Raw genomic sequence first — 72,089 nt, forward strand, 5'->3', positions numbered from 1 at the left:
AGTAATGCATCACAGTTCCCTTTGGCACAATGTCCCTTCACACTATCAAATCAATAACAATACCCTAAGTACCCATGAGGTGGTAGCGGACCTGGGGTCACAGGTTGACTGTGACCTTAATTCTGACCACCACATGTCTACCATTGTAAGGAAAGCTTTCCATGCAGCTCACTTGATTAGTGAAGGCATCACCTTGAGAGCAAAAGACGCTATAACCCCCTTATACTTGGCACTTATCTGGCCCATAATTGAGTATAATGCCCCTTTCTGTATGTACTGTACTAAGCATCTACAGCAATGACAGAGACCTCAGATGCTTCTAACAAAGAAGATCAAGGGCTTCCAGCATGTGCCTTACATGGACTGACTAAAATCCCTGTCACTATACTTCATATCGTATAGACTTCTTAGGGAAGACTTATGCCTGGCCTACAGAGCAACCCAAGAGCCACACCTAATGAACTTACTGCATATCTGTAAATCAAATGGGTCTAGGGCTACCCATTCCACGGACTTGAATATGGCCTGTGACCTAAATATTACCTGCTGAAGGGACAGATTTATCTCCCAGCGACTGCCACATTTTTGGAACAGGCTACCAATTCATGTGAAACAGAGCATCTCTATGATACTGTTCAATAGGAACGTGGATGAGTGGATGGAGCACTGTAAATTCTTACCAAGGATAGCTCGCACAAGCCTCCTGGACATTGCCAGTCATCACTAAATGCAATCTTGGTAATTGACTAGTACCTCTACGGTATTACATTGGGTTGAAACAGCTAGGCTTAAAATGACCTCTGGATCAATAGCCTAGTAACCTCCTATGATGACAGTGCCATGTTCTTTGCACATTTCCTTGTGCCTTAGGGTTGCCGCCTATATCAGATGGACAGAGCAGATAGCTAAAGCTCACTTGGTTTCTGCTTGCTTTAATCAAAAGAAATGTACTTATTTGCACTTTTTTCTGATAAAGTTCAAATGATTGTTATGTAGGTTGTGATCTTCATTTGTATTTGTAATAATGTTCTTAGTGATGTTGTCCTACTAGTTAGGAATTACTTCTTACTCAGCATCTTGTGGAAATGACTGCTAAGATTGCCCTGGTCACTGCTGACCAGTTAAGTCTAAGACTAAGTTAGACAACTTTAATGCACAATGCACAGAATTAGTGCTAACTTTCCTCTACAGTTGAGCCATGTTTTATCTTACTGATGTACAATACTTACATATGAGGGCAATCATTTTTATTTCTTCTTTATGGTTTAATCACTTACCTGGGTGACTCCATATAAACTGCAGAAGGAGGCAGTCGTGGGTACTTAATGGGTGCTGAGAAGATTACTCTTGCCAAACATCAAAGATTGAAGCGGTACTAATTTTATGAACTTTAATCATACCCTGACTCAAGAATTGTGTTGACTCCCGTCACAGTCTTAGAAACCCAAAATATTTGGATAAATTAAAAGAAGGCATCTGAAAATGAGGTAACTCTGAAAAAAGCAGACCTGAGCATGGTTGCAGATGGACCTATGTATGACATCTAAATAATATATACAACATGACAAGCACAATGCAATAATATGTTGGTTTGCATAGCTCTGAACTTCTTTGCTCAAGAATCAGGGGCAACATTAAAAATAATGGGGGTACAAAGGCTGAACCTCAAGGGGAATTTTTAAATATTACTCCAATTCACTCAAAAATTGCATCAGCATGTTTTTTGAACAATAGGAATTAAGAAACAGGTCTTAGGGTCTGTGATTTACCAGAACATCAAACAAAAATGATGAGGCAACATCAGGGGACAATTGAGACAAATGGTTAGTTGATTAAATAACCAGTGACACAACAGTGCTACCCTTTCCCTAACTTGTAGTGAGATGCTTGTAATATACCTCTCAGGACAAGAAATCTGGACAATGCCTGACATAATGGGGGGGACAAAGGTCCAGATATAGGGACAGCTTTTAAATATTGCTCTTACAAACTTAGAAAGTGGTTAAAATAACAGGGTTTATCTTAGTACACATTTTTATGAATGATATGAAGTCTGAAATTCAAATGTGTGTCATCATTTAGTGAGTTCAATCCACTAATCATCCCAGTGATTTGCCAGAAAACAACAATTAAGAGGAACAGACCAAAAATATTATGCATAAATCTGGACATTCTGTGAAAATCTGGACAGTTTATGAGAGCTATATGCTGGTAAAATGGACTGCGCCAATACATGCACTAACAACATAGTACCGATCCCGTTATGAACACAATTGCTTGTTTTGTGGTGCGATAACCTATTAACGATACAACGATTACAAACAAACTAGGCAACATGTATCAGCTCCGCCCCTCATTCTATTATACTATTGTAGGCTATGTGAGAAACTGAATGCCATTTAGCATCCTTTCAGTTCAGCTGGGTAAATACACGCTTCAGGGAGGCTGTGGTCGGTGAGCACCTGTCTGGTTTGACAGTTAGGTGTGAGGAAAGATAAGCGGTGGTCAGCAACTCACTCACACTGTGTGTGACACATCATACTTTTTAGTAATTGTAGGCAACATCAATCCCCTCCCCCGCAACGTTTGTAAGTCTGGGGAAGGATTTGTGTTTGACTGCTCTGTTACCAGACTTCACAAAGTCTGACTGAGGGGTTGTGAGGTGGGGGAAAAAGTTTGAAATAGACAGGTTTGGTGGTTGGTATAACATTTTGTCTGGCTTTTGTGTTGGGTAACAGTACAATTAATACAACATTAGTAGGTGGCTTGTGCTGTCGAAAATCGATTTTCCATGTTTCAGATGAGTGTAGAGAACCTGTGTGACTCTTTGAAAAACGGAGAGGAGCGAAGAGCCCAGAAACCGCAACTGGGGTTCTTTTCCGAGACAGGAGATGCCCTTTCTAACTGCTGGGCCAAACTTCGATTCCGACTTCAGGAACATAGAACCGGGAATGAGGAGGCAATGGAAGTTGATGAGCTGCATATGTTGCAACAGAAAAGGTGAGCTATTAATTTTCCTGATCTTGGGTGTTGCTGTTGTAATGACGGAAATCTACTGATTAAAAGTGAAATCCATAGGTCTGCATAAATACGTCTTGTTGGTGGCAGTGCAATAATAAAACATGAATGTTTGCCTCAGGGTTGTTGAATTGATTTGTAACTCGAATTATATTGTAAACATAAAACGAGTTTACATGTGTGCTGTGATTTGGCCAGATTTATAATGAAATTTATATTATAGATATGGACCGGGCTTACTTGGCTGCTATCGTATAATATGAACCGCATAAATCACCGTGGTTCTAAAAAAATAACTAAATGAAACGCGTCCAAATACACTAATTCATACATTCGTAACGATTTGCAGTCCTGTGTAATCCCGCAGCTGTTACCAATAGAGTTTGTAGTTTGAGACAAATGTATAATGTTTAGGAGTTTTCTGTAATCCTGTACCTGATCCCAATATGTTTTGCAGTTTCAGTGACAAGTCTGATAATGTGTTAATGGTTTGACTGAGGTGTACTTCGTCCACCACATAAAGAATGGAAGAGACTATAAAATGAACTACAGACTTTTGTTATGTCTGCATCATAGGAAGGGAATTTGCATGCTTCAGTAGCTGGAATTTGAAAACAGTTTGTTACCAAATAGATACAGTGGATATAAAATGTGTACACACCTCTGTTAAAATGCTAGGTTTTTGTGATGTAAAAAATGAGACCACACTAAATCATTTCAAAACTTTTCCCATGTGACCTATAACCTGTACAATTCAATTGAAAAACACAAATCTGTTAGGGGAAAAATATATATATAAAAAAAAAAGGTACAGTAAGCTGGTTGCATAAGCATGCACACCCTTAAACTAATACTTTGAAGCACCTTTTGATTTATGGCACATCTTGATTTGACAATGTTTGCCCACTCTTCCTTGCAAATCTGTCAGATTGCGGGGGCATCTCTTGTGCACAGCCCTCTTCAGGTCACCCTACAGATTTTCTATTGGATTTAGGTCTGTGCTCTGGCTGTGCTGTTCCAAAAGTTTTAATTTTCTTCTGGTGAAGCCATTCTTTTGTTGATTTGAATGTATGCTTGGGGTCATTGTTGTGTTGAAAGGTGAAATTCCTTTCCATCTTCAGCTTTCTAGCAGATGCTTTAAGGTTTTGAGCCAAAAGTGACTGGTTGCTTTACCGAGGGGATGGTGTTCTTTTGGTGATGCAAAGTGTTGTTTTTGCGCCAAACGTACCTTTTGGAATTGTGACCAAAAAGTTCAACCTTGGTCTCATCAGACTATATCGCATTTTCCCACATGCTTTTAGAAGACTTGATGTATTATTTTGCAAATTTTAGTCGGGCCTGGATGTTTTTCTGTGAAAGGAAAGGCTTCCATCTTGCAACCCTACCCCATAGCCCAGATATATGGGAAACACGGGAGATTGTTGTCACATGTAGTACACATCCAGTACTTGCCAGAAATTCCTGCAGCTCCTTCACTGTTGCTGTAGATCTGTTGGTAGCCTCCCTGACCAGTTTTCATCTTGTCTTTTCATCAACTTCGGAGGGACATCCAGTTCTTTGCAAAGTCGCTGTTGTCCCATATTTTCTCCACTTTTTGATGACTGTCCTCACTGTGTTCCATAGTATATCCAATGCTGTGGAAATTTTTTGTACCCTTCTGCTGACTGATACCTTTCAACAATGAGATCCCTTTGATGCTTTGTAAGTACTCTGCAAACCATGGCTTTTGCTGTAGCAGGTAACTGAGTAAATGCCAGGAAAATCCTACTAGGACAGATGAACTTTATTTAGGGTTAATCAGAGTCTCTCTAAGTGATGTTGGGTGTGTACCCAAGAAGACTGAATGCTGTAATTAAATCAAAAGCTGCTTCAACAAAGTATTAGTTGAAGGGTGTGCATACTTATGCAGCCAGCTTATTGTACATTTTTTTTTTTTTATATTTTCCCTCCTTAACAGATTTGTTTTTCAGTTGAATTGTACAGGTTATAGGTCACATTAAAGGTCGGAAAAGTTTTGAAATGATTTATTGTGGTCTCATTTTTTTGTATCACAAAAACCTGACATTTTAACAGGGGTGTGTACACTTTTTTTATCCACTGTATGATGCAGAAGAGATCGATGACGTGATGGACAGTACTGCAATAAGAAGATGTAATAATACTGAGAAAGTGTGTTAATACTAAAAACAGAAGTGATAATACTGAGAATATGTGTGTTAACGCTACAAATAGAAGTAGCAAAGGGTATTAATGGGCCATTATTGAGATTTAATTTGGCAAGCAGATCCCATTAGTAGTCAAATGGAAATAAGTTATGTAACGACCGCTCCCCTCTTCGTACCTCACAGTACATGTTGTACAAGCAATATAACAGTAATGACTTGTGTTTTAGACTCCTTTCTAGACTGAGATTGTTGCAAGGGCATCACACGAGTAAGCAGTAGCATTTTATGTTATTACAGGGGAGGACATTACAAAAGGAGTGGGAGATCAGGGTTGGGTGTTACTACATGATTACTAAAGTTTGAGACTTCTACTGATTCAGTGCAATCCATTATCCCTTCAATATGATCAGTGTTACTGATGTTTGAGTGTTTACACATAATCCTGTTAAGATGACCTTGGTGACAACCTTTTTCATGGCTTTTGATTTTTTTTTTTCTTTCTTCCATGACCTTTTCTACTGTTTTCATTTAGGTAAGAAAAAAAAAAAGAGGTATATAAGATAACTTGCATTTTGGGTAGAAAGTTATTTTTGCAAGTAAGTTGCATCCTCTTAACAAGATTACCCATGTTGAGATTAAGAATAATCATAGATTAGTGTCGAAGTCACTGATTTGACCAGAATGTTTTAAGACATGATCTAATCTAATCTCTTTGTATTTATCTTGCTTTAAAGTCATCATTAGCAGTAAAATAGGTGGATCTAAGTTTTAGACAGTGTTTTCTTACTTTATCTGTACTGTATTATTGGGTGCCATTTTTCAGTTGGTATAAGGTTTTCACAGGGGTGTAGCAAGAAAATTCCATTTTGTACTCTCAAGTTCTTAGTGCTACCTTACTTGTCCATCTATGACTTAAAAATAGACCAAAATGCCACTGCCTCCCAAGCACTTAATAAATGTAAGAACATTTTTGGGTGTGCCCCCTAAAATGATTAAATATATTGTTTTTAGACTGGCGATATTGTACCTGTTGTTGGAATCATTCGTTTAGACAGTTGTAGACATAATATGGTCTGAAAATAGAAGCCATATTGATGTGATGCTCAGGAAAAAAAATGTTCTCAGTAGAGTACAAGAGTGTGCCTGGCTAAACCCTTGGGTTCTAGTTCTTTTGAAGAACAGTCGGTGAGAAAGCTGTATTAACCAGCGAACTGCATCACTGCTTGCGTATAGGAATCCTTCATCATCTTGTGTTTGTGTTGTAAGTGCACTTAAAATTTGTGCAACATGCATTTCAAGTTAAATGCGCTTTTTTGTAGCGATAATTTTAGTCTGTCATTGCATCAGCTTTGTAATTGTCCAGACAACACATATTGTAAACTTGTGTCACTGCTTTCCATGTTAAAAGCACTTTTGATAGATCTAACACAGTTGTCATGAGATAGAAACTGACTGTACTGATCAGTCAAGAAGAATAAAAGAACAAAATGATCTGTCATACTGAGTGATCACTGTAAGTCAGATAATTTTAATTTTCTTAACTTGCCTTCATACAGTAACACGTTAATGCTTTGTACTGTCAGTATGGATTTGTGCTGAAATTGCTTTGTGGCATTGCACATTATTTTCTAATTTTGCCATGTTAGATTACACAGCATTTTATTGATTTACTAGTGAGTTTAACTGCTAGTTCTAAGCAGATTTAATTAGATATTTTAACATTCCTGTAAAAGCAGGTTATCCCTGTATGCAAGGAGAGGGGCAGAATATCTATATCTATTCCGATAATGTGTGTGTATATATATTTTTGTTAAATAAAGCAAAGGTCACTCTAAGGCACCGCTAATATTGCTTTCTTGTCAAGGATAGAGTAGTTGAAGCTACATTGGTGATTATTTGTTATTGTCTCTCCAGATGTGCAGTAACAAAACCCATATATGAATTTGTATTACTTGGATAGCCTTAAATATAGAGATGGGTATTATTGCTACAGAAATATATAGCTAAGAAATGCTGGTCCTAATAAAGTAAAAAATAGTGGTACTGGACTTTATTGAATATGTGTAAACACATGCAAAAAGTCAAAACGGCAGGGGAATGGTGCCCTGACTGTTGCATTGTATGATTTAAACTTGGATACATTGTCTCTTATTGTACTGGCTGCTAAGAACTGTGGAGCAATGTTGCATAAAATAGGGAGTGACAGCATTTCTTCAGTAAAAAGTGTGCACACTGTCACAGTTTGGCATACTAATTGCATATTTATTGCACCTAGTTGCTTCAAACTGAATTTGACATGCTGAAAAAGGGTTATTTATTATTCTTTCTCCAGCAATGAGTCATAGGTCAGAGTAAGAATAATAAGCAGCAGTGTGCAGTGGGTTGCCCCTCAGTAGGATATGCATGAGGCAGTGAATCCCTTCCCCACAGAACTTTTTTTTTTCTTCTAAAAAACTTTGAGTTCATTAAGGCCTGTTTCTGTAGGTCAGCTGCATTGAAATAGCAATTAAAGAACCTGCCTTTGATTAGTAGTCCCTGAACTGTGTGTTGTCTGAAACTGGATCGGGCATTAATGTCATGTTCATTTATCTAGCATTATAATTAGTGTTGGTAAGTTCACTTTTTAGGATAATTTATTAGCCAAAGAAATAGAAAAATAACGAGGTTTATAGATAAGCACTGCACTAGCTGCTCTTGTGGACCATTTTAAGCATAGCTAATTTCCCTTTTGATGCTTGAATTTAACCTGTCCCATTTGTATAACACTGGCCTTTCCCATCCCTTGGTCAATAATTATATATTACCCTTAGTGAGAATAACTGGGATCATACCATAGATTATTGGAAGGGACTCTTGCATGGGACGAAGCATGTAGGTGCTGCTTCTGTCCATTAGTAGTACATGGTCAGTCCTGGGGTAAATGTTCTATTATCTATCTATGGATTCAAGCTGCACTTGAATACAGAGGGGATGAATTTTGTTTAACATGGATGGGGAGCCTGTTCCAGAATACTGGTGTGCTCTGCAAGATATTACTCACCTTCCAAACTATTTTGTTGGTGGCAGAAAATGTTTAGTTCCCTAGATTTGAGTTATTGTGATGCCATTTGACTGACTTACTGTTGTGCAGTAGGTACATCAGTATTGGGTGAGAGGGTGCCTTGTACACCAAATGCAGGTCACCTTTTAGCAGTCTTACAAAGTATAGTAACAGGGCTTTGAGTCAGTCCATGTAGGACATATCATGAAGGCCTTGTTATCCTTTTAGTAAGGTATGTGTGTAGGAATTCCAGTTGCTGCATATGTCTGGACAGATACACGCCAAAGGAGGCATTATACTCTATGACTGGCATAATGATGGCTGAATAAAGGGGGACCATGACATCCCCAGAGTGAGACTCCGTCCCTTTGTTTATAAGCTGTGCAATTCAGAAGGATTTTCACAGCAACATGTTGGTTGAAAGTTAGGTCACTATCCACATAAGTTCACAAGTCCTACAACTGGGTCAACTCTTAGGGCTTATTGTCAGTGTCTTAGTTCCCCAAGAAAGATGACTTCCCAAAGGGTATGATAATGCATTTTGTGACATTTGGGTTCAGTTTGGGATTTTGGCACCGGTTATTTATTTGGGACAAACTTTCCTACAAGAGGGGAAAAGTTGGGGCTTCAGTGACTGCTCCTAGCTTTGTGTTCCATGAGCTGTAAAACTCCTTTTGTTAATTGTTTGGTGTTTAGTGGCATGCTGATATAACTCCAACCCTTGACTTGTGTTTTCTTTTATCTCTTCTTTTACTGTACTCTTCTACATGCCTTGACCTACCACTTTTTGTTTTTACTGGCCTCAGTTGGCTGCCTTTATTTCTTAAGAGCTGAATGTATTGTCACCAAAGAATACTATGTTGTTTTAAATGTTGTGGTCCTTTCCCTCTTATTTAGTGTGAACCATCTGTTAGTATCGGTTAATATCTTCTCTTGAGTTTGTTTCCTTGTAGATACTTTAAATGGAGAGCATACTTCTCACACCACTGTTGTACTATATTCGAATACCCATTCCGATACTTTTCACATTTTTTCAGTGTGTAGCAAAGCCAACATCAAACAACTGAATGTCAAATGGCGTAACGATAATATTGGTCTTCACTGGAGCATTTCTCTTATAGTTTCTTCCTCCTATTTGATCGCAATATCACAGTCCTCATATGTTTTTAAATTGTCAGTGAATTTCATGCTTTTGGTACTTGTGTACTGTGTAATGTAGTTGCAGCTCAAAACTATAACAATGCCTCTTAGAGTTGGTGTGCCTTTCTGAAATCTATCCCTTTCTTCCAACAAAAAAAAAAAATTAGAGGTAAAAAATAAAATACAAATCAACTTAAAGCTTCTTCTGTCAAGCCGTTGCACTGTAAATTGCAAAGTAACACTGGACAGTTTCATATAAGCTCTGGAGTGTTCAATACATACCACACACACACACACTAGAAGTTTCCTAACTAACCTAACTCTTTCCTAATAAATAATTGTCCATGATGCATGGGGACAAAACTGGTTTGGATTGCATAGCTAGGCTTATAAAGACCCTGGTGGTTATTGGGTTCATAGTTGTATATTAGGCTACCTACACTCTGTATCAATTAAATAGTTAGGTTGCATGGGAGGGCTGGAGTTGCCTGTCTGCAGTCTGTCCCTTTTTTCAACAGTCCTCAGATTGATTTATCTGTGCTGGTTGTTAATGCAAGGAGCACTGGTAATAAATATATGTTGAAAATTTGCTGTGTTCACATAAGGTTGATGTTCTTCAACCATGTTTCACTGTTAGAGGTCAGTTTTGTCAGGTATAAATGTTTTGTTTTTCTTTTCTCAGACGTTCTAACAAAATCGTCTGGAGATGTTATCATACGGAAAGATTGTTAGGGGCCTTGATTACTACTTCTTTGATGGTAAAACTAATACTGCACATTTTGCAACTGTGACAATAAAGGCAATCCTGGAACAGATTGCTGGAGTGCATCGCCCAAGTGCTAATGACCTAAAGGAATTCATATGTGCATGAAATGGAAGATGGAGTGATCATAACAGCTGGGGACTTGACTTTACTAGAAACATGATTGGAATAAAATTGATTCTACAGCATTATTTAAAATTGGCTCTCCCGTATTATTTAAACGGGCATTGGGGTGGTTTTATGTTTTTTTTTTTTTTTGCCCTACTGTTTATGCAAGCACCAAGCTTGTGGAACCAGATGGTCTATGCAGTGTGCAGTCCCATCTGGTTGTTGCAAAACTTCCACAAGGGTCACTGACAATAAGCAGCCCCACCTCATCCCCCAGTCATGGGAAATGATTTCTCACATCTCCACAGGCGAAATCATACTTTCCAGAGTGCCCAATATTCTCCTCACCTCCCAGGCGAGGCAAGAAAGAAACACTCCTTTAGTCCACTCCCTTGCTACCTCTCCTTTGTTGAAGTCACTAGTCAAAGAACCCTAGTTGCCTGGGTTGCAGTAAGTGCTCCATCCCTCTTTGCCACAGAGCCAGGTTCATAGGTTTACATTCTGTCATGAATATCTTCATTTAATTTCAAACATTATTATTTTTTTTTCACTTAGTTGTAGATTTCATTTTTGTCATTTTTAATGCTTATTGTATAAACAGTACTGCACTATTTTATCTTGGTTTCCCTTTCTGTTTTTTTTCTGTATGTCTGTGGTTGGTCAAACCAGAAAAGAACTGAGCTGGACTTGAGCTACATGTCTTCCCACAGTTGTTTTTTTTTTCTCTCCAGTGCCTTTGAGAGCAAGTTTCAAGCCAATTAAAGTAAACCTTTGCACAGTAGCAGGCTGAAGAGTGCCGGGCATGTTTTCTGAATGTCTTTAATGCCTACGTTTTACCCACTACTTTTGTTTTGGTATTCTGATGAAAGTACCAGTATGTAGCTTTACATTTATTTACCATGCCAGCCATTGCATTTGTGATTGTTGATGATAAAAAAACAGACTTATTATAGTGGTTCTGTACTTTTTTACTTTGCTAACAAAGCTTGTTGGAAGAGTATGAGCTACATCTGAACGTCTAGTTTATTGTGCATGGTCCCTTTTGTTTCTGTGAACTGCAGCATTAAGCCATTTGGAGAATTTGTAACTTGTTTCACTCAAATTTATGTCAACAACTTTCTGCTTTAAGAAGTTCCAGTTGTACTTTTTCTGAAGTTGGATGAATCAGCAGTAGCAGTTAATGTGTAAGTTGTTTTCCAGTATTTCATTCCATGAAGCAGGAGGCTTGCTATATGGTCAGTATGAATTTGTAGCAAATCTGTTAAACAATAATTCTGTAGACATGTGAAACTGCATACAACTGTGTAGCAGATCTGTTGATTAATAATGATTCTACAGATGTGTATAAATCTGCATAATACATCTGCATATTTGTCTTGGGAAAGACCTGAGTGTATATGTTAAATCTCCAGTCTGTGGTCAGAAAAATATTTTTCTCGGTTGCAGCACTTGCTGCGGTTTTCTTGCTAAAAAGCAGTTATAGTATGAAGGAGTGTGCTGACCTTTGTAGAATGTGACACTGAAATTTTAAGCATTAAGTCCAAGAAAAGGTTTTCCCTTTTATTTTATTTCAGTAACGTCAGACAAGAAGGGAGCCCCTTTAGGAGGTATGAGTAAACTTATCTACTGGGCTGCTGGTTCTGATGGTTGCTAGTAGACTGTAAAGAACTACTATTAAAGGTTTCTTTTGTGAGGAAACATTTTTGAGTGAGATTAGTGAGGATGGTGTGGCTCTTTAAATCGAAAGCTTGAGTAAAGCAACAGTGATGAATTTTGTGGATAACCGTGATGAATTGTGATCATTTTGTAGATAGCCATAGAGACGGGAAGAAGGTGCAGACACTGGAAAAAGATTATTTTGAATTTGTATGTATGTGTGGCTCTGGTATGGTTCAGTGAATGAAACTAATTAAGTCTGTGAGAGGCTTTTGTGCATTTCACAGAATTATGTAGAGTGTGAAGCCAGGTGTGATGCCAGGCTAAAGGGAACCGCATTGTGAAGATATTGGTAATGCCATCAAAATTTAAACTAGTGAAATATAATGTATTTTTTTCTTTTCATTCCTGTTCATCTGCAGTCATAATGGTGCTCTCATGGATAGAAGAAGGTGTGATTTTCTTTTTCCTTTTGAATATAACTGAACAGGGAATGTATTGACATGTGCTGGATCTTTTTTTCCTTGTTAATGTAACAAAGATGAGATACCAATAACTGTCCTGCTGCTGTGATCTAATTTGTTATCTGATGAGCTTAATCTTTTGCCATTAAGACACCAGGATGAATACAAAGCAAAGGAAACTGATATGAGTGTGTGTTGGCAAGTTTGTTTTGTATCAAGTACAAACTGTTTTTGCAATTTTTGTGATGAACACTAAGGTTGGGGGAGCGCTGTTTATAACTGCATACCATGCTATTCACGATATGGTAGATGTTGCTGTTCTTATTTGTGATGTCAGCATTTAGTATTGATTATTAATTCATAATTATTTGACTAGAGCCTACTACAGAAATACTATAAATGAGAACTTGAATATCTGGAGCTTAGTTTTCTGTATACATTGTCTGTTTTTGCTGCCTCCATCCTGTATATTTTTACTGCCTTTTTAATTTATTTCTTTGTGTGTCAACCTATATTAAATTACATTTGCACTGTTTTCCTTATTTAAGTAAAGGTGACTTGTTAACATTTAAGATCTTGTGTCTGTTATTTATTTATACATTATAAGAACAGTTATAATCTGAGAAGAGGTTATCATTATTTTCACTGGTTAACAAGCTGTGTGGTACACATCTCGCATTAGAGTGCTTGAGGCCTACTATCACTGAAAAAGATGTTGCTGTGTTGTGTCTTTCGGCTTTTCCCGGTTAGGGGTTGCCACAGTGGAACTCTTTCTTCCTGGATGCAAAGCCCTTAGTAATGAGATGTGCTACATAGGACTTTCTGACCATAGTGGCAGTGTGGTGGTAAAAGGAGAGGTTGCTGTCAGCCTGTGTTACCAGACCTCTTATAATGCCTTCTATGTTCAGTGGACTACCATCGATGTGGTAATTTATGGGAACTGGGTTTTTCCCAAAGGGGATGATGACCTATTTTTTTGGCATTGAGCTTAAGGCCATGGTTCTGACACCAGTTCACCTCGGTGAGGCCTTTCTGTAGGATGTCAACATCACTTGGGGAGCTAATAATCGCTCCCAACTTGAAATCGTCTGTAAACTTTGTCAGCCAGAGTCCCTTCATGTTGGCCTGGACTTCAGAGAAGTAGATACCAAACAGGAGAGGACCCAGGACTGAATCCTGTGGGACTTGCTACTTTCACACTGTGGGTTCTATCTGTGAACCAGTTTGCAACCCACCTAGTGAAATAGGGGTTGATGCCTAGGTTAGTGAGTTTTTCTGTGATTCCTGAGTGGGGAATGGTATCAAAGGCTTTGGCCAAATCAAAGTTGCCTTCATCCACAGCTCTGGTGATGGACTCAGAAGTCGACCAGGTTGAACAGGCATGATCTACCATTCACAAAACCAAACTGTGTGGGATCCAGAGTTTGGAGATTCCCTATATCCTTGTTTATTAGGTCCATGATGATGTGTTCCATAGCTTTGCATTTCAGACTCGTCAGGCTAATGGGGCGATAGTTCCCAGGTTCTGTAGGTCACTCCTCTTTTGTAGCGAGGGGGGTGATTGTAGTAGTGCACTATTCAGTAGGGACAAAACCTGAGGGACAAAGCCTGAGGTGAACCTGTGATTGAACAGGGCACACGTGAGGTGCCAGTTCACTCTATAGTTCATGTAGAACATGGCTAGGGATATTGTCAGGTCCCACAGAAGCTGTATTCTTGGCCTTGGACAGTGATGTTTTAACCTGTGCAGCAGTAATACTGGGTGCCTGGCAATCTACTGGTATTGTGATGGTCCTTTGGTGGGGGAAAGAGTGGTAAAGTTGGTATTGAATCTGCCGGCCAGTATATTGGCAATATCTGTTAGCTCAGTATAGGAGGTACCATTGTGCAGTAACTCAGAGCAAATCTGGTTATTGCCGTGGAGATTCTTTATATAACTATAGAAGGCCTTATGGTTGTCTTTACTATCTGCTGTAATTCTGTTTTCATAGCTAGCTTTAGAAGATTTGATGAGGGATCTCAACTTTTTAATGAGGCTGATAATGGAGTTTTTACAGTCTTGGGACTTCACCTTATTCCACATCAGTTTTTTCCTTCTGTTGTAGAGTTTGTTTATGGCAGGGGGCCACCAGGTTGGCTTCCTTTTTTTTGGAGGAGAGCATCTGGTTCTATTGGGTATGGCGAGATCCATGCATTTGTGTACATGTTCATACAGTGCACTGGTGTATGATTCGGCAGTCATGCAACTATTCTCCATTTGCGTGGGTGCCATGAAGTTGGCCACCTCTGATGTTTAGGAGTCCAAAGTTAGCTTTGGAGAAGTTTTTCATGGTGGTTACCTTTGCAGAGTAGGTGGGAGGGATGTGGATTTCCAAGGTGATTAAATGACCAGGTCATGGATGTTGCTACCTCTAGTGTGGGTAAGAATGAGCTGGTCCAGGGCATTGGAATTAATGAATTTCAGGAAACATTGGGGCAAGTGTATTAGTACATAGTTAATGGAGAGGTAGTTGAAGGCACCCAGTATGAGAGTGTTAGGTTGGACTGTAATGTTCTCCAGGGTGCTTAGGAATGTGGAGTGTGAGTCTTGGGACATGGTTGGGGATCTATAGCAGACTCTGACCTGAATCGCTGTCTACTTGGTATCTCTGATGTGTTATGTTGGGCTACCAGTCTGAAGGTGTGGCCATCCTTTATGAATATGGAAACGCCACAGCCTTTGGAGTTTTGGCCCAAGTTTTGGGGCCAAAAGGTGTGGAATAATTTATAGCTTGGTAATGCAGGGGTGCTTTCTGCTGCCTTGAACCTGGTCTCTGTTACAGCACAAATGTCGATGTTTTCCATTTTAAGGAGCGCTTCAAGCAAGCGCATTTTGAGATTTAGACTTCTAGCTTTGAGCAGCATGACACTCAGATTGCATTTGTTTGTAGCTGTTATGGTGGAAATTTGGTCTTACCACCTAAAAAAGGCACTATAGGGGTGGCAAGAGCCTTGGCCAGTATCCAGAAGCCCAGGGATGACAGATGCAAGCCCTCTCTGGCAAAGCATCAAGGTCTGTCAATCCTGTCATCCCCGGCAGACAGATACTGGATCCCCTTAGAATGACACCAGAAATGTAGCCAATTGTTGAAATCAATAATTTTCTGCTTGTACTGTGGTATCATTCTGGGTGATGGTAGGAGGCTGATCAGGGTAGGGTCATACCTGCCTGGGCTACATAATCTGAGAGCTCCTCCATGTCTCTCTTCATGTAGAACAGGGAGGTTTGTCTCAGTCATTCACAACCACATGTACAATATATTTGTACTTGTTGTTGAGACACCGAGTCCTATTTGTACCTGTTGAGAGACCGGAGTGCGTGCGTTGTGGCAGATCCTGGCACCTGACGGGCAGCTGACTGTAACTTTCTCCTTATTCAACCTAGTGAATGGGACATCAATGTGCCTCACTATTGAGTCACTTATGACTAGTGTGTTGTGCATGCTTTATTTGCCTTAGGGCTTTGGTTGAGTGGTACACTGTTTAGCAGGGTTGTGTGTCTCGTGATTAGTGTTGTGTTGTGGTCGATTGCGTTTCTGCCTTGGTGGTCTCTGCTGTTTGGGTAGATTTTTATTGCTATCCTTCACAAAGGTTGGTGTGTGGTTTGTGTTTTTATGTGAGGCAGTGCTGGATTGTGTTCTGGAGGGCTATGTGTTCCATGTGGTGTGGTGCAAGTGCTGACCTTCTCTTGAACAGCTATTCCGGTCTTTGGTGGAGAGTGCATGGCTTCCAGTTTGGATATGTAAGTGCATCTCTCACAAGTCTAAGTGTTGAGAGGTAGGAGGAGAGGATTGTCAGTGTACATGAGGCAGTTGCTACATTGCCTCAGGATGCCCAAGTTTACCAGGTTAATAGGAGAAGCACAGGTAACTGTAGACATGCCTAAAGGGGTGGGCATTAATAAGTACTGGCTCCGTTTCCTTGTAGAATGTGTAGTGCTGGTAGCACTTTTGTGTGCTACAATAATTGCTACAAAAAGTCTGCTACAATAATTGCCACAAGAAGTCTGATGAAGTGCAAGTCTGATAAAGTGCTAGACTAATAAACTAGTAAAAGTGCAGGAGAGGAGAGAACTAGCGGATCTAAGGAAAAATTGAAGAGCAGATTTTTTGGAACTGCTCAGAAGCTTACAAACAGTCCTGGATACAGCAAATCTATATGTGGACTAGACTAGTTGCAGGAAAGGTGGGAAACAAGCACAAACATGGGCTTTTAAACCAGAAAGTTGAAAGAGATGGAACCAATAAACTACAATTTCTGGGCAAGAAACCACTCATCTTGTGGGTAGGTAGGCTACCTAGTGCTTACCATTTCCACTGAAAAGCTAGAAGGCTTCCCTCCAACACAGGAAGACTTAGGGGGCTCAGAAGCTTGCAAACAGTTCTTGATGCAGCAAATCTATATCTGAACTAGACTAGTTACAGGAAAGGTGGGAAACTAGCACAAATGCGGGCTTATTCCCATACTTTGTAGCTTCGTAGCCCTTGTTGCCTCTGGGTTGCACATGTGTGTGTTGAAACTCCTCCAGAAAAGCAACACTTGAGTGTGCATGTGCCAAGTGACTAGAGTATTACAATCCATAGAATCATCAAACTGACCCACTCTCTAACCACATGACCCTTGCCTCCATGAAGGAGGTTACTTGCCCAGACTAAAGGAGAAAGGAGTTCACTTGGTGCCAAAATGAGGAGCAATTGGAATGATCATGCATAACCACTTGAAAATAATTGAGATTGAAATGATAGCTTGGAGTGTGAATACTGAAAAGATAGTGGAGAGAGTCAGTTGGTGGAGACAGATGTATGGTCTTTTTATACATGGGTATTAAATGTAGGGTTTCACAGACTTCAGTATCTTAGACGATCATGCTACATTAGACTCTACTTCCACCGAGGGTCGGTTTTATGATTTTTGCTGAAGTTGTTTATGTAGCATACAAATAGCAATAATAAATGATGCAGCAGTCAGTTTAGTAAGATAGTAAAACTCCCCAATACCTCAGCAAATACTCTGAAGTCTTTGGTAAGCTATTTGCTGTATCATTTTTCACTGTTGAAATTATTAGTTGTTGTAAACTATGCAGCATGTATTTAGAATGCATCTATATCTGCACTGAGCTGTCCTTGCATAAGAAGTATTGCATCAAAGAAAACATACTTTTTGTGACTGCAAACACCTCTTCAAGACTGTGTGTGTTGAGGGGGTCAGCTTGCTTAACTTGCATTGACCACTGAACTGCACTGAAATTGCTAGCAAGAATATTGGTTTTAAGTGCATTTTTTAACTTGGTATCCTGTTGTCATACGTATTAATGTTGCTAAGAACACTCAAAAAGGGGCTAGCATATACTAATATGTAGGAAGCAGAATTTAGAGTTTCATAGTCCTTCTGCTGTATACTTTTCCATTGGGGTGGGTATATGACTAGTACACATCTAGAATACATCTTTACTGAATTATCATTAGATGAGAAATAAAAAAAACTTTATATACTTCTGTTGGATAGGAAAACTGTTTTTCTAATTTTTGTGATGGCATTTGGGTGCCTGTTCTAGCCCCCCCCCCCCAAATAGACTTGTATACGGGAAGTACATTACATTAAGTTAAAGTTGTGCATGTATACCTGTGTCCATGGAATCGCCACCTAAGAGTATTTTGTATCTTGGAGACATGACTTTTTCTAAAACATTTGGTAGACTTAACATTTCTAAACTATGGACCTGAATTGTTTGGTACCACCAGCAGCCCTATGTAACATTTGAGTACTCTCTTTCTTTGCCAGTTGGGTCATAACAAACGTGTGTGTTTAATATTTGTTTGGGCTGAGAGTCTTGGTATGCATCTGAACCCTATAATGTTTATGTGCCCATGGAATAAGTACCAAAATTAATAGTCTTGCAAATAGTAATGTTTTCTGTCATTTTAAAGGTTACAGCAAAATAAGCATTTAATTTCTAACAGATGTGGTTATATTTGAAATTCTGCTGTCTGTATTTCTTAATTGCTTTTAAGTCATACACTGCAGGCTTTTTGAAATTGAAAAATTGTAACATTTGCAAAGCAGTCAGTTGAAAATAAAAGCACTTTCAACTCCATGCAGAATTAATAAATAAAGAAAGGTGTTTAAAAAGATAAATATAGTGTTGTAGTGATGCTGTGCCCAAAATAAGCGTTTCTATGAAATGTTATACAAATTGTATATGCTTTATAACCTATCCTTACTACATAGCGAGTAGACTGTGTCCTGAGAAGCTGATTTACACCCTTGCCCCTTGTTCTGTATTGGAGTCCCCTTCTATTGTTCCATCTATTAAAACCTGCAAAAGATCAGGACCCATGGACTTGGACAGGACTGTTTCCATCAATACTCCTATGAGAGGGTGATATCTCTTTCCCTCTGATCACGTCCTAACTGTCTCAAAAGAGATGCAATCCAGATATAGCAGTATAACTTTTATTGCATTAGAACCAGACATGAAAACTTCAGACCCTCTCTGTACAGTATGTCAGGTCCAGGTATTCTGCTTCGGTACATTAAGATGATGTAGACATTTATTTTAGTGCAGCCTATGTGGTCTCTCGTCTCACCCACTCTCAACATTGACTCGAGTTGAGCTCCTTCATTATTGAGTTTTACTTCCCTAGGCCATATGTCCTTCCTCACCAGGTCTGGTTCATATCCCTGTTCTTGTTTGTTTGGAGGTTGGCCCTTTGATGTAAGGATAGTTGATGATATATGCTGCAAGACCGAAGGTTATGTCAAGTTTGAGACCATTGCCCATCTTCTTACCTACCTTGATGCTGACTCTGTTGCTAGCTCTGGTCAAGATGACCTCAATCTCCTTGATGCCTGGTGTTCTCAGTGGTGGTGTTGGGGATTGAGACTTCAGAGCTGTTATTCACCCCAAACACCTTTGGGGCTGGTCATTCAATTCCTAGGCTAGATCTTCAGGAAGTAAGCATCAGTACAGTCTTGTGTCCTTGCCAGTTTCGATGGAAACTTTGACACAATAGCCTTTGATCTCTTAATATCAGGCCTGTCAACTTGATGGTGTGGTCATTTTGTGCTGACCCAAACTCCCTTTATTTAGTTTGATTGCTTGATTGTGGCCTGTCTTCAGCAAAGACCCAAGGTGGTATTCACGCTGTCTAGGGAAAATTTTGCTGTGGTGCTATAGAAATTCTCCTAGTCTTTTTGACAGGCCTAAAAAGAAATGTTCAAGAAAAGGAGATGGTGAAAAAATTGGAAAAATAAATATGAAGAATGATAAAAATTCTTTCGTATCAATCCATCAATATGAATAGTATAAAAATGAAATTAGTTATTTTGAGTTGCTTGAATAGTGTAGACCTATTAAGTAGGAGGATATAATCTTGTAGTAGATGTGAAGTTCTTAATAGGGACAGCAGAGAACATGGTTTCAAAATTATGGGATAGGGAGGTGACTTGAAGTATGGAGAGAAACAGTTCTTCAGACTTTATGTATTTGATATGATAAATACCTTTCATTTTATTTTATTTTACATTTGTTTACCAGGATAGGCCAATTGGGTTGATAGCCCTTTTCAGCAGAGGCCCGGGGAGAAAAGCTCCACACAAAAAATATAAAAAAAGTACTACAGTACAAATGAGAACTACATTGTGATACAGATAAAACGGTATAAAAGCATACATTTGTTGACCTGAACTAAAATTATAACAAAATGAAGGGAAGGCAGGAACTGTTTAAAAGAATTTGTACAAAATTTTTTACATGTAGTAACTTTTATGATCTAGTAAAGGCGAGAATTATATAATTATATTACAGTCTGCATATTCAACTAATATATACATTCAGAAAGCTGCTGCCAAAATGACTGCATGTGAGAGCAAGTGCAAGGTGGATGCCATATAGGGAGAAACAGTGATTTTTGAGTGTTCAGTGTGGGTGTATTTTAGCCAAGGGCAGTACAAGAGCACTTCCAGTTGTTTAGGTGGGTCCTAAGAAGCTGTTTGAACATAGTGGAGTTGGCAGTGTTAAGGATGTTTTGGGGGATGGCGTTCCAGACTTTGAAGTTGTAATTGGAGTAGAGGGCATCCGCAAAGCTGTTATAAGGTTTAGAGAATGAAAGAAGGGATTTATTCGTGGATTTTAGTGTTGAGGTTGGAGTATGGCTGGATGAGGTTTGGAAGTGCAGGACAATTTCCTGGATTAGTAATGATATTGTCGGCAGTGGATATTTGATGGAAATGCAGGAGATTGGGTAGTTCTAGCCAGCTGAGCTGGTGGAACACTGCATAATGGTGGGACCTGTGTGGGGAATTTGTGGCAAATTTGGCTATTTTATTGTAGCATGTCTCCAGCCTAGCTAGGTCGGATCTTCTCAGGTTAGTAAAGATTGGGGAGGCATATATCAGGGTGGAGAGAAGATGGGTTCTAGCAATAGCCTGCCTGGTGGAATGGGTAAGGAATTGTTTGGACCCTTAGAGAGTACCACTTTTAATGTGGGTCTTCTTGATTAACTTCAGAGATGTGCATCAAATTTAAGGTTACTATCAATAGTGACTCCTAGAAGTTTTGTATTAGATGTGGGTTCAATTTTGGTGTTATCAGCTGAGAAGATAACAAAGAGAGTTGTTGAGTTTTTGTTAGAGAAAAGAATTAGTTAATTTTTTTTTGAGGATTTAATAGAAGTTGTTTGCTAGAGGTAGGATTCTATTTCTGTGAACATTTTTTTTTTCTTGTAACTGAGACAGAGGGAGCAGCACATATTAACGTTGAATCATCTGCATATTGAATAGTAGTAGCCAGGTTGGTGGCAGTATGCAGATTGTTGGTAAAGACTGTAAAAAGAAGTGGGCCTAAGGTTGAACCTTGAAGGACTCCTCCTAATACTGAGAGGTGGGGGATAAGATCATTTTTCCATTTGACTGCTTGGTGGCACTCTGTGAGGTATCTTTGAAACCAAGTTAGTGCAGAGTGGGATAGGTTGAGTGAGGTAGGTTCATTTAACAGTTTTTGGTGTGAGAGTGTCAAATGCCTTAGACATGTCTAAAAAGATAGATGCTACATGGTGGTCATTATTTTTTAGGTAATTAATAATGTCTTTGAAACTAAGGAGGGTAGTGGTCGTACTATGGTTGGGCTTGAAACCATGCTGGGAGCAAGTTAGGAGATTGTGATCAGTTAGGTAGCCCATGAGTTGGGGGTGTGTGCATTTTTCTAGGATTTTTGAAAAAGGAAATAGAATACCTATTTGTCTATAGTTTGTGAATTCAGTTGATACACCACCCTTGTGTAGAGGGATGATGTATAAGGTTTCCAAAGTTTGGGAACATGCTGTTCTTTGGTCTATTAATTAGTATAGAAATAGGATAGGCTGTGGAACTAGCAGCTAGCTTGAGGTATGAGGCTGGTAACTGGTCTATAGCAAGGGTTGTGGGGTTTAATTTTTATAGTAATGTTCTTATGGTGGCTGTTTGGGTGCTAGGGAAAAGGTTGTTAGGGGGTGGGGATGGAATGGTTGGAGGGTTGAGTGCAGAGCGATTTAGGAGGGATGTGATAGAGTTAGTAAAGAAAGCGTTAAAATGGGTGGCCAAAGTATCTGTAGTATTGGAGGTGGGGGGAGGGGTTGAGGACTGTCCTAGTTGCACAAGTTTTTTTATGCTACTCCAGAGTTTTTGAGGATTGCTATGGTAGATGTTTTTGAATTTGAGTATAGTAGGCTCTTTTTTTATCATTTTTGATTTGGGTTTTGGCTTTGTTTCTTAGGTGACGATAGGCCTTGAGAGTTTTGGGATTTTTTGCATGATATAGAGACCAGGACTTATCTTTGAGTAATTGTCTAATTTCTTTGAATATTGTAGATTTGGGGATGTTAGTGTTGTGCTTGACTAGGAAGGTGGGTAAGTGGTCACTAAGGCTGTCAGTAAGACAGCCTGAGTGCCAAACTAGAGGAGGTTTGTTAGCTAGGATCCAGTTGAGAATTATTTGCCCCTGTGTTTGTCTATCCTAGTGGAAAAGTTTATAATCTGTTTGTATCCACATAGATTGATGGAGTTAGAGGGGTTGTCGGAGGAGCAGGTGAGCCAGTTAGTGCTGAGATCTCCCATAATAATAGTCTCCTGACTGAAAGAGATGGATGACCAAGAAAAGAGTTGGTGTAGAGGTTTATTACAAGGGGGAATATAGACTATTATTATTATTATGAGTTTTTTAGGATTAATTTTGAATTGACAGATTTATTATTTCAGTGTTAAAGTCAGGGGGAGTTGTTTGTGTTTGATACTGAGTGTCCTTGCATAGTATTACCACATCCCCACCTCATTTGTTATGCCTGTCACCTCTGTGGATGCTGAAACCAGGAGGAATAATGTAATTGTCGATAAACTGGGGTTTAAGCCAGGTTTCTGTTAGGATAACTATGTCAGGAAAGTAGAAAGAGAGAGTTGTGTGGAGTTCATGGATCTGGTTTACAAGGCTCCTAACATTCATGTTAAGGATAAACTAAGGGTAGACGTTCTGAGGTTTATGGAGTGTATTGGGTTGGAAAAGTGTTAGGTTTGTTGTCTGCCAAGGTGGATAAGGACCAGGATTTGGGTGCATGTCTCCACTTAACTCTAGTTATGTTTTCCTGTTTGGGAGTAGATGTGGGATTTTTGTGGCAAGTCCAAGGGCTAAGTTATTGGTATTAGGTAAGGAGACATATTTGTAAGTGAATATATCTGTGTTGCTTAGTTTGAAGAGGCTAAGGACTGCGAGGATATTGAATGTGAGGAAGTGGGGTGGTGAGCTAATAGGATTAGTGGGGGATTTATACTGGGGAGTAATTCTTTTGTGATAGGAGGTAATATGGAGGGTGAGAGAGATTAGAATGGGGAAGACAATTTGCACAGGGAGCATAGTGGAGAGCATGGGAAGTTGGTGAGGGTGGAATGAGGTTGTGTGCTAGGTTGATAGTGAGGTAAGAGAACAGGATGGAGTTGTGGAAGAATTTTTGGTTGTCAGGTGTAAGCTGTAAATGGAAGGGTGGGTGTGGATGCTGATTGTGTTTACTGGGAGTGGGGAGGGTTGGAGATGGATTGGCCGAGTGGGATAAGTGGAGTGGCGAGTGTAGGAATAAATGTAGATGATGTGGGGGTGGGTGGGAATTGGGGGTAGGGGAGCAGAGTGAGCCCAAGTGCAGCAAGGGTGAACGGAGGGGGTTGAACCATGGTCCAACTAGTTAGTTATAAGAAATAGAATATAAATAGCATATAAATATAAATAGTTGCTAGAAATCATAGGTGGTAATTGCAGTATACCATACAATGTTATATGTCTTTACTATATACAAGTTTGTGCTTTACACTCTGTATACATATGCAAACTATGTATATACTGTGTTTCTTAATGTTTATATAAGCTATTGTAAAGATTTTTGTCATGTAGGCACACTTACCAATATCTTGTTTGCCTTCTGGTTATCATGTAACTGTATTTTTATGTACATGTCAAAACTGGTGCTAAATGTAGAGCTTTTCTTCCTAGGCCTCAACTAAAAAAGGGATTTATCTTAGTCTGTCTTTCCCGGAAAACAAAGATAAATAAAGTAAGAATAAGGGAGGGGGGCAATGAGTCTGCTAGTTATCTGTGCTTGTACTGAAATGAAATAAACAAATATGTTTAAAGATATGAAATGTATATGGAAATAGTAATTGCAAGGTCCTATAACTGATGTAAGGACAAGAAAAAGTAATTGGGCATGTAAAAATGTATGAAAGTGGTGGGAACTTCTGTCTTTTCCTACACTAAAATAGAAATTGATTTGATAATTGTTATTTTCCGAAGGAGTTTATTGGGCAAGAGAATGAAAGAGACGTTAACTTTTATTGCAATAAATGTACGAATGTTGATAAAGTTTGGGGAGCATAGCAAGATAATTGGGGAGAGGGTTGGCATCAAGATGAGCACTCTGAGTTGTTCCTTAGGAAATTTAAAGAAAGGCTGATGTTGGAAGAGCATATGGGCATGAGGCCTGTTCATAGTACTTGGACAGAGAAGTGAAGGGCACTGAAAGCGAGGTATAAAACATTACATGGGATACTGGAAAAAGAATGGCATGACATTATTAAATTTGTACGGAGAAAGTGGGGATTTTTGAAATGGCTTTAGAAGTAAATGATGTACAAGTATGCATAAGAAAGAAAAGGGAAATGCACGAGTATAAAGATTTGTTGGAAACCCAAAACCATTTGGTATAAAGAAAAATAGGGGTGATGCCTTTAAAAGAGGTTAAAAGGGCACAACGTAGTTTTAGTGAAATAAATACTGGGAAAGGAGAGATTATAATAAATTTGGCATAAATGATGAAACATGCAACTTTATATACAGAAAAAATGTACAATGAGAGAAATATAAGGGAATATGTGGAATGCAGTGTGAGAAAAAATAGTAAGGGGCTGTTGTTGACGGTGTTTGACCGAGTAAAAAAACAAAGGAGGAGATGAGCAGAATATACATCGAGAAGATTTAGAATACGACTTTTATAAAAGAAATGAAGAATTGGTAAAAGAGGTACTAAATGAATGTTTAAGGGAAAGTTTAGAGAATGAGATTTGTATTGACGGTATTACATTTTCATAGAAAAAAGTGAAAGATGTTTGAAAAATTGGCATTGTTAGATTACTTAATATGGATTATAAAACTGTTGTAAAATATTAAAAAGGAGGTTTGCGGTAATGGTGCATAGGGTATTCTAGTAAGCCCTATAATCGATTTAAAGGTAGGAATGTTTAAAAACTGTTTGTAGTAGTTAAGACTGTTGGATAGCATCAGTAGAAAGGAATTTGATGTGGGAGTAATTGTATGCTGTTAGTTGTTTTGTTTTTTTTTTTTTTTTTTAATTTCAATGTTGTATAGCATGAGCAGATGTGGTAAATTCCAAGAAATTATTGGGCTGGATTCCAAAAGACTTGATTTTAGAGTAGATCTTTAGTAATCTAGTCCGCAGAGTAAGCCTGTTTTATAGACAGGCTTTACACAGCTGTAAATCACTTAATCTATAAACCAGTTTATTCTGGGGACCAGATTACAAAAGACTTGCTCTCAGCCTGCTCTGAGAGAAAGTCTTTTGGTATTGGACCCATTGAGGGAGGGGTAAAGCAGTATATATTGTATTATTTGAATAAAAGATTTAGTAAATAGTAAAATTAGTAAAAAATAAAAATAAAAAAAAAATTGATAAACCAAGTGATTTATTTGATGTCATTAGATTTGTTCTGGATATTGCGGAAGGTAAAATCTCAGAAAAAAAGTTTGTTAGGGATTTTATTTTATGGATGGAATGTGAAGATTTTAGGGCAATGGTGGGGAAAAGCTGTTGAGATGAAAGGAAGAATTTTTATGTACTGCGGGAAGATTGTGTTACAGAAAATAGGGCCAGATTCCAAAAGAGTTGCTCTCAGTACAAGTCTGCCCTGATTCCAAAAGACTTGCTTTCAGTGCAAGTTATTTTGTTGTAAGACCTGTGAAATATAGGCTTCCGCCTGGGGCCAGATTCCAAAAGACCTGCTCTTAGAGCAACTGGTCACTTACACTGAGAGCAAGTCTTTTGGAACTGATCCCATTAAATTAGGAAACCTATTGAGGAAAAAGATGTGGATTGTATAAACAGATTTTGAAGATTCAGTGGGAAAATCTATAAGAACAAAAAGTCCAACTAGGAAAAGCAAAAGTGAGAGAGAGAAAGAGAGAGACTAAGGAAAATATAGGAATGGATATTTTGTTGTTTTAGACTATATTAGAATCCTTTATGGGCAACTTGTGACAGTAAAGTAAGTGTCATGTAATTGGACCAGAGGAAACAGCTGAATGTTCTTGAAGTGTATAATGGCAGTGCTGGAAAGCAGTGGAAGAGTTGGGGAAAGGAATGGAGGAGATTAGGTTAAGTATATTTAGAATATCAAGAGGCAAAAGTAAAAGGTGTGGATAAGATAGACAATGTAGCATAACTCTCTGCATGCTATGTGTAGAAAGCCAGATGTGAGGAATTATAAAAAGTGTGGGATATGCAATAGTATTTCAACCATTTTTGGTTATGGAAATAAATTTGGAGGGTTAAGAGGTGTGCATTTTTTTATTTAATTTGCTTTAATACATTTTATGTATTTATTTTGATTTGAGTGTTTATTTTTTAAAATGTAAATGTTGTCTTTCGGCTTGCCCTGACGCACAACCTTCAATGAAGGTACGCCCATTCACGCATGTCTCCACACAGAAGATGCTCTAGCTGAGAATCAAACAGGACAACGTCTTACTGTGAGGCGACAACACTACCGCAGCACCACGGTGTTGTGAAATATTTTACATTCACTTTATCCCCAACTCAGACAGACGAGAACTCTGTTACTGTCTCATATGAATGACTACGCTCAGGGGTGCAGCACCCCCTTATACTGCATTGCAGTGTCAGTGCTGAAAAATAAATACAAGAACCTGTTGTGGGAGTAGAACCCACATTCCTTTGATCTTCCAGCATCTACCTGTTGATCCACTGATATTATTGGCTGTTCACCTCTTTGGTTCAAATAACTGAGACCATGGGTTTACTCCAGTTATCATAGGTTCATCTGGGCCTTTGGCAGGTTTGGAATCTTTACTGACAATTTATAGGAAAGCCAAGTGCAAGAGAAAACACTTGAGATTTATTTGTTTGTAGAGTACCCACAACCCCCCTCCCCCTGCCTTGCACTACTCTCTGTAGCTTCTTTCTTTCTGCTGTTGTACTGTTCCTCGATCAAACTGTGAAGCTACTAGTGAGAAATGCTCTCAACTGCTCCTCTGTAGAATGTGGTTAGAACAGTAAGTAGGAGCTTTGCTTTTTTTAGCTTTCTGAGAAAGTGTAGACGTTGGTTTGCTTTTTTGACCAACTGTTTAGTATTCTCAGTCCAAGAGAGATTCTCTGAAATGTGCACCACCAAAAACTTTGTAGATTTGACCCTTTCCACCTTTTCACATTTATCATGAGTGGTTAAGTGTGTTGTTGACCATTTTCTGAAGTCTATACTTTCTGTTTTATTGATGTTCAGGTCAAGGTTGTTTTTAGTACACTAGTCAATCAGTGAATAGAACTCGTCTGTGGAAGCTCCTTCATCCAGCCTTTGAGGCCCACAACCGTAGTATCATCTGCAAACTTAATGATGTGATTGGTTTTGTATTTTGCAGAACAGTCATGGGTGAGGATGGTGAGCAAGGGTTTAGCATGCAACTCGGAGGAGCACCAATGTTTATGCATCCTGAGGTGGTGTTGCTTGCACATGTTTTCTGTGGTCTGTTTATCAAGAGGTCAAGGATCCAGTTGCACACAAGCTTGCTAACCCCAAGATGTACAAGCATGTCAATAAGCTGCATTGGAACCACTGTACTGAATGGCGAGCCAAAGTCAATAACAACAGCCTGACATAGTTGTTTTTTTCCCTCCGTATGTTCAAGTGAGACGTGGAGTGCCATTGAAATAACATCTGCAGTAGATCTGTTAGTCCAATAAGTGAACTCTAGAGGGTTAAAGGTGGATGGAAGATTTGCTGACAGATGCCTTTTAACTAGTCTCTCAAAGCATTTCATGACATTTGAAGTTAGTGTAACTGGTCTGTAGTCATTCAGGCAGGCTGAATTAGCTTTTTTGGGGAGAGGAACAATATTTGTCACCTTGAAGCTAGAGGGAACTTTACCAAGAATTAGGGAGGTGTTGAAAAATCAGTTAGAACTGAGCATAGTTGGTCTGCACAGCCTTTAAATACTTTGCCAAGTATTTATCAGGACCAGCAGCCTTCCTGGGTTTCACATTTTTAAGTTGCTATCTCACTTCATTAGAATTGAGGCTGAGCACCCCCTCCTCCTGGTTGATAGGTAGCCTTGTAGCAGTCATGTTGTTCTTCTCTTTAAATCTGCCAAAGGAGGAGTTCAACCTGTTCAGGAATTCACTGTTGTCTTCACACTGAGCTGACTGACCTGGTTTTATAGTCAGTAATCTGTTGCATTCCTTGCCAGAGACTCCTGGTGTCCCTCATGTCTGCAAATCGACTTTGTAATTTTTTTCTATATTCCCTCTTGGCCTGTTTAATGCTCCTTTTTAGGTTTGCTCTAGCTTCGATGAGACCCTTCTTGTCCTTGGCTTCAGGAGATCGTAGACTTTGTTGTTGAGCCATGGCTTTTGGTTTGCCCTGATTGTGATGCTTTTGATGTCTGATAAATCATCAACTACATTTAGTCATGTAAGCTGTTACTGCTTCCGTGTAATCATCTATGTTCACCTGTTCATCTTGTGTAGCTCCCTCTTTGAAAATGTCCCACCAGGTACCATCAAAACAGTCTTGGAGACATTCCAAAGCTCCCTCATGCCAGACCCTGATCTGCTTAACTGTAGGCTTTTCTCTGATCAGAGCTGGTTTGTAGGCTGGTAGAAGCATAATGGTAAGATGGTCAGAGCTTCCTAAGTTAGGTTGTTGTATTGCATGATGGTAAGATGGTCAGAGCTTCCTAAGTTAGGTTGTTGTATTGCATGATGATAAGGTGGTCAGAGCTTCCTAAGTTAGGTTGTTGTATTGCTCTGTAGGCACATTTGATGATAGAATATGCCTTGTCCAGAATGTTTGCACCCCTTGTAGGAAAATCTACAAATTGATGGTAGTGGGGTAGCACCTCTCTCAGATCCACTTGATTTAAAATCGCCAGCAACCACGTGTGCAAAGTCTGGGTTTTTCGTCTGCAGCTCAGATAGGAGTTATAAAGATTGCTCAGGGCCTCAGTGGTGGTTGCATTGGGTGGAATGTATACAAATGTTACATATATTCCATTTAGCTCTTTTTAGGTGCATAAAAGGGTCTGCATTTTAAGGACAGGAACTGTAGATTATCAGAGCAATGTCTCACAGTTGCACTATCTTTCATTCATATTGATACAGACTCCACCTCTCTTGGCCTTTCCACACAAAGCTTGACATCTGTCTGCACGAAAGAGTGTGACATTTTCTAAGTTAACAGCACTGTTATTGATCTTGTCATGCAGCCACATCTTGGTAATCCTCAAACGGGTATTTCTTACCTTATTTTTGATGTAGAGTTCCAGCCTCAGGTCATCCATTTTACTGTTCAGCGACCATGCATTTGCTAGCAGTATTGAAAGCAGAGCAGGCCTGTGAGGATTTGTTTTCAGCCCCTTTTCTGGTTTTCTGACATCTTTTCCTCTCTGGTCTTGTCCTGAGTCTTCTAGAATATTCTGTCTCATGTTGTAGGCACTTTAAGGCATGCTGGGTTAAAATACACGGCTCCAGTATTTCTGTGAGTGTAGTAGGATACAGGAACTCTACCAACTGCAGGAAATCTAGCCAGTAGCATGAAACTAACTGCTTAATTTCCAGAAGCTTAGTTAATGCTCTTCCACTTAAAAACTCAGTGATTTTTCTCAAAGTTTTGTGTGAAAAAGAAGACAGATTAAGCATAGCTCTCTGAGCCTTCTCAGCTGCAGCCACTTTTTTTTTATCGTGGGATATTCCGAAGGTAATGAACCCAGAAACAAAGATGCAAAATAGGATTCTTCAGACAGCTAAACACTAGAAAGCTCTAGCTTTTATCACCAACATTAGCTTTTTTTAATTTCTCCAAGTCTTTTGGATTTCTAATACCATGATGGGAATGGACCCCATTCTTAAGTCTAAGTACGATTAAAGTTCATGAAATTAGTATTGTTTCCATCTTTGATGTCATCCAAAAGTGGTCTTTGTAGCACCTGCAATGTGCCCAGTAATGACTCCTCCTGCAATTTGTATGGGATTAAATGGATTGGTAGCCTATCTGAATAAGATTGTAGATTCTTTTTTATGAGACCTGTTGCTCCAACTACTATTGGAACTATCTGGGTATCTTTCTTTCACATTGCTCTTGTTTCTGCCTTCAGATCCCAATATTTTGACTTTGTGTCTCTCTGTATGCATGACACTGTAGTCACTGGATGTGGCAATTTCAATGAACAATGGTACTGTTGTTGTCTTTTCTTGGACCACTATATCTGGTTTTCTAGCATCTATCTCTTGAACTGTTGGTAATGGGTGATCCTACATGATGTAGGTGAAGTCATTTTCTATGATGCTTTGTGTCTCATGTTTCCATTGTTTTTCAGCTACTTCAATGCCATGATGTTTGCACAATCCCCAGTACAACAGTCTTGCCCCATTATTATGCCTTTCAGTATACAGTCCTTCTGTCATTAGTATGTCACAACCAGCAACGAGGTGTGCGACTGTTTCCAATTCGGTTTTACCAAATCTACATTTGTCTGCTTCTCCCACATGTTCAGTGGACTTTGTAAACCAAGGTGTGTACAGCCCACTATCTTGGGCTGCCAGTAGTAACCTTTCATCTCTTGGTTTGAATTTGCCTCTCTTTAACCATTTCTGCATTCTTTCCTGATCAACATGAGTTTCTTCCAGAAGTTTTCTATACTTGCAAGTATATTTATGCTTTTTCCACATTTTTTACCATCACATCTGATCATTCACCTTATATTCTTTCTTTTGTTTTTTGGCACATTCAGTTACTGCCTGATTTTTATCTACTTCTGGTTTGTTTTCCATTCCTACTTGATGCCGATATGCTTCTGTTAAATCAAGGAGAGAAGTCATCCTAGATTTATTCTCCTCATGTTTCAAAACATTCACTACATTTTGGTCTTTAGGTCAGCAGATATGTCTGGAGTTCCACAATCGCAGATCTATACATGTAATAAGTTTCAAGGAAGCCCATCCCTGTTTGGAACGGGAATATATAATCTTGGTATACACTGATTTTTATAAATCATTTGGTCAGCATGAAGCACCCTTCTTGTTTTCCTATCTAATCTATCCAACATGTTTTGGGGTCAGTCAATCACTCCTGTAAGTCAGGACAGGAAGAGCAAATTGGTTCATAGCTTGGATTTTGTTCCTAGATGTCAACCCTGTTTTCAGAATTAGTTTTATTTGCATTTGTTCTTGTTTTATAGTTGATCCTTCATCAATTCCCAAATATTTATATGCTCCCTCTTGTTCAAGTTGTTTTATATCGCATTCTTGTCCCAAACTGATGTTTTCCTGGTGCTGTATTGTTCCTGCTTTTTAAAGGTTGCTTTTGCACATTTATCAAGACCAAATGACATTCTAATATCATCTGAAAAAGTTTTGACAACCTGCAGCTGTGCTTTCAGTTGCTCATCTGATGAGCTATACAGTTTTAAATCATCAACAAAAAGAAAAGTCTTTACACTTTTTTGTTTTTTTAGGTGTCAAATTGTAGCCTTGGCCTAAGCTGTTAAGTAAACAGCTTAATGGGTTAATGGCAAGGCAGAATAGGAACGGTGACAGTGTGTCACCCTGGAATATCCCCTTTTGAATTTTTATCCCTGGGATAATATTCTGTCCTTTATCATGGCTTAATTGCAAAGTGGTCTGCCACTGTTTCATGGTCACTGTAATCCAGTGTAGGGTATATTTTATACATTTTTAAGCACTCTTTTTTTATCCCTGAATGTGGGATACTATCAATTGCTCTTTTATAGTCAGTACATGCCATACTTGAATTCTTCCCTTTTTTTTACAGTTCTTTAGTATGACTTTATTTAACAACAAATGATCCTCTGTTCCATATTACTTTCTTTTATTCCCTTTTTGTTCTACTGCCATAATTGAGTTTTCTTCTAAATGACTATAAACTCTGTCGGCATCAATTCCCATGTATAGTTTATACGTCATTGGAAGGCAAGTTACTGGTCTATAATTTTTAGGGTAGTCTGCAGGCTCACTGTTAAGTAGGAACATTGTTTGCCTGTTAGCCAGGTTGGTGTCTGTTTGGGGTGTGCATATAAATAGTTCTTACTCCTGGCTAAATCCTCTTACAAAGATGTTAATACTTTTAACCAAAAGTTAGATACTGCATCTGGGCCTGGGGTTTTCCAGTTAGAGGCGCTTCTTAACTTTGTTTCAATCTCTCTGGCTGTTACTTCATCCCATTTCATATCCTGCAACTTTAAACTTCTTATTCTTTCTTTTACTACTTCTGTCCATTTAGCATCTTTATGTTCCACAGAATCTTCATAGATACTTCTCCAAAATGTGTCTGTATCCTCTCTCTTTTTTTGGCAATCTTTATTTCCCAATCACCTATAAAACTTTTTTGGGTCATCAATAAATAGCTTCTTTTGTACTTTATCTGTGTATCTATAGTTTTTCTGCCTGTGCTGACTTTTAGTTTATTTGCAATAGTGTATAACAGATCCTGGTCTGTTTTAATACTGTGCATTGCTTAAATCATATCTATCTATCTTAGTATTTTTGTTGATCTATTCCCTCTTCTAAGAGTGACACTTCTCTTCTTAACTGCTTTATATTTTTCTCTATTTGATACTTCCATGATGGTATTTGATTTCTCCCCTTCCTTTGCCTTTACTACCCTGTGATCTTGTGGTAGAAATCCGTTATGAATTTAGCTGCACAGCAATATATCCTGTTTACTTCTGTTATATCACATGGATCTCTACGGACAGTCCTAATTACTGTGTTCATTTGTTTTACCAGACTTCTGACTTTGAGTTTTATTGACCATCCGCAGTCTGTCTATTAAATCAAGCATGTCTTCTCTTAGCTCATTTTCTTCCAAACTGAGGGCACATCCCTTGTTTTCTGTTTCCTGTGGGCATTCTATAGAAAGTTCTATAGCATCTTCCTGTGGCGCCTTCTCTTCAGTTTTATCCTGTGCCATCCATTGCTGTGTCATATGGGAACTCACTGGCCAATCACTCCTCAACATTGACTGTATCAGAGTTTCCATAGTTTCTGTTCCTTTCCTTGCTGTCTAGCTTGAAGTGAACATTTATACTGGTTTCCTATGGAAGGCTCCAAAATATCTTAATATCGTACCTGACCAATTGCTTCCTGTTCCACTGGTTTCCCCTTAATTTGGATATCCATTGCTCTATCCTGTTGTGATGCTTTCTGCATTCGATTTTTTTACACTGAATCCTTCACTTTGCAGGTACTCCATAACCTCAGTTTCTATTTCTTTAACGTCTCCATTACTAATCTCCTTTTCTACTTTTTTTCTTTGTCTTCTTATTTTATGTATTGTAAAGTTTTCCTGTCCGGATTCCTTTGCTTGTATTTCTCTTCAAATATCTTTGGTGCTGCTTTTTTTGAATTGGTTAGTTTTGCTTTCTCCTTTGCATAAATATTACACCATATTAAATCTCTTTCTTTCCCTTGTCCATATTTCTTCTTCATATGTTTTCTGATCTTCCTGTTTCTCCTTACTTTGGGGACTTGCTCCATCATGCTTTGATGTAACCTGTATTAGACCTTCTACACCAAATCCTTTACTTCACAGGTATTCCATAACTTTAACTTCTATTTTCCCAATCTTCTTTTCTATATTTCATCCTTGTGATTTTTTTTTATTGTAAAATTTTCCAAATCTGGATGCCTTTGCCTGTATTTCTCTTTGAATATCTTTGGGGCTGCCTTTTTATATTGATTGATTTGTCTTTCTCCTCTGCATAAATATTGCACCATATTAAATCTCTATTTCTTTTCCATGTCCATGTTTATTTTTTATTTTTTTCAAATATCTCTAGGGTTTGTTATTTTTGCACTTCCTCAGATGCTTCTTTTTCCAAACAGATCAAAGTTTCTTGATCTAGTTTTCACAAATCTGTTGTATTAATGAACACAAATTTTCATTTGAACACAAATTTTCATTTGAAGCTTCTGACAGTTTTTCTTGCGGAAGTATTTCTCTTTCCTCTAATTTCTCTCTTAATCATTTTGTATATCTTGTGTCTAGAAATTCTAGGCTTTTTGCATAATAATATCAGTACTTCTCAGTACTCCACTCTATCCTCTTTATGGCTCTTCTTTGGCTTATCAGTTTTTGTGATTTTTGTTGACTGCTACTTCCTTCCACAGCTTCGCTGGGGTGATGCTTAGTAAAGCTTCTGCATTGGAGAGACAAGCTGTCCATCCTCCCAGTAAGCAGACACAGGCTATGTACTGCCTTGGGTGTGCATTTACTTGGTTCCACCTCCACCTTGAGGGCAGCTAAATTTGTTTAATTTTATTTGATTAGTAAGACTTTGAGAGTTAGTGTGTTATGCACACTAATAATAGGCGGCTTAGAGTTTTTACTTGTATTTCAGTCATACAAAAAATTGATTGTGTTTTATGATTTAGCTTAACAATGTGCATGTTTTTTTTAAAAAAAAACTGTAAAGGGCTCTTTTAAATTGCAGAAAGCTTCTTTAACTTGACATGTGACTCGTTACTTGTGTTTAAAGAGTTGTGTGCACAATGGCAGTTTTTCTGATGAAGTTCATGTAATTTGGATGAAAGCACTCATTGTTGTGGAATAAAAGACTCTAGGTTTCACTTCTGCCTCCTCCTTTTCGATTCTTGGTTTGATTCCTTTATCTTATCTTACTCACCTTGAGGGCAGCAAACTATGCAACTCATATGCTTAGGTTCCAAGTCAAGATTCTGGAAGGATTGCTCGATGGGGAGCTAAACGTTTCCCATAGTTGTCAGTCTTGTGCTGTGTGCCCAGTCTAACCATGCACCTTGCCCCACAGTACAGTGGATGTTCAGCTAGCTAGCAGGCACCTGGTATAACTGGGATAAGTGATGCTTAGCTGTGCCTCACCAGTCTTTGCTGTGGATAGAAAGTCAGTTTCATTCACTGTGGATAGAAAGTCTGTTTCATTCAAACTACCTTTGATGGAATCTTGCTGTTTGCCAAGGCAGTAAAGGCCAAACCAGAAGAACAGGAGCAAGATAGCAAGACTCTCTGTTTGGGTTTAAATTTTAGCCTTTGCAATGTGCAGCTTCAGGAGTGCAACAGAGTGCATATCAGATGTACTTCAAACACTGTGAAAAGCAGTAATAAAATAACTGTTTTGGAAGTGATTGCATTGGCAACAGCAACTTTCAAAACCGTCACTAACCCAAAGGTGGGTTGCCTGAGCAGGATGGTCAAGGATAGCTGTGGTCCCCTGCCTGACTGCTGCAGTCTGAAGATAGTTGTGGGTCATCTGTCCCTTCACGTGTTGGTCTAGATAGCCATCACATCAGATGAGTAAAATTCTGTCTATGAATGGTTATTTCCTTCCTTTCTTTTCTTAGACTATGTACTCTACCCATCCCAGACATCCCATCTGTCAGAAGGCTACAACAAGAAAAGCGGCTCAAAGTCTGTTACAAACAAGAACAATTCAGGAGGTCCCACTAGGCTAGCAAGGGCCAGGCTTTTGCTTTGTTCCTGTTGATTCCCATGAAATTGTAAGACCCCAAAGACCCCAAACCCATTCTTATCTGAATAGCCTGAATGATTTTGGTCTAAAAGTGACCTTCTGCATGGTCACAATGAAGCCCATCCTTCTGTGCCTGCACAAAGGAGGCTGAATGGACTTTCTGAACTTACTTGACCCTGTCTTCACATCAAAATGAAATACTTGAGGAGCAAAAAAATAGTAAAGTGAAGATCTGCAAACCACTCAGCAAGTTATTAAAACAAACTGGTACACAAAGCGAGAACTGAATGCTGGTTTTGAGCTCTTCGCTTTATTGTTTTTTGTACATTAGAGTGTGTTTTCATTCAAAGTACCCAAGGAGGTTTCTTCACTTTTGCATAGGAGTCTGTTATTAGTTTTGATACTTTTACATTTGGTCTCTCAGCAGCCCTTGGGGTATTCACCAATTGTGGTTCAGGATGCAGGGTCTTTCAGTACCTGGATGACTGGCTCCTGGTAATCCACCACAATGGACAGCATCAAAGCCTCCCGAGATTACCTACTGGTTCTGTTCTAATCTAATCTAAAGGTAAACATTGCAAAGTCCACTGATACCTGTGTAGTTTATCACATTCATCAGGAACAGGATGGGCCCTCTTTGATTTGCTGAACATTTTTTTCTACAGGATAGAATTTAGCTGAGGTGATTTTGCAGAATCACCTCAACAACAGCATTGTGATTTAAGGTGTTACATATCATGGCAGCCTTTATTTATATGGTTTCCAACACCTAGTCTCACATCAGATTATTACATTGGGCATTCGGGTTTCAGTGGAATCTGTTCCCATCCATCGTACTTCCTAGTCAAGATTTTTAGAAAGTGCAATGGTCACATCAAGTGGTGGATTTACAAGTTCAGCCCTATTTATAGGCAGACAATCCTGCACTACAGCTGTGATGGTTACTATGGATACTTCTACCTTAAGTTGGGATTGTGAGCAGCAAATCATCCAAGCTACATAGACACAGAGACCATGCTGCACATCAGTGTTCTGGAAGTGAGTGCAGTCCTTCTAACCATGCAGGTGTTTCAGTTCCCCCTCACCCCTGTTCCCACTGTTTTTTTACTGTGACAACATAGCGGTGGTATGGTATTTGTACAAGCAGGGGGACACTCATTCCAATTCCTTTTCCTGGGTGGCAATGAGAGTTTGGGAGTGGGCTTTTGCACACCATATCCCAGGCAAACCAACTCAGGTACTTCAGATGTGGTCTCTTCATAGCCAAGATTCTGCCCCAGAGTTGAAATTATTTTTCTCTGCGGTAAATGTCCCAGAAGTGGACCCTGGATTTTTTTATGCTTTCCTCCCATTTTATTATTCCAATGTTTCTGGATAAAACCAAGCCTTATTTTGGACCCATCAGTAGTGGATCCCCTAATATGGCCTTGCCTTATGGATGTGCCATTCCATGGTAGGCCACCCAGGAGACCTCTATCACACCCATGGTGCAAGCCCCATCCTATGCATAACTGCATGGTTACCTAGTTTTGGTGATAGCCAGGGACCCTACCTACCCAGAGTGGGTAGCCAAAATATGACCACAGAGTGATGCAGTACAAGGAAATTGTATATAAAACAGCAATTGGACTCCTTTCTCCATTTGGACTATGACCCATGGTTTAGATCTGTTCACAGCTCCAGTCACTTATATTTTAGAATATTTATCCCATATTTTCTTCCGTTTGAGGCCATGTCTCATTCTTAAGAAATCAACTGCTTGCCTTTGGCTTCCCTAAAGGTCCGCAAAACTTTTCGCAAAGGTACCTTTCATTTCTGTATACCAGTCAAAGATCCTTTTTGTCTTGGCTAGCTCAAATTTCCATCAGGGAGGCCTCTTCCTTAAAGATCTGTAAAGCTGTCCTCAAGGATTCTTTTCATCTCCATCCACCGATTTTTCTCTATCCTGTTCCTCTGTGGAATTTTTACTCTGCGCTAGAAAGTCTGACTCCATCCTCACTGGAGTCTGCTGGTACTGCTGAACTCAAATTTGTATCCTGGATGATTCTTGTTTTAGTGTATGCCATCTTTGCCAGAAGAGTTTCTGAATTTCAAGCTTGTATATCCTTTGTTTCATAAAAACAGTGTATCCATGAGAAGAAACCCAGCCTTCATCCCTGAAGTTGCATCTGAGACAGATTTCTAGCAGGCAATTAATCTTCCAGTTTTCATCCAGATTATATCAAGAAAGGAGAAATATGTCCATTGCACTGCATGAATGTCCATAGGTAGTTTAAGCTTTTTATATAGATGAAAAACAGATGATCAAAAAGTAATCTCAGCTGTTTGTGTCACAGTTGGTCAGGAGTCTGCTATCCAATGAATCAGAAGTAACGCTCAATAAATGATTTTCAAACTGCGTTAAGTTATGGTATGAAAAAGAGAATAGAATCTTTAATGACTGAACCTAGAGATCATTCAACCAAGACGATGGCTGCCTCCCAGGCCTGGATAACATTTGTGTAGCAACTTTGTAGATCATTTGCAAGTCACTGTAAGCTGGATGTAATTTGGAGGTCCAGATCATCCTTTGGTTCATTATTTTTTAGATTTTCTATCATCAGGATCCAGGCAGATGGATAGCTTTTCAGTTGGTTTTACTAGTTATGATAATGAATCTACAATTTTGGATACAGGACTTGCAGACTTATTCTAATGCTAGAAATGGTTAGATAGTGTTGTTATCATTAACATTCAACCATCCCCATTCTGGACCTGGTAGAAGTTTCCATTTTTTTAGCTGTTTGTATTACTGTTTCTTGTTTGAGTAGGGTTCCCATCTTGCACAGGCTTAAATGTGTGGAGATGCGAGTCCGTGGAACTGGCGGATCATAAATAAAGAGGAAGGGGCTTCAGTAACCCGAGAGACTTCTCATAGCTATACCCAGTCCTTCTGGTCTTAGTCCTGTTGGTGGTGATGATTATGCTAAATCCACATTGGTAGTTCCATTGTTATGTACAGTGGATTATAAAAAGTTTACACACACCTGTTAAAATGCCAGGTTTTTGTGATATAAAAAATGAGACCACAATAAATCATTTCAAAACTTTTCCCACCTTTAATGTGACCTATAACCTATACAATTCAATTGAAAAGCAAACAAATCTGTTAGGGGAAAAATATAAAAAATAAAACGTACAATAAGCTGGTTGCATAAGTGTGCACACCCTTAAACTAATGCTTTGTTGAAGCACCTTTTGATTAATTACAGCATACAGTCTTCTTGGGTAGGAGTCTTATCAGCATGGCACTGCTTGATTTGACAATATTTGCCCACTCATCTTTGCAAAAGTGCTCCAAATCTGTCATATTGTGAGGGCATCTCTTGTGCACAGCCCTCTTCAAGTCACCCCACAGATTTTCTATTGGATTTGGGTCTGGGCTGTAGCTGGGCCATTCCAAAACTTTAATTTTCTTCTGGTGCAGCTATTCTTTTGTTGATTTGGATGTCTGCTTTGTGTCCTTGCGTTGAAAGGTGAAATTTCTCTTCATCTTCAGCTTTCTAGCAGACTCCTTAAGGTTTTGGGCCAAAGATGATTGCTATTTGGAACTGTTCATAATTCCCTCCACCATGACTAAAGCTCCAGTTCCAGTTGAAGAAAAGGAACCCCAAAGCATGATACTTCCACCACCATGCTTCACCGTGGGGGTGTTCTTTTGGTGATGTGAAGTGTTGTTTTTGTGCCAAATGTACCTTTTGGAATTGTAGCCAAAAAGTTTAACCTTGGTCTTATCAGACCATAACATATTTGCCCACATGCTTTTGGGAGACTTGATTATTGTTTTGCAAATTTTAGCCGGGCCTGGCTGTTTTTCTGTGTAAGAAAAGGCTTCCATCTTCCAACCCTACCCCATAGCCCAGACATATGGAGAATACTGGAGATTGTTGTCACATGTAGTACACAACCAGTACTTGCCAGAAATTCCTGCAGCTCCTTCAGTGTTGCTGTAGGTCTCTTGGCAGCCTCCCTGACCAGTTTTTGTCTTGTCTTTTTTCATCAATGTTGGAGGGATGTCCAGTTCTTTGCAACATCACTGTTGTCCCATATTTTCTCCACTTTTTGATGACTGTCTTTACTGTGTTCCATGGTATATCCAATGCTGTGGAAATTTTTTTGTACCCTTCTCCTGACTGATGCCGTTCAACAATGAGATCCCTTTGATGCTTTGTAAAAACTCTTGTGAACCATGGCTTTTGCTATAGCAGGCAACTGAGTAAATGTCAGGAAAATCCTAATAGGACAGCAGAACTTTATTTGGGGTTAATCAGATTATCTTTAATTGATGACAGGTGTGTACCCAAGAAAACTGAATGCTGTAATTAAATCAAAAGGTGTTTCAACAAAGTATTAGTTTAAAGGTGTGCACACTTATGCAACCAGATTATTGCACATTTTTTTGTTTTTTTATATTTTTTCCCCTTAACAGATTTGTTTGTTTTTCAATTGAATTGTTCAGGTTATAGGTCACATTAAAGGTGGAAAAAGTTTTGAAATGATTTATTGTGGTCTCATTTTTGTATATCACAAAAACCTGGCATTTTAACAGGGGTGTGTTAAACTTTTTATATCCACTGTAAGTAACTTTGTATGCTTTGACTCTGTGTCTTTCGGCTTTTCCCGGTTAGGGGCCGCCACAGCGGAACTCCGGTCCGCAAATGATTGGCAGTTGATTTTTACTTACCGGCTTGCCAGGCCTGGTGCACAACCTTCAACGAAGGTACGCCCATTCACGCATGTCTCCACGCAGAAGACTCTCTAGCTGAGAATCGAACTGGATAGCATCTTACTGTGAGGCGACAACGCTACCGCAGCACCACCACAGCGGTATGCTTTGACACTATATATTGTCGTAAAGATTAACCATTAGTTTTTCATTAAAATTAGATTCAGCAGCTATTTGTCTTTGAGGGTAGAAGCACAATAAAAATGTTTTACAGTTAATTATGCCAGAAATATTGCTTGAGAATTTCATGAGAAAATGTCATACCATTTCAGACAAATAATGACTTGTACATAGTGAGCAAAGTAAGTGTAGAACCAGTCAGTAGTTTGGAAAAACTCTCAGGAACGTGGCTGGTACTAAAGGAATTAAAGTTCTGTTTTTTATCACATTACTCTGGATGATTATGACGGGTTTGACATCTGGATCCATCAAATCTCAGCTTCGTTTGAATATATCTGAGTTAATGTTTTTTGGCTTGTGTATGTTTTTATATTTGAATTTAAATTTACAATTGTGTATCACATAATATACAGAGGGTCCTGTGATGTGGCTCCTTGGCTATAAGTTAGTAATTTTCCATTACAAGGGGTTAGATAAGGTTGAGCATCTTTGCTTTTTCCATCTGTAGTAAATAGTGGCTGTTTTTTTGTAAGTTAACACTGAAGGCATGATCACTTCATATCCTGACAGTGGTTTTACTTAAGTCAGATCCTCTATCTGTTGCCCATGGTTGCAGTTACTCAAATACCTTGTGCATGGATTTTGTTTTTGTCACAATAACCGGGACAAAGAGTGGGCAGAAAAATACACTTTACAGTGCATTGTGTTCTTTTCCCAAGTCTGTATTCTTGGAGTCAATATACATTAGTGAGGGGTGGGGGTGTGTTTGGGGGGATGCTTTTTGATGGTTTATGTTCCATTCAGTTTGGATACAGGCAGTTTCATTTTGGAGCTAATGCATACATAAAGCTGTGTTTTATGCATGAGAAGCTCAATCTCAGGAAATTGTAGGCGAAACCCCAGTACTATGTGCATACTTCCCTTTTCATATATCTGTAAAATTTAAGATGTTTGCATGTACCTCAGGTTAAATCCCCCTTTTTAAGAGAATCCAGTATCCATCCTTCTAAGAAAAAATATTTGCATGATTTGTATAAATTATTTGCTAGCTTTTTTGACTTTTTTTCCTCTTGTGTCCCATGGACAGGTTTTTGTAAATTGTCCTAAAAAGGACATCATGGATCTTTTTGCTAACCTCTTTGATTTTCACCTTCTGTTAGTAAAGTGGGGTCCCTTTGTCTTGTTCAAGACTGCCTGTGACCAGATTTGAATCTGGTTTGTAGAGTGGTTTATGTCTAAAATACTGCAAATCAATGCTACAAAGATGAGCACATTGCTGTCTTTTTGTCAGCAACTGAAATAATAGTTGTATAATGTTGGTAAATAAGTCTAGAGAGAATGAAGCCTGAAGTTTACAAATGCATAGCCCTGGAGGTTCATTTTTAGATATAGAAAATCCTATTTTAATTTTTTTTCTTCTCCAGTACAGCTGCCTACCATCATCAGTTTCTTAAAGTTCTTCCTTCATCAGATTTGGCCCCAAATATTAAGGGCAAAATTCTCAAGATCCCATTTGTTTGAGTTTGGCCCTTGTGCTATTATAAACATGCACAGAGGGTTAAACCATTTCTAGGAAGGAGACAAATTCAACAGAATATGATTTTGATGAGTTTGCCATAGATGATTGACAGCTTCCTCTCAGTCATTTTGATACACATTCCCTAACACTCCTAACTTGTCTCTTTGTACCAGAGCACTGTGCATGAGAAAATCAGCAACTCAACCAGGCAGGAGTAGTTGTGCAGAGAAGAGATGAGCACTGTGCATGAGAAAATCAGCAGCACAATGAGGCAGGAGTAGTTGTGCAAAGAAGAGATAAGCACTGTGCATGAGAAAATCAGCAATGCAACCAGGCATGAGTAGTTGTGCAGAGAAGAGATGAGGCCCTTTCAGTATGGCACCAATCCTGACAACTGCTGGGGCCTTTTTTGAATGCTCTACAAACTGTCTCATTCAGTTATGTATGCACTTGCCAGTAGCATCACTGGTCTCCTCCAGTGGCTGTGATTCCTAGCTGTAAAGAATTTCTCTCTCTCTCTCTCCCCAGATAGGTGACTGGTAAAAATGCTGCTCCTCCCTATTCCCTTCACTGAATATTGGAGTTGCAGACAGCAAGGGTCACTGCCAAATGATGGCACACTTTCAAGTGTAGAAAATATTTTATAGGAACCTTCTCACTCTGCCCATCTGACCTGCAAGGTGATTCCCAAATGCAGAGACTTGGTTTCACTGGTCATGCAGAGGAATTGGTGAGAGATGGGATTAATCACAGGAGACTTGACAAGATTCTCTGGTTTTCCCAGTATTGGGAATGTTGGAGTAAGTCCCTCAGCTGACTCAATCTTGGTGGCCACCTCATTTAGAGAGAGCTATCTTTGGATATCTCAATGGTCAATCCTCCCAACAGAGTCCAGGAATTTGGATCAATTTGAGAATCTTGTATATGCTCAGGCACTTCCTGTATCGGAACATTTAATTATTTATTACATATGACCAAGTTATAGCTGACTCTAGCGGGAAATGCACTACAGAAACTGAATAAGTCACCTCGTACTTTTCCAGATGGCTACTTTAAACCTACAGGCTACTTTAAACCTACAGGAGGTTCCTACATAATGCTGTATATGGATCAGCTAGAGCAGAAGGGGTAGGTGTCTCCAAATGCTGCCATGCCTGTCTCAGACACTTTAATTTTACAGGCACATTTAAGGCATCATTTGCCATTGCTCATTATGATACCTCTTCCTTGTTTGGGTCTTGGGTGAAGGAAGAACTGCAGGAAACTGAGGCGGGCACAACCCTCAGTGCTGTTGGACTAACATTCTCTTCTCAAAGGATATTATCACGTAAGCAGAGGAAGCATAGAACCTGTGGTTTAAAAAGAGCCAAATGGTACCCTATGAGCAGCATTCTGAGAAGAAACAATGCAGTTGTTGGATTTCAGTAATGTCTCTAGGGCAGGGGCCAGAGGCAGTCTGCATAATTAAGGATTCTGCAGCCCTTGAGGGGGCAGTTGAAGAACCCCACCAGTGATTTTGATTGACCCTACCTTTCAGCAGGTGGTTAGGGGTTGGATCTCCCTGCACCTTCTTGCATGGTTGGCTATCACACTGCCCAAGTGGATCAGGCATATAGTATCCAGCGGGTCAGCATCTTCTATTCCAGATATTCAACCCCATCAAAGGCAAGTAGCCAAGTCAGAAGTGGTAAACCTTTATGGAAAAGAGCAACACAAGAGGCTCTGCCAGACCAGAGAGAGTTTGGGTTTATTCATGCATCTTTTTGGTATACAAGAAGCCAGAAGACCTTAGGCCCATATTTGATCAAATGGCCTAAGCCAATATATAAGAAAAACTATGTTGCATATGGTCACAGTGCTGTCCTCCACACCTGTAGGAATTAGACTGGGTGTTCTCTTTATATCTCCAGAATATTTGTTTGTACACTAAGATAGGCAGGGAAGAGAGTTCTGTGCTTCGGTCACTGTGCGTTCTGGGCCATCCCGTTTGGTCACTGGTAACCTCAGAAGTGTTTGTTAAATGCATAGCAGTAGTAACAGTCTGTCTTAAGCTCAAAGGTATTTAGGTCTCTATGACTGGATCCTCACAATCACAAGGGTGTTATCCTCATAGCCACTACAAGGGTGTTATTGATCATCGCAAGGAATGGATTATTTCATCTGCTAATGACCTTGGGGATCTCAGTGAGCACCGCAAAGTCGCAACTAGATGAGTATTAAATGCAGAGGCTTTATCTGGATATGAGGACATCTGTGATCTGTCACTAGACAGAATTGTCAGCATTCAGTCAACCATTTGTATTCTTTTTGACCACCCCCAAAATGGCATCTGCTTCATAGTTCCTATTTTTGCAAGTTGCAGAATGAAGGTACTTGAGTGGATACTTGGGGTCCAGTAAAATCAGAATTCAGATGCCATGTCCCTTTGTTTAGATATCGGAGATTTATCGCTATCATATTCTTTGGTAGTGCGATCTTTCACAGGGCTGTCCCTTCGTACTCTCCCCCACTTGTATGACTTTGACTTTCACCATAAATGCATTATTGTTTAGAGCACATGTTCCAGGGAACATGGTCATGACAAGAGGTCTCCTTGCAGATCCCTGGAGATGAGCACAGTCATCCTGACATTTCAGACTGTATAGGACTCCCTTTCCCAGGGTACAGTTGTTATATATAGGTTCATAGGAGGTTACTAGGCTAATAGCTGTAAAGCCCCTTACAAATCTACCCATATTTATCCCGAGTTGCCCAGTTGTCTGTGGCTAGATGAGTAAAGTTCACAGAGGTAAGGGTTTGTGGTAGTTAATACTGATGTCCTCTGTCCAGGAAGGACATGGGTGCCACCCAGGAGTGAATTTGCGGTCGCCCATCCATTGGTCTAGGTTGCATTTGAAGAAGGTCAGGGAGGGGCTCTGTTTCAATATGACAATAGTTTGGTACATCAGCAAGCAGTATGGAACTCTCCTACCCCATTTGTTGTAAGGTTATGGGACTGGGCCACATCAGCATGTTGTCCTCTCATTGCAATACATATTTCTGGACAGGTCAGCACTGAAGTGGACAATCTTAGCAGATGCTTACTGATGTTTGTGGCAAGCACCATTTTTCACTGTGAGTGAAGACCTTGGTGTGACCTGTTTCTGGACAGCTGCTGAACAAAAACGTTGCGAGGGAAACAAACTTGTAACTTGCAATACTGTGCTATCTTCTCTCCCAACAGATGAGGAAACACAGTATTGTGCGACCACCAGAACTTTAATTAGAAACAAAAGTGCATACAAAAACGATACACATAAATCATTGAGTTAAGCGCTTTCACCTAATACAACATAGGCTTCTTCAGAACTCAATCACAAAATGAAAAGCGCCATTATAAATAAACTTTTTGGCGCCAATTTTACCTGACTGCACTTGAATTTAAAGTGCCCCTGTGCCTATTGGTTCGTGTTTAATATAAATAAAATAACTTATACGATTTCGTTCAGCTATACCTCCCTTTTAAGAAAATACCCAATAGATATTGCTACAACTGATTTGATTTATGTGACTATAGATGTCATTGATTTATTTTCATGTATACCCAGTGTTGAAGGTTTGCAAATGTTCTGTGAGAGTATTAGAAAATACACCAAGTTTGATTGGGACAAAATTTGTCTCATTATGGACTGCATGTCCTTAGTTTTGGAAAACAACTTTATATCGTTTGAGGGTGAATACTTTAAACAAAGCAAGGGAGTGGCAATGGGGTCAGCCAGTGCCCCTATTTATGCTAACCTTGTCATGTTGTATTGGGAAGAAGAAATTTTATTTAAGAGTAAATTTTTCACCCATATTTCCCATTACACAAGATTTTTGGATGATATTTACATCTTATGGAAAGGAAATAAGGATGAATTAAAAGATTTCATCACTTTCATTAATAACAGTAGTGAATTTTTGAAATTTACTTATGAAACTAACAAGGAAGGTTTGCCTTATTTAGACACTATTGTTTCGAAAGATGTTAAAGGTTTCAAATCCAAAATACACAGGAAGAACACATTCTCAAACGACTATTTACAATATGACAGTAATCACCCTAAAAAGATGTTGAGAAATATTTTCAAGGGGCAACTAATTAGAGCAGCCAGAATGACATCCAGATATGAGGACATGATATCGGAATTTGAATACATTACCAAAATGTTTATAGACAGGAAATACAGTAGAATCATGTTACAGGATGTTAAACAATATGTGACATCTCAGAGGGAAACCAAATATTTTCCGATATTAGGAGCTGTACTGCATGCAAGTAATGAGACAGTTGTAAACCATACGGACAAATATAAAATGGCTTACATTTTACCATACACACCATTTGCTAGTATGGTGAAAGAAATTTTGTATAAACATTGGGGCATTTTCACAACAAATCCTGAGATTTCACAAATATTAGGAGACAAACCAATATTTGTTCACAAAATGTCACACAATTTGAAAAGAATTCTTGAAAGTGGGTATACATTAAACAATAAGGGTAGAAGTGGTGATGATGAAAAAAATACATTTAATGAAAAAAATACATTTACTGGAAAATGTGGCAATTGCAATCAGTGTAGATTTATTATGACTCACACAGAAGTTACATTAGGTAACATCAACAAGACATGAATTAGATGTGTGAAGGGGAATTGCAACACAACGTATGTGGTCTACATTGCTAGATGTGAAATGTGTCCTGCATACTATGTTGGGAAGACCGAAAGGGCCTTCAAAAGAAGAATATACGATCATTTATATTGTATTAGAAAAAAAGATCGCAATAATGCTTTATATAGACATGTTGAAAGCGAAGGAGACCTACACAGCTTCAAATTTGCCATTATTGAACATATCAAATCTGATTGGAAGGGGGGTAATATAAAAGGACGATTAAGTTATAGAGAGATTTGGTGGCAGCTATATACAGATGCTGCTACAACACCAGGACTAAATGATACCATTGCCATTAAGCCTCTATTAGGTTAGTATGTATGTAGGTCCCACTATTTACACAATTTTTGCACTATTTTTCAAACATATTTCAACCCATTATTATATATTTTTTTATTTTTTTATACAAACAAATATGAAAATAAAATATTTAAAAATACAATAAAATTAAAAACGTTTTTCAAAACGTTTTTTTAAATATCTTTTTACATATAGTATTTTAAAATCTTTATCATAATATTTTTAAAACATTTATAAATAACATATTTTTATATTGAGATTTACTTAATGTCTTTATATTTACACATAAAGATTTTTTTAACAAATTATTAAACAATGACCATTTATTAGTATGGAGCAATAAATTAGTTAATTTATATTAAAATACAATTTATAAGGACATTATTATGAAACACAATTAATATTTACAAACAATTTTCCAAACAACAACAACAAATTGTTTTAAATATTTTATATGGTAATAGCTCACAATAAATTATGACGTGTAATCGATAAAATTAATCTCAATACTAATTTTTAACAATTCATGAGATAATTTGTTTATATAGCAGCATACAATTTTGCACATTTTGTAACAGCAAGAAATGAACTTCATATACTTTGAGTTCTATAAACAGTTTATTACATTTAGAGTCCAACAACAGTTTTTATATTCAATAGCATTGAATGGTTATATTATTAGCATCATTTTTTCAATTGATTTCTAACAAGCATTCACATACACTACACGAAAATAATATTATTGTTAGTTAGAAGTGTATATTTATATTACATTTTTATTACATTTTTACTTTTATCAGGTAGACTGGGTCCAGTTGTTAATACTGTCTACACTAGGATAATGTATTACGACATATTTTATAATGGAAGGGTAATTCAAATGAATTAGTTACATGGAATATTATGTATTTATTTATGTTAATATTTGTAGTATATTGTATTTTTAAGGGAGGTACAGCTGAATGAATTCGTATAAGTTATTTTATTTATATTGAACACGAACCAACAGGCACAGGGGCACTTTAAATTCAAGTGCAGTCAGGTAAAATTGGCGCCAAAAAGTTTATTTATAATGGCGCTTTTCATTTTGTGATTGAGTTCTGAAGAAGCCTATGTTGTATTAGGTGAAAGCGCTTAACTCAATGATTTAAGTGTATCGTTTTTTTATGCACTTTTGTTTCTAATTAAAGTTCTGGTGGTCGCACAATACTGTGTTTCCTCATCTGTTGGGAGAGAAGATAGCACAGTATTGCAAGTTACAAGTCTGTTTCTGGACAGGTCAGCACTGAAGTGGACAATCTTAGCAGACGCTTACTGATGTTTGTGGCAAGCACCATTTTTCACTGTGAGTGAAGACCTTGGTGTGACCCGTTTCTGTCCCTAAACACCACTAAATGCAGTTACTATTTGCCCCCAATTCCTCCACAGGGACAGACAACCAAGAGCTCGCTGTTTCCTCACTGGTCTTTGGTTCTTCCTTACAACTTACCCCTTCCTTTTACACTAGTATTGATTTTCTTTTTTAGAAAGTAAAGGCCAGGTTACCCTTGTATTTCCATTTTGAGTCAGATAAGTTTGGATCCCATTTCTGCAACTTCATCTGTTGGAGAAACCTCTTCTCCTCAGACCACTGAAACATCTCCTATCCTATCCATCTGGTAAGCCTCAGCTTGACCTACAGTCTGTCAGGTTAACTGTGAGATTTCATCAGTTCATTTATTGGCCAGGAACATTTTGTTTCTATCAAGGGTAGTCAATATCCTTATGGTATCCCAGAAGCCTTCCACATGGAGGACCTGCATAAGCAAATGGATTATGTTTTTTCCATGGGCAGCAGAGCAAGACCTAGACCCTTACTCAGCACTTGTATGTAAGCAATGTCTTTTTGAGAGGCAGCTTCCTGCTTGGACCTTCCATTAAGGGAACCTGCCCTTTCAGTGTGGCTTAAACTTTATAGCAGATTTTTGTCACAGAAAACTTTACTTCTTGTGGTAGTAACTTTAGTCAGAGGATCTCTGAGATCCAAGCTTTGTCTTCTAAAGTGCCTTACACTGTATTTCACAAGATTTGTGTATCTTTACTATCTTTTTCAAAACTGCAGCTTTTATGCCAGTGGTAGCAGTGGAAGCTAACCTTAAACGATCAGTCTTGCAGTTTTCATCTGTCTGCATTATAAACATGGAAAAGTATTTGCTTTGTTGCCTAGATGTTTGCCATCATGCTACTGTCTAGGCAGAGCAAAAGAGATGAGAGGATGATGTGTGATTTGTTCCCTTCACTTCAAATAATTTTGGATGTAGGGTATTAAGTCACCCTGTCAAGATGGCTATCAGATTGATTGATTACATTTATTTTTTTCTGCTGTACAAAATAAAAAAAAAAATTGACCATGTAAACCTAAAGCACATTACAAAAGATCTGTCTTCTTCCTAGAGAATTTTAAGAATTCTTTAATTTATATTTTTGCTTATGAGACATGGACTTCACTGTATACTTCTGCAAAACACTATAATAAATAGAGATATGCTATTTGAATGAATGTATCAGGAACAAAGTGGTGCCGCAAGGTGTAAGAGTTTTTAAATTTCCTTTTGGAATACATTACAATACTGAAATTGTGAATGTGTTTACCACAATGTTTGATAAGTGGGGGTTTGAATTGCTTAGTTAAAGTGTATTCTATTACAAACAGATGGAAAAAAGATTGCGCAAGGAAGTTGATGATTTAAATGAAATGATTTTCAGTGATTTATTGTTTACACAGTATGAAGGATTTTCTCATAAAGTTATCAGTAGGGTTGAAAAGAAATGTGATAATATTTTTAATAAGAAAGTGAAAAAATTAGATTGTAAGCAGTATAAATATTGCAAAGTGTACCCCACTGATAAACTGGTTTTTAGTAATGATGACAAAGATGATTTTTTACCTTCAACACAATATGGGGAGGTAAATGTGGACAATGTGGATTTTGAGTTATTAGGAGAACAACATTCTATAGAGGAAGGGAGGGGTAACCTGTTAGAGTATCAGGATTTTCCACTCCCAAGATGCTCGGAAAGAATAGCGAGTCGGAAACAGGAGACTTGCAAAACTTACAGCAAAGCAGCACAACAGTACAGGGGTTTTCCCAGTGGTAGAAACACCGGTTTCAGTCTCCGAGAGACAAGTCAGTAATGTTCAGCACACACTAAATGGGTTTCATATTTACAACTATACAGATAGGTCCATTACAGAGGAATATTTTTCCCTATTCTCTAAGGGATTCAAGTTTGTTCCCATTAAAATCTCAGATATAGCAGAAACATTAGTGGATGTACAACTTTATCTGAGAAAACTGAATTTAAAATTAATGTATTCAGATAAAAATGGTAATAATACCACCAATTGTTCCACCAAAACATTGAGAAAAAGTAGTGTTTTCAATCCCCCCTACACCCCCTTATAACTACTTTTGAAAAGATTGTCAAGGAAGACATTTATAAAATGTGGGGAAACAAAAGAAGAATATTTTCCAACCTCAATATAAAGGAGAGAAGTTTATTAAAAAATCGAAGAGAGGACAGGAGTATACGTATCATGACACCTGACAAGGGTGGAGGTATTATACTATACAATTCAGAGGACTACACTAACACTATGCAAACCATTTTGTTTAATTTTGAAAATTATTCTCCATGTTCCAGGAATGAAATACATATTTCCTATCAAAGAGTGGATAGATTTTTTATACGAATATGTTATGGGCCAGAGGGTTTCTAAAGAAGATTATGATTTTCTTTTGAATTTACATCCTAAAATTCCTGTTATTTTCGGTATACCGAAAGTACACAAAAATGTTGAAACACCACCCTTTAGGCCCATTGTGGCAGCTGCTGGTTCTAAAACACACAACCTGGCTGTGTATGTTGATAAAAAAAAGTAAAACATGTTACAGAACAGTTTCCACACTTGGAAAAGGACTCCTGGGATTTCCTGGGACAATTAAAAAGGGATTTGTGGTGTCCGAATTTTGTCTTTCTGACTATAGATGTACAAGATCTGTTTTCTTGTATTCCTAAACAGGAAGGTTTAAATTTCTTTGAAGAAATACTCTTCACCTGTTCTTGTTTGCCCCCAATGAGATTAATCTAATATGTGAACTTATGGGACTCATCTTGGAAAACAATTACATATATTTCGAGGGGGAATATTTTCAGCAGGTGAAGGGAGTGGCAATGGGAGCTGCCTGTGCCCCTACATATGCTAATTTGGTTTTGTTAGGTTGGGAAAGGGAACATGTCTTCAAAAGTGAGTTTTTCTCTAATGTTCTATTTTATAGTAGGTTTTTGGATGATATTTTTATTTTATGGAAAGGAACTTCTGCATCCATTCCATTATTCATTTAATATTTAAATGGAACTACTATTTTTAAAATTCACTTTTGACTTCCATGAACAAGAAATTAGCTATTTGGACACCAAGATAATCAAGGACCATGAAAAGCTCATCTCCAAAATCCATCGTAAAAAAACTTTTTGCAATAGTTACTTGCACTTTGATAGCCATCATCCTATGTTCCAAAAGAAAAGTATTATCAAGGGTCAGGCTATCAGGGTTGCCAGAATGACATCCTTCAGAAAGGATGTAATTCAGGAATTCGTATATTTGAAGGATATGTTCCTTGGAAGAGGTTATCCTGGTGAGTTTATTGATACAATTCAAATAGGAGTATTAGATGAGTGGGGTAAAATGTACATTCCACTGTTAGGAGGGGAGTAAATAAAATGCAGTATTGGGACAACCATTGAGAATGAGAATAAAATTGATTTTCAACAGGCATGTGTTGTCCAATATAGTCCCCTGTATCACCAAGTTAAAGAAATACTTTACAAACATTGGAGTATTTTCAAACTAAGCTCAAAGTTTTTCAGGTATTAGGTGAAAAGTCTATATTTTCAACTAAAATTGGACCTAACTTAGTCAGTTCTGGAAAACAGAACCAAAAATCAAGGTGAACAGGGGAATTTAAATGGTAGCAGACCTTGTGGTAGATGCCTCTCTACATTTTACAGGACAATTCTATTTCCATTGACAATCAAAACAAGAATATTGTATATTTGAGAAGGGGCAACTGCTTTTCGAGTAAGTTGGTATACATTGCTAGGTGTAATACCTGTACAACTTTTTATATTGGGAAAACAGTAAGGCTATTTAAAACCAGAATATACGAACATTTATATGACATGAAAAACAAAAAGGAAACCAATGCTTTGTATAAGCACAGTACACAATGTGCTGGTTTCTGTGGATTTAAATTTGCCATTCTTGACCTTGTACATATCGAAGTTAGGGGGGGGGGGGACTGGCAAAATGTTTTAAATAAAAAAATAATTACTATGGTAATTTAGACTAGCTGCTAACTTCCCTCCGGGGTTAAATGACCATTTAACCATCCTGCCAATACTGAGAGAAAAGGCAGGACAGGTTTAAATGTCCCACTATTCTACATTTTCGTATACTAAAACCTTCCTTGGGGTTGTTATATATATATATATATATATATATATATATATGTGCAATACTGAGTATTTTGTTTGAATTTTTTATTTTTTGTGACAGTTGTTGAATACAAATGTATCAGTATTAGTATGATGTTTTACTAGTCTTTTTAACAAGTATGTATTTAATATTTATGAATGAACTTGATATGTACCAGTTAAATCACTGGGGAAGGATGAACCAATCATTGTCAAGTTTATACTATTTAAACTCATTTTCTTTGACTTTTTTATTATTCTGATGAAGTCAACTGGCATTGACGAAAGCGCTTAATTATATCTGCAATAAACTATTTTTTGAGGACTCACAACATTAGTGCTCTTTTCTTGGTTCAATTGGTCATGTTTGAGCACTATTGCACCACCTTTTTGGTTTGATTGTTAAGTTTATATTTAATCCCGAGTGTGGGATTGTGTGGAAAGCCTGTACCAAGTCGAGGTATGTTGTGTGCACAGATTTGCCCTTGTCAATGGCCTTGGTCACATTTTTGAAAAAATCAGCCTTGCAGATGAGGCTGGTCAGGCTTATGAATCTGTAATTCCCCAGGTCTGTTGCTAGGCCACCTTTGTAGAGGGGAATAACTGTTGATGTTATCCATTCTGTAGGAACAAAGCCTGTGGTCAGACTATGATTTGAAAAGGGTACTTAATACTGATGCTAGTTCATGTTTTAGCCGGTTTAGAAAACAGCCTGGGATGTTGTCTGTTCCCATAGGGCTGTGTGTTGTACCTTTAGACAAGGCTTTGTTGACCTGTTTTTCAGATATGTAGGGTGGGGTGGGGAGTTTGGGGAAGGATTGTGATAGGCTTGAAGAGGATAAGGGAGTGATATTTTCACCAAAGCAAACCTGCTAGGGAATGGGTATCTCTGTGGGGTCAGTGTGTGTGTGATACTGTTGGCCAATAGTTCTGCACATGCCTGGGTCCTACCTTTTAGTATATGTACATATTAGGCCGTGTACCTACCTGCAAAAAAGGCCTTATGGTTAACCTTGGCTGTGCTTGCTAAGTTTTTCTCAAAGAAGCCTTTAGGATTTGACAAGTTGTCTTATTTGCCTGTTGAGGCTGAGAAGGGTGCTTTTCATTGTTGGGTCTCGCCTTTGTTTATTAGACAGCAGCTTTTTGAATTTATTGTAATGTTTGTTGATGCTGGATGTCCACCATGGCAGTTTGTTTTTACTTGGGGCTCTGGCTTTGATGCTTTCTGCTATAGCTGAGTCTATACACTTATGCAAATGTTGTACAAGGCTATAGTGTGAGCTTCGGTGTAGTTACTACTTCCTGCTGGGGAAGGGGCTTGAAATGCATTTATACCTTCACATAGGAGGGTGTAGTTTGGCTTGGTGAAGTTTTTTAGTCTAATTTTGCCCTTTTTTGAGTTCTGGTGTTAGTGTCAGCTTGAAGGTGAAAGATTTGTGCCAGATTTAGCTGAGAGTTTGACAGTTGTGGTAGTGCATCTGTTTGATATGTTAGTGAGGACCAGATCTAGTATGTTTGCTCCCCTTGTCAGGATATGAACAATTTGTTCCAGGGCATTTGAGTTAACAAAGTTAAGGAACTTTTGCACTAGTGAGTTAGGGCTAGTGTAGGTTTCCCATTTGATGGTGGGATAATTGAAATCCCTCATAATTAGAGGTAATATTTTGGATTGTCTCCAGTTTGGTCAAATAGGCTTTGTGAGTGTAATGACCCATAGAGGGGAAATCTATAACTGACTATGATTTGAATGGGGGTCTTACCCACCGTAACCTGAACTTGGAGTAACACCATAGAGTTGTCCAGTCTAACTAGATGGGAGGTGAATTTATTTTCCACCTTTCTAAGCTAGTATAGTCCAGTTTTCAGGCTAGTGCTGAATTCAGGGCTGTGTTACAATTTTCTGAGTTGCCCATACCTTACTTGGATAGGAGGAGGTTTCTCTGCTCACCTGTGGGAGAGGGAACTTTGAGCAGCCATCTGTACCTGGAGGAGTGGTTCCAGCCCAGAAGTTAGTAGTTTATAGGCCATTTTGGGCTAATTTCTATCTTTTTCATTTCCCTGCTGTGAAAACCACATTTGCATGGTTTTGCACATCTGGGCAGCGCCGGTTAGCTAGGGCTAAATTTATCCCGGCTCTACCAAGTCTCCTCTTCAGTTTTTCCCTTGAAAGTAATCTAACTCTCAACCTAAGCACTTAAAAAGCATCCTACAGTCCAGCACTTGCTCAGACCTAATAGCAAGCACTAATATACCCTGACACTCGACTGCCCAGCAGGGCAAGGCTCATTTACCCCTCACCAACCAAGTGACTAAGCAGCTCACCCTACTATTCAGACATGACCAAAGGGCAATTTCAGGTATACTCTCCAGTCCAGCTGGTGAACCTGGGTATCCTGAGGCAATGTTACAACTACCTCATGTACACAGACAACCCTCTCATCCTACCACAAAACATAGAGATGCAATTATATAGCTAAATTGGAGGCTAAGCTCTCTCCACCCAAGACTGGAACAGACAGTCATGAGGAGAAGGTTAACCCTTGCACCACACCTCCAGCCTCACATAGACGTACTAAACCAGCACTGGAAAAAAATATACATAAATACATGAAATCGCACTCAGAGGCTCTAAATAAAAACCTGCAAAAGCATCGGAGACCTCCAAAGCAGACACCCAAAAAACCTGCACCTCCCGTCACAAACCAGACAACACACAAAACACAAAATCAGTGTGCCGCACAATCACAGCCCTTAAGGCAAAATAACATACCTAACACAGTAGTAATAGGCAACTATATAGTCAGGCATACTGATGTCCCACTCACTAGTCTGGACAAGGAGAATATTACTGTTAGCTGACTGTCAGGAGCCAGAATCCGTCACATAACACAAGCACTCTGGTCACTCCAGAACAAGTACAAATATGACTCTGTCATTGTTCATGTTGGTGTGAATGACCTGAGATGTACCTCCCTGAACTACATGAAAAGAGACATGGAAGAGCTCACTGATCATGTAGCCCAGGTGGATATGACCCTGAGTAGCATCCTGCCCTCCTCAAGAATGATACCGCAGTATAAAGAAAGAATGATCAATTTCAACAATTGGCTAAGCTTCTGGTGTCATTCAAAGGGGATCCAGTGTCTGTCAGCCTGGGACGACATGCTCGACAAGCCTCATTGCTTCGCAAAAGATGGCTTGCACCTGTCACCCCTAGGCTTTCGAATACTGGCCAAGGCTCTTGCTGCCCCCATAGTGCCTTTTTTAGGCAAGGCTCAAAAGTCAAACCCACCTCCGTAAACAGCACAAATAAAAAAGAGGGTTATGCTACTCAACTCCAGGAGTTTAAATCTCAAAATGCACGTGCTCGAAGCACTCCTTAGTATGGAGAATGTCAACATCTGTGCAGTAACTGAAACCTGGTTCAAGGCTCCACAGAGCACCCCCACACAACTGGGCTACAACTCATAGCACACATTTCAGCCACAGAACATGAACTGAAACACAAAAGGAGGGGGTGTATCCATATTCATCAAGGATACCTACACCTCCAGGTTAGTGGTGCAGCATGATACCTCCGAGATCATCCATGTGCAAGGGGGTGTATCCATATTCATCAAGGATACCTACACCTCCAGGTTAGTGGCACAGCATAATACCTATGAGATCATCCATGTGCAACTAACATCAGGCAAATCTGCAATGCAAATTGTGTCCTGGTACAGATCACCCTCCATGACCCAGGACCACCACTCCGCCTTTCTGGAGACACTGGAAAACATGAAGGTCCTACCAAACACCCAGATATTGGGCAATTTCAATTACCCTAACATTAACTGGGAAAACTACTCAAGTACAAACTCCCAGGTCCAGCGCTTCCTGGAATTTATCAACTCAAATGCCCTGGATCAACTGGTAAACTCCCCTACCAGAGGTGAAAACATATTGGATCTGGTCATCGCCAACATGGGTGACGGGTGTTCCACACCGGATGTCAACCCATCACTGGTTAGATCAGACCATAAACTAGTCACTCTGGATGTCCACACCACACCACCACCTCCAACCAAGGAAACCACAGTGAAAAACTTTTCTATAGCAAACTTCACCTTACTTAAGACAAAGGTGGTAAGTTTCACAGCCCCCACGCTAAAGGATAACCATGTCCAAGATGCAGGAACCTTTACAAATGCACTCTGAGCACCTACAAGGATGCATGGATCATGCCATCCCTAGCAAAACCAAGACTCACTCCCCTAGGAGAAGGAAACCAGTCTGGTGGACCCCTCCCATAAACAAGCTATACAACAGGAGGAGGAAACTAGTTCAGGAAAAAAAGCAAATCCCAAGAAGGAAAGACATCCCTGATCAGTATCAGTAAGAAACTAAGGTCCCTCATAAAATCCTCCAAAGCTAACTTCGAAAGAAAAATAGCCAGGGATTCGAAGGATAACCACAAAGCCTTCTTTAGCTATGCCAAGAATCTAAGTGGCAACTTGCAGATATGCTCTGAGCTAGTACAAAATAGCACAAAATATACTGAACCCACTGATATTGCCAACATCCTGGCAGATGGATTCAGTACAAACTTCACCCCCTTCTCACCTCCAAAAGGGCCCACAACAATACCGGAAAAAAGTAGTGTCCTGGAAATCACAGACGCACAGGTGAAAACAGCCCTTTCAAAAGCCAAAAGCACGGCGTCAATGGGGCCAGATGGTGTCCCAGGCTTGTCTTGCACAAACTACAGAACAAACTAAAAAAAAAAAAAGTATGAAATTGGGACATTTGACACGTGCAAGAGAGATGAGACAGAAAATAAAGGAAAGTCAACTATATTACTTTAGTTTTGCATAACGTACCTGATTTTCCTTTTATTTTCTTTGTCCCATCCAAACTGTCCAGATTTCAGAATTTATTTATGTATTTATTTATTATTTATTTATGGTCAAGAAAACTAAAAAGCTGCAGCATATATTAATAGAAGAAAGTTTGGGCAACAGGACTTTTCTCTATTGCTGTATGCTTAATTTACAGTGGGCACACTGTTAGGACTAACCAATCAGCATGCTTGTTTTTGAATGTTATTGGCCAGTCATTGTAAACTAGCCCCACACTTCTTTGGGTTATTTGCATTGTTTTCAGTTTTATTTACGTGGTTGTGTTTTTAGTTTTATTTACATGGTTGTACAATTTGAATTGGATTAAAATGAAATGTTTTTAAAGCAGTTAATTGCGCTTTTTTAGATTTCTACCATAACATCTGTATTAATCACTTTTTTGAATGATGCTTATAGCATTGATGGAACAGCAATAAGGAAATAATGCATCGACCCCAGACAGATCTACATTTTAATTGTAGCCCCCTCCTCATTCCTGAACCATATATAACTCTATCATACTCTGCTTGCTACCTTTTTTGAAACTGAACCACACCATCTAAGTTATTATTAGAACTTTAAAATCAAGTCAAGACTGCAGCTGGTTTATCTAAATAGAGCCAGAACCTAAACTCTTGTCACCAACATCTCTGCAGGGCATTTAGATTGTTCCAAGATGTTGAGGATGGACTCGCAAAGGTTTTCTGTTCATTTCTTAGCATATCCCTGCCAGGGCTAAAGGGAAGTGCATTTTTATTGGAATTTAGACTGATAAAAGAATGTAAAAGACTGCATGCACTTAGTGTACTATCCTTACTTTTGGATTAAAAAAAAAAACTGTGGAATTCATTATTACATTAAGGAGATCTAGTCACATAGTAGTATTTGTACAGTTTACCAAAAAGGCCATTAAAAGCAATGTAAAAGTTAAAACCAGTTGAGATTTGATGTAAAAGTTAAAACCAGTTGAGATTTGATGGCTCAGCATTTGTATTATTCTGTATCTTGTTTCTGTTTGATATCCATATTATCTCACTATCTTGCTGTCTAGGATTAATCCTAAAATACATTTACTTTTTTATGCTGTCTGCTTGACCAGCCCAATGACTGTGACTCCATTGGCCAATTTGTTTGTTTATCCTGAAGGGACTGTGACTAGCTCCCCTGAGAAGCTCAAGCCGTCTCCATCCCAAATCACACTAAGCCCTTCCAAGGGAAGAGTCCTACAACCCAGTCATGAGCTCCTGAGCTCACTAGCTTTCCCATTCAAGGCAATGTTCAGGCCCGCCCCCCTCCGCAGTGTGAAAGCCAAATTGTCTATTCATATCTTATGTTGAGCTCACCACCTAAGAGGTGAGGGTCAGCTGGTAGCGGGAAGACCAGTCATTGTCAGGTGGAACTCCCCCTACCTACCCTTCTGAAACTTATACACCTGGGTAGCTCCCTTGCACTTCATTATAGCTTTCTGATCATGAGAAAGTTTGTGTGGATTCATACACATACCATTCCTGAGGTTTACCATGTGCATAGCACCATGACCAGTGCACATTCAGTCATTACTCCATGGGTGTAACACCTAATGCTCCCCATAATTGCCACCTAAGAGTTTAGCAAGAACTGCCCCCCTCCAGGAGGGGCAGACCAGTGCAATCACTCTCCCTGGCCCTCCTCTTGCAGAATATATTCTGCTGCCAAAAATGGGTCCTTTGGGTTACAGTCAGGGCTTAGTTTTTCTGTACCACAAGGCTGTGTTTGCTCACACTCACTATTTCTTTTAAGGTCTGTATAAAAAGTTTGAACTAGGTGGTAATTTTACTCTCTCTGTCCCTGTTGGAGAAACTGAGTTAACAGAATCTATTTATCTATTTTCAGTGCTGGCCTGAGGATGAAGAGTTGTAAAAGCACATATGGGAAAATGTAATTTAAATGTGATAGTGGTAGGTAAAAACATTCTACTTTTAAGCTAATTGTTAATGGACGCACACAGCAGCATTCAAACCATTAGTTTAAAAGAACAGCGAAAACAGTGCAAACGGTAAAACAAAATCTAGCCGAGATATGCTGGGATTCTAAGTATATTGTCTGTTTCATATTACTTTATACCAGAAGCAAGGGAGAAGATTGATATATGGATGCTTATCACCTTTGAATGTAAAAATGGTTTGAATTTCTTTTATTACAAATTTAAAACTTTTCAAATTAAAATTTTTAACCTTTTTTGCTTCTCCCTCAGCAGCTAACCATCAGCTGCTCCTTATGCTCATCTTCAATTTCCTGGTCTCCAAATCCAAGTTTTTTCCCCTGGAACTAATATGATATTTGGGGCTGGAGAGGAGATTGACACACTCCAAATCTTGCTGCTGTGGTGCTGTTTTGTTTTTATGTCCAAGGCCTTAACTCATCCCATACTTAAAATGTGTGCAGTGGATCAACTGTGGAATCCTTTAGACATATGACAGCATGTCTCCAACATGTTTGGTGGGTGCTTTATTTCTTCACTATGATTTGCAACAGAGGTATAACAGGATTTTACAGAACCTGGAGCTGTTATCTATACTAGCTCTCTAAAGTAGCCAGATACACATCTCTTCCCTGCCCCAGTTCAAAAACGTTTGTGTTTTGTTAGCTGTAGCAAGCTGGTTGCTATATTTTGTAACAGTCAGCTTACTAAAGCTTACCCCACACAAAACACTGATGTGCTGAACTCCCTTTTCTGTACCAGCACTCAGAAATGCTGGTCCAGAAAGAACTTGAAGAATGCAGCAACTACTTTTAGGGATAGCACCCCCTGACACCTTGTACCCAGAGCAACCGCCCATTTGCTCCACCATTGCTAAGCTACTGGTTTGCAATACCACCCTTGCCACCACCTACTACTCTGGTACCATTGGTAAGTGTAAGCAGGGGCTTAGGAGATGGAAGATTTACAAGCAGGAGTCTGTGAGATGTACCATTTACAAGCTACCTGTGTCCATTAGAGACATGGGTACCAAACCAGGGATGAATTTCTCGTTCCCCATCCAGTTGTCCAAGTTGCACTTGATTTGGGTTAGGGAGGTACTGTGCTTCAAATGTATGGTGAGCCTGTTCCAGAGATGGTAGTCTCTGGGATACATACCTGTCTGTCCAGCAGGTTGTCTTTATATTACAGGTAGGGTTTAAGTCTTTAGAGTAGGTAATTCTGGTGGTTTGTTTTGTGGATATGCAGGAGGTCCATCAGGGTGGGATCTGACAATGCCTTGTATGCCAGGTATAGATCTCCCCTCAACAACCTGTGGGAGACAGGATACAGTGATAAGGCTTAGAGGTGGTCTGTATAGAACATGTTATTTACATCCTGTATTCTTTTAGCGAAGAGCCTATGTGGATGTTCCAGTTGTTGGCTTTGCCTAGTTAGGTACCTACCAAAGAGGACATTGTACATAACAGGTCTGATGAATTCTAAATACAATGGAACAATAACCTCCGTGAGCCTAGATGCTATAATTGTGTTTATCAGGTGCACATCATAGAATGATTTCTTCACTGCCATAAGCACATGATGGTCAAAGGCTAGATTACTGTTTGTGTTTCCTCAAGTCCCTGACTACTGGGTCAAATCTTAAAGGTCTGTTGTCAATATAGGATCATAGGAAGTTACTAGGCTATTGGCCCCTGAGGCCCTTACAAGCCTAGTCAAGATTTTAGCCCATGTTCCAACAAGTCAGTACCCTATGCCACTGTCCAGCAGGGACACAGGTGGAATCCCAGGGGTGTTTTTTTCTGTTTCCCATCCAGTTATCCAGGGTGCACTTAAGAAGGGTTAATGAGCCCTTCAAAGGCGGCGCCTCTACGGACCCTGGTAATTACTGCCCCATAAGCTTAACAAGTCTAGTCTGCAAAGCTATGGATTGACCTTGGCTGACACACAACACCACCCACTGGTATGTCGAAAATTGTGAAAAACTACCAAGCTAAATGTGAAACCAGATGGGGTGCAAACTGGGCTTGGGAGGACACAGAACAGGGTTAGAGTTGCTGGCGCTGTGTCAGACTCCAAGCTGGTCACTGGTGTGGTGTGGTGTCACAGAATCGATCCTTGGCCTATTGTTTGGGGCATCTACTTCAGAAGTACAGGCCAAGTACCCCCCGGGAAAAACAAGGTAACCCCAAGCTACCATATAGGTGGCAATCGATGAGTACAATGCCCCATTCGGGATGTCATATGCTGCCAGATTGAAGAAAAATCTAGACCTGTGGATGGGAGATCGTGGGTTTACCGGGGAATCATATCTGTGTCACTGCTGGGCGTAAGCGTATAAAAAAAAAATTTGGGCTAGGCTTATAAATGCCTTAGGGCAGATAGCCTAGTATAAACCTATGAACCTATAGTGACCTTCTGTGCACACCTCAGCAAAGCCAGTTTTATAACAGTTAGTGCCCAGGATAGAGGTTGAGGATGAGGTCCTTACTACATCTATGCCAAAATCCCCTTATACAGCCAGGTGTCTGAGGGCCTGATGGCTCCCCCAGAAACTCTGATGATTAAGATGTTTGGTTATGCATTATTTGACGTATCTGTGAAAGAAATTTACCTGTTGACTTGTTTTTTTTCTCAGCAGCAAGCAAGAAGAGTTATGTATGTGCCTTCCAGCAGTGGCAGATTATAATGGAGTTGATTTGGATGGCCACCCAAAGCTCACAGTTTGAGAGAATTGTGGGACATCTTATTTTCATGAAAATAAACCACGTATTTATTTACTTTAAAAGAAAGATAAAGATTAATGGCCAGTGGAGATCCTTAAAAAAAATTGCAGCATCGTAAGAGCGGGTGATTAAGTGTACTGACAGTTTGTAATGCCTGTGCACATAATCAATCAATTTGTAAGCTTAAAGCCTGTTTATATTGAGCAATAAAGTGATGGTCAGACAAACATTTTGGATACTGGCAGTGAACACTATGCAGGGGAACTGGTCAGGAGCATAGCTGTCAACTGTTCCTGATTTTTGTCATGTGTTGGGTAATTTTCTTGTAAATTTTTTTGGTGTTATGGCTAATCATTTGAGGAGTGCAGTGCATGCTTCTTGACTGTCCCTACATGGTTTTGCAGACGTTTCCTGATTTTGTTTATATTTTTGATCTGTTCCTCATAAAATTTGTGGTTTTATAGTAAAGTGTTGAGGATTACAGTCACTAAATAACAGATATTAGAGTTTTAGACTTCATATTCTTCAGAAAGTGCATGCTAATGCCTCATATTTTTGGTTTCCCTCATACAATTTTTGTTTTTCTGGTAAATTTTGAAAAATGCATGATAATGCAAAAGCTGTTATTTTAGTGGCTACATATATAAGAAGAGTTTTTAAAATCTGTCCCTGAGTTTGTGCCTCTGTCTTCCCATTAATTTTGGCTTCACCACTGATTCTTGTGCTAAGAGGTTGAGAGCTAGAAGAGTAATTTGCAGGGGTAGGTTGGCATTCTGGCTGATGAGTGGCTCTGTGTTTTTTATAAAGCCATTTGAAATACATTGTGTGGTCTTTGTTTTGTTTTATTACAGCCTGAGATGTACAGCAGATGACCAGGCTGCTATGCTGAGTATAGGCATTGTCTGGAACTGAAAATGCATTTCTTCTACTGTTTGATCATTATTCTGGCTTTGAGGTACTAATGTGATGTTTGTGCATCAAGTCTGAATGCTTTGCTGTGATGATGTTTTTGTGAAACAAACATGAAGCTAATTTTGTGTGTATGCATGATTTTACGTTGCAATCAGACATCTGAGGTGCATAGACTGCAGTGGCGGCTGGTGACTTCAAATCAAAGGGGGGCTGCAGGAGACAATTGAATGGGTGTGGCCAACAGGAAGGGGTGTGATCAGCTAGAAAGGGGAGGGATCTATGCTCAAAACCACAAAAACTGGGACTTTAATTAAATATGCTGCCCTGGGTGCCAAACCGTCATGAGTGTCCAATTAAGACAAATGAAGAGCAGAAGAAAAAAATATTTCAATGTATTTTCTACATGACAGCTTACTTAATATCTAGATGGAAACAAAAAGGTTGTGAGGCATGAAAAATAAATTTACTTTTTAAATATATTACTGGAATGCCATCAAAATCAAGTATAAAAAAACAAGCAGCACTCCACTCAAACCACTTCTCCTTCTGCAGTTCTAATTATAATTTATATTCAGCTTTATAAAAGTAGCAAGCAACATGCTGAGAGTAGCAATCTCTCTGGTACCCCCACTTGTAAAAATGTTTCTTATCCAAAGAAGACCTGCTGCCTGACAACTATCTACTTGTTTCATGGGGAAAACGTGAGCAAGGTAAAAAATGAACAGCAAACAAGAAACAAGCTCAAGATAAATTGCTTAAAGGATTACTGCACAGGTTATGGACCACACACAATAGATTGGCATGCTGTTTAGTTTATGGGTAAAGCCTGCAAAGATGACTTGACAGTTTCCAACAAATGTAATGAGCTTCTGAAAATACTGTAATCCTGTAATTTATTACAAATACTGAAATATGCATTTCAATACCGAAGGCTTATATGTTATCTAGTTATGTAAATATTATCTGCATGGCAGCAACAAAAAGGCTTTCAATGTTTGGTAATTCTTTAAAAGTATGCTTATTAAAGCTTACTTGCATCTTACAATCTCGGACAAGCTTACCTGATGTTCATTAAAGCATTGCCACTTAAACACAGAGCAACAGGGACTGCAACCATATGCATTTTATGAATAAGAAGCATAAATCAACAGTATAAAAATATGACAGAAACCAGAACATTCTGCAAAATCAAGGACAGATGAAAAGCCACTGTAGTACTTGTGTCTACCTTGGATGGGGGGATACTCTGCACACTTACACTGCATAACTGCTCCTTGCCTTACTTGGACACATGCAGAGTCACTACATGGGGAAGTGGGGTGCAACAAGTATGTCAACATTTATTTATAAATCAGGTTAACTGAGCCTTTAACTTCTTTTAAACGGGCATAATATCTGGAATCTAATTTTATTAAAAATACCATATCTTGATCATTTGTTTTTTATAGTACCTTTGGATTCTTTCCAACCTATGGATCTGATCCATGTTGTAACTGCACGCTGTCATACAATATTCAATATTTGGTCTTACCACTGTTTCTAGATAGGCAGTAGCACCTCAAAATCCCTACTCTGTAATCCATGTAATATGTCCTTTATGGCTGAGCATTTTTTCACTATTACAATTTGTAGATTTTTATCAAATCACAGGCTATCAACAATGAGTTAAAGGTCCTCTACTGTACTGTCCATGGTGATATGCATACTATCTGCTGCACAGAGGATCCTTGACATCTTAGCATTGAATATCATATTAGTATTGCTTGCACACTCCTCAGTCATATCCATAAATCCCTGCAATCCGGCATATCTATCAAACTTGTTACAACCCCCCCTCCACACACACAAACACACACACACAAAACCACACCTTAGTGTCATTTGCAAATGTACTAACTCGTGCCTTCCTGATATGGAAACTCTGGTATGAATATTGCAAACAGCTTTGGTCTGAACACCAATCCCTCTTGGGTGCCAATTATAGACTTAGTCTGTGACAGAGAGTCTACAATTCTAATTTTTCAGATTTGTCCCCACTCAGCAATTTGCATATCCTTCTACAGATGTAACTATTAACTTTGTTTCCTTAGTGTTTTCAAAAATTCCTTATGTGGCACTGAATCAAAGGCCTTTGCTAGAGCAAAATACCAAATGTCTGCCGAAGGCCCTGATCTACCACACACATCCTGCATTAGCTACTAAAAATTTACCAGGTTTGTTAAACAAGAACTTCCCAATGTAAGTCCATAGTGGTATATATCAAGATCTTTGTTCAACCACCAAGTCAACCAGTTACACCAAACAGATTCAAAACATTCGCCTGTACTTGCAGCTTTTGTTCTTTCATATTTTCTTTCAGTTACTTGAGCTTCTTAAGCAATTACTCCATCATAAGCATCTTTGCAGTACCTAATATGCATTCCTTATTATCACTAATTATGTATACTGCTGGTAAGCATGGTGATGCTATACAGTGTCAGTCGGGTCCGGTACCTACCTCAGTTTATCTCTTCTTCTTCAGTTCATGAAGAAAGTAACTAACTGCTCTTTATTTTCCTCTCTCAGTCTGACTGCAAGCTGAAAACTTTCACCAACCAACGACAACGCCGGTATACACATCCACTATCAATCCTCTTACTAAGACAAGACACAAGAGACCAGTACAGTACTACTGTGCTAATGCTACTGAGTGAGAAACCATCAGTAGCAATCCAGCCATCCACATCACATATGTGTCTGCGGACGTGGCAGTCGAACCCCCTTCTAATTTACTGTGCAGTTAAACCGCATAGACTTCTGGGCATCACACTGATGCCTTTTCTTTAATCTGGACTGCCTTTACAGCACTCAAATAGTAGATAGTTACGTTCTAAAAAAAAAAAAAATGGAACTTGACGATCATGCGCAGTTCAAGTTCCGGGACATTGCGGACTCGCTCAGAATTACATCATTAGTGTTGTACACAAAATAACACAAAAAGAATATTAATACATTTTTTTTATTCATCTCAAATGTCATTACACTTCAGTATTTTTCCTGGGAGGGCTGCTGTCCGATAACACGAGCTGCCCCTGGCATAGCGGTAGCTGCTGAGAGAAGAGCTCTAAAGGATACTAGTCTGAATGTTGCATGATTCTTATTCTTTTATGACTGCAGTCCACAATGTTGCCACACAAATCACAAGTTTTAAGAGGCATAGATCACAAATATGAGTCAAAAACATGGACAGTTGCGAAATATGCCATCTACACACATGACTGTCAGTTATAGTCACTTAGATCAAGTGAATAAGTACATAATGGCAAAGAAATGTATCTTATTGCTGCTTTCTGAACCATGCAGTGCAATTCAGTACAAATCCCCTCTGCTCTCTCAACTTTATAGCTTAAGAATCTATGACGGACGCAAATCCAGGAACAGATTTTAAATATTTCTCATGAGTATGTAAAAAACTTACTAGAGTAGCAAAGCTTTGTATTAGCAAGCATTTATGAAGGATACAAAGCCTGAAATTCACATTCTTGTTACCATTTACTGACTGCAATCCACAACAAGACTCTGCTTTACTAGAGATGCTCCATATCCATAAGTCTAACTCCTCGCACACTACCCGATCAAAGCTCAAAAGGCCTGAATCTAATATAAGACATCAACAAAACCTGCTGGAGAGGCAGGTTTGCCTCCCAGATGCTGCCCCATCTCTGGACTAGACTTCCCATACATGTCAAACAAAGCACACCTTACTGACCCTCTACAAGCGCAACCTTGATGAGTGGATGGGAAACAACAAATTTTTCTCATGGGTTCCACCTGTTTCCCTCATTAACAGGGACAACAGGTGCTGACTTAGTTTTCTTTTTGGAGATAAACTCTTGGCTAGGATTGTAAGGGCCCCAGGGCCATTAGCCTAGTAACCGTCTATGATCCTATGGATAGTCACAAATTTCACAAGAAACTGCAAAATATCCCTCAACTTCTTTGATTAAATATTCTGGTGAAAGCCAAAATTATTGGAGGACAAAGGCCCAAAGTGAGACATCTTTAATGTTATTTACTTGTTAAACCAGCAAAGCCATTGGACAAAGTGTCATGCTTCAGGTTGTGTCACAGGAGCACATTTTGGTTATTACTTGGTCAAATTTGGTTAGTGGCAAAAGGCACAAATCGGATCTTGTACTTTAGCCTATAGGCAACAGCAGTTCATTAATAGCTCAGATCTTTAATCCTCTGTGCTAAGTTAAGGACTCTTAATTCACAGCGGAACAGGTGTTGCATATTTCTAAGCAATAAAAAAAAAAAACTCTCTACTCCAGTCACTGGCATTGTTGAGAGATTGTATAATCCTCAGCAATTTACCAGAAAATGGAGAATCTGAGGAGTGACATGGAAAAATATAAGGCAAAATCGAAAGACTCACTTAAAGCTAAAAGAACAACAGGTTAGCCCGCATTTTCTGGACAGTAATAATGATGAAACTATAATGATTTTCATTACTGACTGTAATCCTGTGATTTACCAGAAAATCTAAAATTTTAGATTGTGTAGGCCATGCTATTGGCTGCTAAATGAATGTTAGTAACAGCACTGCACACACTTCCAGTTGGCATATCTTTCAAGGTGGCAATTGGGCACACTTCCTAACAGCTTGTACCTGTGAAATCTGCCCCCTTCTCCCCATTCTAGGTAGACTGCTGCTGCTACTGCTAACAGTAATGTATGGTACTTAGAAAAAAATCATGAAACTTATGGACTTCATCCATTACTCAGACCAGCTTTGATTACAGGGAAGAACACAGGCAGTCACTTTCATTTTGCATTAGGAGTAGCAGGAACATGAACTTTTCCTTACTGTGGTATAGGGGGGGAAATAGCCTCTTCCAACAAGGATAAAGAGGGACTGTGAATTGGGGTAGGGTTATGCATGCAGTACAATAATAAAGTTTGATGTGACAAGACTAATTGAGAGAAAGTAGAAGCAAAGGTCCAGTATTGGCAGAATATTTCTGCCCGTAATTTAAAAAATTGCTTCTCACTGCTTTCTTGCTTCTGGACAAAAGGGAAGTGTCTGTGCATGCCTGTGCATGTGAGACTACTACTTGCACAAGGTCAATTGGATACCAGTAGTTAATGTGAGATAGGATGAAGCTGGTGATAAATAGGACTAGGCTGGCAGTGGAGCACTTTTTTCCCCTTAATTATTTAATATTGCTAGTCAGTAGCAATGCACAGCCATGTTGGAACTTGGCAATGACCAACATGACTGTGCATTAGTAACTCTCTTACAAAGAAAAAAAATGCGAGTTAGCTGAATGATGGATTAGGCTTTCAGCATTAATGGGGCCCCCTAGCTAGCATCGGGTCCTTGTACTAGATCAGAATGTTTTGTCACATCCAGTTTTCATTGTCAAAAGCGGAAATGCTATGCTGTTGATTAGATCAAGGCAGCTTGCTAAATAACATTCCCACTAGGCAGCCCAAGCAGCCAATGGGCCATGACCCCCTTGCAGATAGTTTTCCACCAATAGGCTCCCCAGAAGTACTCTTCTACCAATCACATGTTCTGCAGTTGGACCCACTGCAAAGCCATCATGAATGAGAATGGTGGGGTATTTCTGATATTACCCATCCCTGGTGGCTGCTGTAGCTACCTCCTCACCACAAGACATTCAGTTCCCACATACTTTGATCTCTGGGTTGCTGTCATCTACTTGGTATACAAAACCTGTGGACAAAGGTCAGTGATATCTGGTGCAAGCCTTTGATTATACTGGAACACTGTGCAATGAGGAAACACCTCACCATCTCCCCTGAATAGATGAGCTATTATCCGCTGTTCACTCCATTCCCTCCCCACCAGATTCTTCACTACACAAGCCTGTACTTAAATTCAGGCTATTTGAGTTGTGGTCAGGACTGTAACTCTTGCCACCACAGAGCTGCTTTGAGTTGACAGAACTGACATCATCACTGGGCACTTCACCAAGATCGATCTTAATGCTTAGGCCTTTGAAATCTTTCTGACAACATAGGCTTGCAGGAATTAAGAAAAAGGCTGATAAAGAAAACAGAGTTTCATCTTCAGTGACTGAGGTATGCCATTTGGCTATGGTGTCCCCTGTCAAGCAGATGTACAACTTTGATGCTCCCTTCTCTACTCATTCTGGCTGTGGAATTGGACCACAGGAAGTTGCTGGAGGCATTGTTTATTGCATTGGGGTTTTGTTAGCCTTCAATGCCCCCTTGGTTGGTAATTCTGGCTCTTGGTAGACTATCATCGACTGGTGTGTAGTTGTTTGTTTTTGTTGGTTCTGGCACTTTAAACAGCTTATGTGACATCAAAGTGAGTCCATGATACCATTACTGTAATATTTAGTGTGTACCTTATCTGGACTGACATTTTCAGCCTCAGTTGGGGTGGCCTCCTTGTTCTTTGGCATCGGCAGCAATGTCAGTGCTGTCACTTTTTTTATATTATGTCTGGCACTTTCTTTTGTGGGGGTAGGAGATTATGATGTCTTTCTGATATTGGCATCAAGTCTGTGATTTGGCATTCTCTCCCCAACCTTTTTCCTTTGGTACGTATCTCTGTTCTTGCTCGGGTGTCTTTTTGCTTTCTACCCAGCCTTCTCAGCAGGAAAGTCTAATTTTTGGACATCTGTACAATCACTCCTACCATTTCAGATCATTAGCGTTCATCTAATCTCCTTCCGCAAAGGGATCATCCCATTCAAATGCAAAGAAAGGCCTCTTTTACAAGGAAGTATGTAGATTCCCAACTTCATTCTCCAGACCATGATTTAGACATGGATTAAGAGGACTGACTCTCCAGCTGATCTCCTATTTAGGAAAGTCCTGGACATGATGAGACAGAAGGGGAAAGTGTCCTGCAGACTCCAGTTTCTTCTCACAGTGAACTTGCTTGTAGGCCTTTAGTTCTTTCAAGAAAACTACCTGGGTGGTCCCAACTGTTATGAATATTGTACCATGGGTATTGCAAAGCTGTAGGCCCTTCCCAGATTCAGTGGCATCAGTACCAAGGCATGTTAAAGTGTAGCATCCTCCCAGGAACTGTAGCTTCTGGTTAAAGACTCCTAAGCAGATATACATTGATCCCTACAGTAGTTTTTAAAAGAAAAAGCTCCTAGCTCCTTATACCCCTGTTGTTCAGCCACTGACATGTGGATAAAGATAGTTGCATCCAATTGTGATGTGATCCTTTTTTCCCAGCCACATTGTGTTCCCCCTTCACTTTGTCAGACACCTTACTCTGTCAGTGAATAGAGCCAAAAACTAGAAAAAAAAGGCATTCAGGAGGTCTTGCCAGACAGAGTATAGAAAATCCTTAATTTTAGTCTTGATACTGTTTAGGACCAAAATAGACTAATGACCTCAGGCCCATTCTAAACCTAAGCAGCATAGTCTTCTTTCTTCCAACAGACCGTGCCGGAATGGCATCTGTGCATGCAAATTACCATTGCAGAAGGAGATTAGATGAACTTTATAGACTTTTTGGATGCACATGAAAATTTACAAGCAGGCCAAGTTAATTGCATGTCAGATATGGAGCTGTTTGACACCCATTCTGGATGCTGCCATTTGCCATCGCCCCAGTCCCTGGGGCATTCACTAAATATATGTCTATGGTGGCTGTGCATATGCACCTTCAGGTAGGTAGGCAGATAATTTCCCTACCTGGATGACTGTCTTGTTGTCCCTGTATCTCAGTACCAACTTATTACACTTTGGGAGTCTCTGATGTATTTCTTCCAGTCCCTGGGAATTACAGTCTGTATAAAGAAGTCCCAGCTGCAGTCATCTTAGTGCCTTCTGGGCCGCTCTTGGATAGGGCTCAGATTCTGTTGTCCAGCACTGCTCCTCTTCTCAGCCTTTTCAAAGATTCAGTATTGGATCTTATGCCAATGGTCATTTCTACTGTGACAAAGTGAGGTATTGCTGGCTAGGCCAGGAGAAGTAGGGCAGTGGATGTGTAACACATGCCAGCACAGTTAGCTGGAATTTTGTAAATAATCGTATGTTTGTATATCAAACTGATTTATAGAGATACTTGTACTGTAAAATGTAGTTGTAAAATGGCTTGTGTTTTTTTATATATGTGTGTGTGTGTGTGTGTGTGTGTGTGTGTGTATATATATATATATATATATATATATATATATATATATATATATATATATATATATATATATATATATATATATATATATATATATATATATAAAAAAGTACCAATAGTGGGCCCTCAGTGTATTGTAACTATTTAAATGTATATGTTTTAATAGAGAATACTGGAAGAGAGGAGGTTAAGCTCAGCCCTAGCTAACTTTTAGAAAAATATCCTGAAATTAAATTACAATCCTCATGGCCTAATGTAGGTATCTTACAGTACTGATTGCAGACCGTGACTAAATGTCTGTGTCAGAGAATGGTGCATTTGTTCCTGTAGGAAGAGTGGAAGTATTTCATGGTTTTATACTTTCCAGATGCTATAACACATCTCAGCAAAGCTGTGTGTGTGTGTGTGTGTGTGTGTGTGTGTGTGTGTGTGTGTGTGTGTATGGTAACACATATGTGCTAAATTCTGGTTCAGTTTCTAGCAATGGGAACCAGAAGTCAGATGACCAAATGTATGTGATATCCTTCAGTAATCTAGGACAAAAATGATATTTTATTACTAGATGAGACTGAAGTCTCTGAGCACTCTGTTTTTGAAACCTGACATGGAAGGATCCCTCACCTGCTTCATCTTGCCTTGCTGTAGTAAGTGACCAGGGAATAGTAATTTTTAGATCAGTCAAAAAATATGGCGAGATTAGTTACGTACTTTTTTCTGTATCTGTGTGAATCTATTCATCTGTGTTGTTTTAATATTTCCTGTGTCTGAAACTCTTGTATTTATTTTAAACAGCTATTTAGTATTTTCCTGTTCTTTTATTATTAAATATATTTTAAAGTTTTCATTATGGCTGGTCCTTTAGAGAATATTTTAACCTTTTG

Source organism: Protopterus annectens, chromosome 8.part0 (assembly GCF_019279795.1).
Source record: "Protopterus annectens isolate FY-2018-M chromosome 8.part0, PAN1.0, whole genome shotgun sequence".
Classification (NCBI taxonomy): Eukaryota; Metazoa; Chordata; order Ceratodontiformes; family Protopteridae; genus Protopterus; species Protopterus annectens.